The sequence below is a fragment of the Tasmannia lanceolata genome, unplaced genomic scaffold (genome assembly GCF_043159265.1).
Source record: "Tasmannia lanceolata isolate RefF3 unplaced genomic scaffold, GAP_Taslan_0.1 ptg000007l, whole genome shotgun sequence".
Lineage (NCBI taxonomy): Eukaryota > Viridiplantae > Streptophyta > Magnoliopsida > Canellales > Winteraceae > Tasmannia > Tasmannia lanceolata.
In genome coordinates, this window is record NW_027518684.1 from 17,700,044 (window position 1) to 17,770,053 (window position 70,010).

Below are 70,010 nucleotides of genomic sequence, written 5' to 3' on the forward strand. Positions count from 1 at the left end.
TGTGGACACACTATCTAGGTAAGGGGCTTTCAAATGAATGGTTTGGATCACCCAAACAATGTGGGCCCCCACTGTATTTAACCCTACAGAGTAGATAAGCTTAGCTACAAGACCGAGTAGCAACACTTTTCCGATATATATATAGTATTGTCTCATCGATTTGATCTTCACCGTTTGTCACTTTCCTTTACAATCAGCAGATAGGTGCACTTATTTATATATCAGTGCCTCAGATCATCAATTGGTGTTGGGATCTTAAACTCTAGGGTAGTAGACATTGGAATTTAGTTCTTCAGAATCTTTGCTAGATCTTTTGAAGTTTAAAGCAAGAAAAGGCCCCTTCAACTACATTTCAGAAACCTTTTTGATGATTACTGGGAGCTTTTCAGAAACATGAGGAATAAGTGTTATTTATTGGAATTTTAAGCGTGTCAAAATTGTATTTGATTCAGTGATAAGATTTCCATTTGACTCCAAGATTAAATTGGGCCTTAACTTATTAGAGTAATGGAATGGGTCTGTATGGTCTCATATGCACCAGACTTGTCTGAGTAGAATAACCTATGTTGATGGCTTTCTTATGAATGCATAACATGATACACCGGGCTGCATTCAGATTGTGTTTCTCTTAGTCTTCTACAAACTGACTCTAGATATGAGCCACATGCCATATAACTCTTTTTTTTTTTGGTAGGCATGCCATATAAATCTTGATTTTGAAGAAATATAATAAGCTTCCAAGCAGGGTGGCTATAGGCTGCAGGATCAACAATGGAAACGCCAGTATGGATGGAATGTTTATGTATTCCTTTTCACATATAGGACAAACTGATACGCCTGTTAGTTTATCCTATATGTGAAACGGTAAGGACAAATCAATAAGACAAGCTTACATGGTAGAAAATGATTATGTTTGTGGCTGTCATTACCAATGTATATTGTATCTAAGAAGACATGGAAGTACTGAACTACTCTTCCTACATGAACTACATAATAAAAAGAACCTAAAAAACTTGATCATATGAAGTATTCACCACTTTTTAAAAATTACCCTTTTTTATGTCTCTAACATCTTCAACACTCCCCCACATATTGAGGTACGTATCAAGCATACCAATGGGAATGGAATCTGTAATTACTTTTTTCTACAGACCTCTTCTCTGCTTTCTCCTTTCCTGCGCTGACATGGAACTCGTGTTTGCTATGTTGCAAATCAGCATACGTTTTCATTCGATCCTAAGCCTATTGTAAATGCTCTCTTACAGTCGAATGACAGCCTCTCGGCCTCAAAGCTGCTGGTCCCCCGCTACAATACTTGAATTGCCAAAACGGTATGGAACACGGGAAGGAGAGGGTTGCCCATACAAAGCTTCATAACGTGTCATTTTGGATGAGGAATGGAACGCTTCAGGCTAGGCCCTTAAACCACTTAGGATCATAACATTCCACCGCACTCCGCAACCGATGTCCCCAGAGGGCCCGTTCTGTGACGACTTTAATTCTGATAGTTCTCCAGGTACTTCATAGGTTGTCTCTTCCGTCAGCGGTCCACTCTATCATGGCTCCCACTCCGGTTGTCCTAGGAAGTCCCTTTTTCAGGTCCCCCCTTCTGCCCGGTGGCAAATTTTGTGATGGCCGTCACTCTGGCTGCTCCATGTAGCCCTTTTACAGGTTGCCCCTTCCATGACTCGAACACAGGACGTGGTGTTGGCTCTGTTATCAAATGTTAGGTATCTGACAAATATGCCAAAAGCCCTGGGACTGATGGAACGCATTAGTTTAGTCCCTTAAACCACTTAGGATCGTAACAAACTATTTAGCGTTGTGAGAAAATGCTACAAGTGGTGAATAAGAGGAAATCATGGTTGAAGGACCTTTCTCGCCATGAATGTACTTTAGTGTCTAACATCTGTTTGGGGATAGTAGGTCTAAGGGCATTTTAGAATCTTCTTCTTTTTAAAAAAAATAGAAGTTTAGTTTTTTTTTCCCAATATTTAATGAGTAATTGGAATGCAGTTTGAAATTAGGGATTTCTTGGCAAATATACTACCAATTTTATCTTCTTCTAGTGTGTCGGGGAAACATGGTTTGCATTTTGTTGTTTTTAGTATTTATCTTGCTTCCACACATTTGATTTCACTAGAAGTTAAAGAATTTTTTGGATTTCTGTTTTGGAACGCTCTTCATTACGTACTTATTCTATCTTGACCTCTTTTTACTTGCTTTATTATTTAGTTTTAAGTACCATTTTTGTATGCCTTGTTCTACAGCTTCATTCAAAACAACAACCTGACCGGTCATATCCCGGATAGCCTAAAAGCAAAACCTGGATTGAACCTTCAGTAAGTGAAACATCCTCATTGTACCTCTTGTTTATAGATGTTTCAAGAAACTAATATCTTTTCTTAATTAGGATTTCTCCTGGAAACCATTTTTCATAGTCACCACCTACTCCAGTTCCATAGTTTGTGCATTGGCTGAAGGTAATACATAAAACCTTTGACTTCAGTAAAATGATTGATATTAATTAAGAGTTTCATTCATTAACTTATTTATTTATTCCAGAACTTGGTCTACAACTTGTTTTGACACTGATGGCTGAAAGTTGTGTTCCATAGCACCAGAAATGAAAGCAATCCAGGATCAAATAAGAGGTCCATAATGAAATGTGCAGTACCTACAGTGTATAGATAAGATGATTGTGATGTGTGTATAGATATTCAAATTGATTATTTTTCTTCCAACATAAATTGGGATTTGTTATAAAAAAAAATCCATGATGATTTAATGGGAATCATATTGTTAAAAAAAAATCCATAATGATTTAATGGAAATCATATTGTGGGCTCTTATACTTTTTGTATTCTAAAAATGAGTTTGGAAACTGTGAGTGCTACTTTACATTTCAAAATGAATCTGTTTGCATTCTCCTCCTTTTTAGAAGGCTTGTTCATCATATTCAGTGAGTTGTACTAAATGCCCCCACCTTGTGTGTATACAAAGAAAGTGCTTCCTTGTGATTTAAGTTCTTTCGTCGACAAGGATAACCACCACTACTAAACCTAAACCTCAAGGATTTCTGAAGATAACTCTTTATCTATATGTTCAGGGTTTTGCACCGGCGTCGGTTTCTTATCTATAGCTCTCTCGGAATACCCTTGGTTCAATTTTTCCAAATACTTTTACAAACCCAAATCGGCTCGCAACATGATTGATCTTCTTAGAGGGAAGATCAGCCTCTCTAAACCCACTTCGAGGGAAGTGCCAGTCCTCCTTTGTGTGCAAAAACACAATTTCTGGGATGAAATTCTTTATTGATTTGAAAAAAGACTAGATAACCCTCATCTCTGAGTCCCGTATTGATGCGGGTGGAAGCATGCGGAAAGGCGAAGATTATCGTCTTCAACCCGATAAAAGAAGAACACCGTCTTCTTTGATAAAAACTCTTGAATCCACAAGGAAAGAAGCAATAGAATTAAGTTTATTCCATGAAAGATCTCCTTTCAATATACACATATGCCCATAGATATAGAGCTTTTTGTTTCCTAATTCAATGAGGATTCTAATTTCTCTCAACTAAAATACTATTTAATCCTAAGATTCTAATTTATCTATAATTAGAAATTCTACTAACTAAGAAATCTACATAAATTAGAATGTGTCCTACATCACGTATCCATGCCAAGCAGCTAGAGAGAAAACTCTACAAAATATAAACTAACTTATTCTATCCTAAATGGGACCCATCTAGGCACGTAACAAACCCTTGCTTTATGTTTTCGATCTTCAATGAGGGCAAGTAACAGAAACCGTTGGTGGAATGGTGGGCCCATCTTTAAAAAACGTAGGCCCCACCCATACCACTGTAGGATAATCCAAACCGTCCATGTGATGGGCCATAAACGTAAATAGGTCGCGTCCCAAAATATCATTTCCATAGGCTGATCCTAGCCCTCCGATCTAAATAGAAACAACATCTTATGTCTATAGATTGTAGGGTTGTGATCATCCTATGGAAATGATTTTTGGGGCACAACCTATTTACATTGTGGCCCATCAAATGAATGGTTTGGATCATTCTATGGAGTTGGTCGTAAAGTAACATTAAGGCCCGTCCACAACATAGGACGATCCAAGCCGTCCATGGTTTGGATAATCCTATGGAGTTGGTCGTATAGTAACATTAAGGCCCAATCGTAGGCCCACAACATAGGATGATCCAAGCCGTCCATGGTTTGGATCCTCCTATGGTGTGGTTCGTACAGTAACATTAAGGCCCAATTTAGGCCCCACCCATATTTTTGAAAATGAAGTGTACCGTCCAGACCATAGGATGATCTGAGCCGTCCATTTGATGGGCCATAACTTAAATGGGTTGTGCCCCCAAAAGGGTTGGCCCATCAAATGAATGGTTTGGATCATCCTGTGGTCGTACAGTAACATTAAGGCCCGTTCACAACATAGGATGATCCAAGCCGTCCATGGTTTGGATAATCCTATGGAGTTGGTCGTACACTAACATTAAGGCCCAATTGTAGGCCCCACCGATATTTTTCAAATTGAAGCGTACCGTCCACAACATAGGATGATCCAAGCCGTCCATGGTTTGGATCATCCTATGGTGTGGTTCGTACCAATTTAGGCCCCTCCCATATTTTTGAAAATGAAGTGTACCGTCCAAACCATAGGATGATCCGAGCCGTCCATGTGATGGGCCACAATGTAAATAGGTTGTGCCCCAAAAATCATTTCCGTAGGATGATCACAACCCTACAATCTATAGAGGTTGCATAAGATGTAGTTTCTATTTAGATCGGAGGGCTAGGATCCCGCCTATGGAAAAATATTTTGGGACGCAACCTATTTACGATTATGGCCCATCAAATGGACGGTTTGGATTATCCTATGGTGTGGTATGGGCGGGGCCTACATTGTTCAAAGATGGGCCCACCATTCCACCAACGGTTTCTGTTGGGCCCACCAACTGTTCCTGTTGTGTGTGTGTGTGTGTGGAGAGAGAGAGAGAGAGAGAGAGAGAGAGAGAGAGAGAGAGACCGGTCAAATGGTGGGAATACGTTAGCCAGCCGTCAAGGGAAGAGGTGGTGTTCACGTACCCACTCCTACTATGCCTCATGGGAGAACATCTTGTTAACTTGGAAGGAGGATTCTTTCGATCATAGGGAGCACAAGGCCTTCCTAGTAATGTTGTGAGAGTGTGTTTGTAATCCGATACAAGACATTAAGTCCCACATTGGAATGCTGAAGAAATTTTTGCCTAATTATAAAGAACAAAAATAAACACATGCGTGCACCGGGCCGGGCCCTGGCTCGTGGTCCGAGGTTCAGGTTTGGCTTTAAATGAAAATTATCCTTTTATTCAAATCTGCAATTAAGTTTTTAACCAAAACACAATTAAGTTCTTAACCAGAATGTAATACAATTTTAATTCTTAAACGAACACCATTCAAGTGTTTAAGTAACTGTTTGTAGTGCATCTTCTCCAAACAACCTTCAAGGAGAGTGTTCTTCTCTATAAAGAGGGAAGAACACCAACATCTAGAAACACATAAATATACAGAAACACTATTTAGAAAACAATCTCTCTCCATTAAGTTTTTGCTCCCTTTCTTTGTTTTGTGTATGAGCACAGTTCTAAAGTAATTTGAAGAGGACTAGTAACCAAGTGCACGTCTACTGGAGCCTACAGGCTGATTTATCGTGAAATGTTAGTTCACGGATCCTAATTGCACTAAATGGGGCGAATACGATTCTTAAGGAGAGTGACCAAGTGGCACGACTCAACCTCCTTCCTTCTTCCTTCAACAATCGGATTTTTCAAATAAGGGTTCTGTCTTCAAAATTGATAAGTGCATCTGCCTCAATTTTATTTCGTATACTGTTTGATCACTTTCCAACGATCCCCAATCTGTAGTAGCCATTTTGACTATAGCTCTGTTTTTTTCAGTCTAATTCGGTTTTGTTTTTGAAGTCTAGCTTCTTCTTCTTTTCAATCTCTACGACAAACCACCATTTCCTTCCATATCTGGCAAACCAACTTATTTCTGCAGGACCATGTTTGTTCTTAACACTTTCTGATTGGTCCCTGAGACCCTTTTGGTGGGTTGTAATAGGCATTTACAATTTACATACGATGTTACACTTTTTGAAATAGAGGCTCAGAGCCTTTTCAGAGTCCCTGGTACTGTTGATTCTAATTAGTTATTGAGAGGTAGAAGTTCTTAATTATAGTCATTTGTTTTTATTTTAGGGAGATGATATTTTCACCCCGCCACACCCCCTCCCTATTTTATTCAACACTACTGTCGATCGAATATGATCCCTTTACAGGAATTAGAGATTAGTAAACAGAAGTTAGCTGGCTGGTAAATTCAACAAGTTTCAAATCTCTATCGTCAATAATTTGAAAAGTGAATCTTAACAGGTAAATTCAAAAAGTTTAGAGATTAAATGGTAAAAAACTCTTAGCAAAATTGCATTTCCAATTGGCCAATCTTGAAACCAAATTAGACTAAGCTTTAGCTCTAGGATCCTACATCGTTCCATACGTAGAGGGCCAATTTGCCTAGTCTAACCCCAAAATCTCTACATGGATTCGGTTCCTAATTCAAATTAGGTTAGCCAAATCTTAGTATCCTAACACGCATTTCTAAACCCATAGTCTAAAGAAGCCTCCCAAGGCTCCATTGAAGGTCCATTTCCATTTTTTCCTCTTTACCACCATTCATCAGCTCTGAGATACTTTCCATGATATCACTATTCCGATCCTATGTTAAGGAAAAAGGTAAGGGTGCAACTTTGGTTGGGCTCAACCCGAACCCGGGTTCAACCCGATTTTGGCTCAGGTTGGGATAGGGTTGAGGCCTTTGCAACCTGATCGAACCCGACCTCTGTCCTCTAATTTTATCTTGATTTTCTATGGGTTACTGAATTTTTCTATTTGGCCCAAGGTGATCCCGAACCAACCCGACCCGATTTTTGTTAGATGGGTTGGGTTATGGTTGAGAAATTTAGAGGCAGGTGGGGTTAGGGTTGAGGGAATGCTATATCGGGTTGGGTTAGGGTTGGCCTCAACCCGAACCAACCCAACTCGAGTTGCAACCCTTGAAAAAGGGCTGGATGAGGATCCTAGTTGCTCTGTAGAAATTTTAAGTTCATTAATAAAATCCACTTTTTCTAAATAATTGTCTTCTGTATTGAAAAACCTTAGTGGAGATACTCTGTGACTACATCCTAGAGACAAATATGGAATTGTTAAGAGAAACATGCTCTCTTTTGGAACAATCATAACCCTTTAGATGGTATCCAAGAGACATTATGGTAATTCTCTTTTGCAATAATAATATGTTAATTCACAATCCCATAATTTATATCATCATTTATTGCCTATATCTTAGGGGAGAGATATCCACTATCACATTTTGTTAATGGAACTACTCACTCTGTTTAACACTTTTAATTAGCTTTTAGGGGCTGTTGGAATACTCAAAGATGCTATCAAACATCCGATCAGAAAAGTGTTAAACAATGAATAGTGCCATTAATAAAATAAGGTAGTGTGGATATCATGCGTACCAAATTTCATCTGATAATGTAATCCTCTTACAGTTATTTAAAGTGGTAGAGCAATAATACAAAAATGGAGGATCTGAGTTTTCCACTCACTTTTTTTGTGATATTATTATTAGTAAGGAGGGCTTTCCACCCTCCACATTGGAACATGAATTTATTTCCATCTTCTGGTGTGTTTTTACATAGCCACCCTAAAATCATAGATGAGAGTTGGGAAGTGAAAAATCAACCCATTAAACCATATGCTCAAAACGTCTTCTGAGATGCTTGATCTGAAGCAGACAGCTCTGCATACATGTCTGATATAGCTTTTGCAAAATAAGCCTTAGCTTGAGGTCTCTTGATCTGGGGAAACAATAAGGAAACAAATCAAGGAAACATAACAACTTATACTCTTCTTTTGATTTTTTATGTTTCCTCTTAAAATTACTTACCTTTAATGTTGGTGTAAGAAGGCCATTCTCCAGACTGAATGGCTCTGCCACTAAGGTTACTGCTTTTACAAATTCAAAACCTCGCAACTGCAAGAAAAGGAAAAAAAATAAAAAATCAGAACCAGTCAAATTTATCAGGTAAAAGTATTCTGTTTAATGGGGGTTTACCTGAGCCTCTCTTCCAATGGCATCCATGTCAGCAAGGACAGCTGCCCTTGCTTTTGGGTCACTGCACAGTTGTCTTAAATCTTCATACTGCAGATAGAGTAGATCCATGCATGGAACATATTTCACTAAGTATAGTCTATGTCGAAATCATATAAATGCATACATGGGAAGATGCATAAAGTAAAGTAGTTAGAAATCATTTGATTTGGACAACGGTTCTTTGCTCAAGTACCCAGTAACCAGTTTTTTTTTTTGAAAAGTGACTAAGATGTATTAATAATTCATACGAAGGTTACATGAAAAGGAACCAGGAGTCCCCCATGGGGTCCATCGTATGATGGCCTAGGAGATAACTCCAGGGCCCTAGAAGATAAAGTTTTCAACATTATTCCCCTTTACAAAGCTAGTCCCCCTTACATACCCCATTACATTTTCCTTTCCAAAACACTAAAAGTACGGGAAAAATTCTGCGACCTCCACGAAGGTCAAGTTTAAGACACCCCTTCTAGATTTCAGAGTCTTTATGATCTTCATTGAGGATAGCAGCTCCTCCGTAGATTAATGGTCTCCCTCCACCTTGCGCGATCTTCCTCGAAGATCTTAAGTAAACCTGCTACCGGGTTAAAGCGAAACCCTCAATAGATTCCATCGATAACACCTGTATCGAGAAGAAACCAAAGACTATGGGTGATCCTAACTCAGAAAAACTACACGAAACTAATCCAGAAGCATAATAAAATTGTCTCCAAAAAGAAACCTCCAGAAATTAGATCTAACCCCCTTACTTCCTGAGACATTAAGCTCCCTACTACCCTTCATTTGGGTTTTTCCTTCCCCCCCCCCCCCCCCCACTTCCTTCTTCTCTATTTCAAAGAACATTTTTTTGTCTCTTCAATATTTTCCTCGTATTCCAGGTAGGTCATTTTATCAAACTCGTCAGAGTAGGCCTTCTCTTCTTCTTCCGACACTTCCTTCTCGTCCTCTTCTGAGGTCTCCTCATCCGTTTCTAACACCATGTTCTCTTCTTCCTCTGAAACTTCCTTCTCTCCTTCTACTGAAAGTTGTTCAGCCCTCTCAATGCAGGATTTAATTTTCCCACTGAGTTCCGCTTCCATCGAGTCTCTTGTCATTTTAGACTCCTCATCGGGGAAAATTATTTCCTTCTCCTTTTTTCCTGCCGAAGCCGCCTCCAACCGATCCTTTCTTTCCTTTTGTTCCTCTTCCAATCATTGTTGAAAGTACGACAACTTGGATTGTGGTATGCTTACTTCTTTGACAGACCTTTTACCAGTCAGTTGAAAAAATCCTTACTCATTTTCGTTTGCTTCCTTGAATTTTTTCTATTGAACTTTCACGAATTTCCTTGCGATCTCACTTTTTGTTGGAGTTCTTCACAAGATCTCTTCTTTTCCTCCCATCCACTTTGGGGTGTTGGGACATCTTCCCTTACAACCTTCCCTTTACCTCTTACATCCACTCTTTCCTCTTCTTCCGAGGACGAGGAATCACCAGGTTTCTCATAACTTTCTAACATTTTAAGATATTTGAGACAAACTGTTTCTTTTTTTGTTCATTTATGTTTGAATGATGTCCTTCCCGTTTCTTCTTGTAACGACCCGGATTTTTACTGCACGGATCGCTACGGACAACAAAACATATTTATTCCTGTAATTATACAGCGGAAGGTTAAAGTATAACCTGAATTTACAAAAATCCCAAGTATGACATATTTAAAACCTTTTTACGTCTGAGGAGATTGACTGGGTTAATCATTTCCATATTTCCTCAAGTTGCTTTCACACTTCTCATAACTAAGGCTCCTCATTGACAAATACTCCTGCATCTAAATTTTCAAATCCTGGTGGGAAAAAGTGGGTTAGGAGAGCAGGTATATAGAAGCTTCGACAAGTAGATCAAATCAATAATAAGAGACAGTTCTATAAAAATATGCAGTATTTTGTATAGAACATAATGTGAATTGAAAACTAATATTAATAGGATTTTTTTATAGAAACAAATTAACTAAATAGTAAAACAAACCATTTAAAGCCCAATAGTATCCAACTGTTTCTATTTCTGAAGTTTTCAGTAACGATCCGTCTCACCCTCGTATTGTCCACTTTGGACTTGGCTCGCTTCCGCTTTTGGGTAAGTCGACGGCTTAGAGGTACAAACACGTCACACGAGAGAGACTATCGCACATTTACCTCTTCCATTTCTTTCATTTCTCATTTTCGTTCAAACTTTTCGTGCATATGAAATCCAACATTTCATTTCATTTTCCAGAATGAAACGCATTTTGAAACAAATACGATTTGATATTTCCCAAATGTTAACAATGAATATTTGAAGTAAAACGGATAAGAAATATTTGAATAAAACAACATATACTCATATCCCTATCACTTTCATTGAGAAAAGATATCAGCTGAATCTAGCTATCACCTGCCTTATCAAACCTGAGAAGTGGGAATTTGAAGATGCTTGACCTTGAAGATGACAACGATCAAGGAGAAGTGATTCTCCTAGCCTTTTCCTTCTTCTCCCTCTCTCCCTCCCTATTCTTTCTCTTTCTTCCTTTTCTCTTCCTGGCTGCTCTATTTATAGGAAAAGCTGAGGGGAATAGTAACATGTGAATAGTTTTTATGCATAATAACTGTTATTTTTTTACCGGGTATTACTAACTACCCCCCTTAAAAGAATTTCGTCCCCAAACTTCCTCTCTCCATACTCTCAGGAGAAAATGGTTCTACCATAATCGTAACAACAAGCAATGGTTACATTCTGCATCTGTAAGACGAACACACGGAGGATTACATATATTTCAAGCTCGATCTATTGTCTATGTTTCATCTATCTAACCCCATTCCTAAGACATACCCAAGACTCATGCAACCAGATTCCTCACAAACTAAATCTGGTGGCTCTGATATTGTCTGGTTCTAAACTGTAGCCATCTTGGTTTTATTTTTCCGCAGAAGACGCCTCTACATAGGGAAGGTGGGGATCTACACAAATAGCCCAAGAACTTTGTCTCTCCGCTTCCAGTGTGGGACCAACACACCCTACTAGAGGAGATACAGCTCTGATACAAACTGTAACGACCCGGATTTTTACTGCACTTATCGCTACGGGCAACAAAACATATTTATTCCTGTAATTACACAGCGGAAGGTTAAAATACAACCTGAATTTACAAAAATCCCAAGTATGACATATTTAAACATTTTTACATCTGAGGAGATTGACTAGGTTTATCATTTCCGTATTTCCTCAAGTTACTTTCACACTTCTCATAACTAAGGTTTCTCATTGACAAATACTCCAACATCCAAATTTTCAAATCCCGGTAGGAAAAAGTGGGTTAGGAGAGCAGGTATATAGAAACTTCGACAAGTAGATGAAATCAATAATAAGAGACAGTTCTATAAAAATATGCAGTATTTTGTATAGAACATAATGTGAATTGAAAACTAATAATAATAGGATTTTTTTATAGAAATAATTTAACCAGATAGTAAAACAAACCATTTAAAGCCCAATAGTTTCCAACTGTTTCTATTTCTGAAGTTTCCTGTAACGATCCGTCTCACCCTCGTATTGTCTGCTTTGGACTTGGCCCGCTTCTGCTTTTGGGTAAGTCGACGGCTCAAAGGTACAAACATGTCACAGGAGAGAGACTATCGCACATTTAACTCTTCTATTTCTTTCATTTCTCAATTTCGTTCAAACTTTTCGTGCATATGAAATCCAACATTTCATTTCATTTTCCAGAATGAAACGCATTTCATCATTTTGAAACAAATATGATTTGATATTTTCCAAATGTAAACAATGAATATTTGAAGTAAAACAGATAAAAAATATCTGAATAAAACAACATATAATCATATCCCTATCACTTTCATTGAGAAAAGATACCAGTCGAATCTAGCTATCACCTGGCTTAACAAACCTGAGAAGTGGGAATTTGAAGATGCTTGACCTTGAAGATGACAACGATTAGGGAGAAGTGATTCTCCTAGCCTTTTCCTTCTTCTCCCTCTCTTCCTCCCTATTCTTTCTCTTTCTGGCTGCTCTATTTATAGGAAAAACTGAGGGGAATAGTAACATGTGAATAGTTTTTATGTATAATAACTATTATTTTTTACCGGGTATTACACTTCTTATAGGCTACGGAACCACCTTTTGTAGCCTCTCTGAGAAGATAATTGTAATGATGACACTTGGTCTTATTGAGGCGATTTAAAAGAGGGCCTTTTCCAACACGGAAACTTTTTGAATTCCAATTGTTTTCACCTTTACGAGCCAAGTGTCGCTTCTCAGAGGCTTTCATGTTCAGTTTACGAAAACTCTTTTTGTAGCCAAAATTTAATTTTTTTGAGGCTACACCCAGTCTGAAGTCCTTTCTCCCCTTATGTCCTGATTCTTGAGCAGGACCTTTAGGAAAAGTAGAATTTTCCTGTCGACGATTTAGTCCCCCTCAGTTTAGATTGTCTTGTAAGGAGACATCAACAGGTGTTGGGGCATTAAATGTGTCTTGCTTGTCAGCCTCGAAGTTCATGGTCCTTGGCCTTAGAATTCCGGCTAAGGAAGTCTCAGCTACCGATTGATTAGGTGGAAATTTGAATTTGAAATTCAACCGCTCCTTCTGGCCCTCCTGTACTTGCCTCAACTTACCTTTTTTGTCCTCCTCCTCCACCATGATCTCCTCCGGCACCGGAGGGAAAAAAACTAGTGAAGTTTTTTCCGATCTTGCTAGCCATTTAGGACGAAAATTCCTCATTTTGTGCTTCAGGCGTACATCTAACTTGGACTAAGTAGATTTTGTTGTCCACTTTTAACTTAATAAATGGTGTTACCGACTTCCAATACTGAGTTAAGACTTTTACTGAGGTGAAAGCCACACAATAGCTTGAATTTGAATTAACCCAGTAACCATTTGATTTAGCTTGAATTTGAATCTTTGACCTGGAAAATTAAGCGGTTCTATAACCGTCATAGTACTTTAGCTACCATCAAGGAAGAGATACCAAAACTATGGAATCTTTGGGTCAAGAGTAAATACAATCCAAAGCCATGGCATGCAACCATAGTTTTAAATTTCGGTAGAAATTTTCGTATTTCGGCCGGGAATGAAATTTAAAACCAAAAGCGAAATTTAAAAATTTCGGACGAAGTTATAAGATTTTCACCGAAATTTCCACCGAAACTGAAATTGCCAGAGAAGTTCCCACTGAAATTTCGTTTTCGGCTTATGCCGAAACCGAAACTGAAATTTCAAACCTTGCATGCAACCACAACTATCTTTCCCATGATGCTAAAAAGGTCAGCTCAAGTAGTACCTACCAAGTAGGATTAGATTGGAGTCAAGAAAGCTACCTTGATGCCCTCGGACGCAGCCCAAGCCTTCAAAATATCTGGTTCAACTGAAACAACTGCTACTAAAGAAGCATTTAAGCTGTCACCTATCACCAAGTGACCATTAACAGTTAGCAAAGAGAAACACAATTGGGATTTAAAATAAATTATTATAGGACTCCAAATCCTTACCATATACAAAACATTGGGCAATAAACTTGCACTTAGCATAGGCATTCTCGATCTTCTCAGGTGCAATGTACTCACCTTGTGCCAACTTAAAAATGTTCTTTTTCCTGTCATATTTACAGAGAAAGCACATTCAAAATAATGATAAAAGATTATAATGAAACGCTTAATGTTTAGAAAAAGCAGAGGGGCCATGTGCTTCATTGAACTCCAACTCTGGCGTGTTTTTTTTTTGAAAGGTAACAAGAGTGTGAAGGTGAACAAGAAAAACTTCAGAAAGTCAGGAGTGAAAATTGATGTAAGGTTTGCTTAACATCCATTTAAAATAAGTTGTGGGAGAGAACTCTTCCCCCATCTCTAATCTTTGAGTGATTACCTTTTAAGCTACATAAATGGATGGTTTGCTTCAAATGAGACATTGTAGGTGCTAAAGAACATACAAGAGCTCGAGGAGTTTCCGGCTACTATGGGCTAAACCTATGTAAGGCTAAGGCTTTCAGACAGGATTCCAAGAGTTTTTTCAATTCATATGAAACTCCACATTACCTTCCTTAACACTGCTAAAAAATAGTTTGTCTTCATTAATTATTTGAGAATATTGGAATTACTTAGCCCTTCAAGTACATTGTTTTGAAGTAAAACAACCTAAACACCTTCTTAACCAAAGAAGAAATGTGAGCAGTGCAGGTGAATGAATGTCTGAGAGGACAGTCATTAACAGTGCATGAGAGCATACCTATCAATAATCTTTAGGCGTCCTCCTGGTAACCATAAGCCTATGTCTCCTGTATGCATCCAACCATCCTCGTCAATTGCTTCTTTCCTGTGCAATTTGATTAAGATGTCAGCCACATCAGTTTTGATGCAATTCTAAGTCTTAATAAGAAGGTGCGACAAGTGTAGGGTGAGTACGTCTGAGTCTCATCTTTGTAGTATCCTTGGAAAACACTAGGACCCCTGACACATATTTCGCCACGGGGATGGGGCTGATCATCAGAGGTGTAATTCATTTCGGGAACATCAATAAGTTTTATTTCTGAAACAACAAATTCCATGCCACACAAAATAAGAAAAATTCCAACCATAAGAACACACCATTGGGGAAAAAAATCACAGAAAATTTCAGCGTGTTAGAAACTTAAACCCTGTCATGATATTTAAGGATGAACATAAAATCCAGTAATTACATATTCATGGTTTAAACGGTCCAAACATCTGCTACAAATTTATTGTCAGGAAAAAAAACACCTGCTACAAAGACAAGGATAATGAATCCTCACATTATGGACTCAAGAATGACAAATGCAGCAGCAAGAACAGCTTTCAAAAGCCAAAGTATGTTAGGGGAAACCATAAAAGACAAAAAATCTAGTCTGCGAGAATGAAAACTATCAAATAGAACAATGATTTGGGACAACCAAAAACAATTGAGAAAGTAAAACCGATCCAGAAATTCTGCTTCTATAGATCATTTAGGGGCCATTTGTATACACGGATTTTAGAATATTGAATTTCCTCAAAATCCTGGATGGAAGATGAGAGGAGACCGTCCGTCGTTTTCTGATTTCTCGCCGTTCTTTCCGTTGAGCGAGAGAGTAGGAGATCGTCACGTGTTTCCAGGTTTTAGAAATCTCAGGATGGGGGAGTTTCCAGGTTTTAGAAATCTCAGGATGGGGGAGAGATTTCTAAAACCTCGATTTCTTACTTAAAATCCAGGATAATGGATTGTAAAATCCAGAATTCTACAACGCTTTCAAACTAGAATCCACGTTTTAGTTTGAAAACAGTGTAAAGAGGGTTCATGATCAAGCTGCTGCATGCTGACAGCCTTTCTTGGATTTTAAGTAAGAAATCTAGGTTTTAGAAATCCCAGGGTTTTAGAAATCTTTCCCCCATCCTGATATTTCTAAAACCTGGAAACATGGGATGATCTCCTGCTCTCTTGCTGTCGGAAAGACGGGTGAGAAATCAGAAAATGACGGCTGGTCTCTTCCTTCCCTCGTCTCCCATCTACAATTTTGAGGAAATCCAAGATTCAAAAATCCGCATATCCAAATGGCCCCTTAGAGTTGTAGCTGAAGCACTTGCTCGAGTAGCTGGTTCTGATGTACATTCATACAGAAGTTTATACATCCAGATCAATTCAATCTTATGGACCAAATCACCATAGTAAATGTAAACCAATTTATACTACTATTGAGAAGTTGAGCCCAGACAAAGAAATTAGCTCGATACACATTATAGTTTACTAGTCGGAACCTCACCACAGGAAGGATTAGGAGAGCCAACGTGACCAGATAGGTTGTCACCCTCATCCATTGCACTTATAATACAAGAAGTCTCAGTCATTCCATAACCTTCAATAACTAGGCCACCAAAGCATCTGTGGAGTAAGTCATACAATTGTTTGTACAGAAATAAATATATAGGTAGCAAGCATTTCAACAGAAAACAGTTCCAATAAAATATTGACCAAGCAGAAAGGAACTTACACCCTCAAAAAATCCATGACATCTGGAGACAAGGGAGAAGCACCTGAACCCATAAACCGGACCCGACCTCCAAGTTTGTCCCTTATTTTATTGAAGACCAATCTGTCCCACATGGGCGATGGATTCTTACCTAAAATGATCATATATAACCAACAAAATGAGTACGTAAAGAAACATAAAGGCGTCCAAATGATTTTGAATAAATCAGGCAAACACTTAAACTTCACTACAATTAATTATTTTCTAATATTTTTTATGCAAAAGATTAATTATTTTCCTTAAGTTTTTGAAATGGAAAATATCCGATTCCACCAATTAGAAAATCGGGCAAGAATAACTCACATATAAAAAAATATTAACTCATATTTTTTGAATGAGGAAGAATATTATTATTGAACGAAGGAAAACGGAGCCCTACAACTGAGTTGGTAAATACAAGGAGAAGCAAAGAATACACTGAGAAAAAATACATAAAAACAGGAAATTTCAAGGGGGAGGAAATCAAACAACTCAACCCCTCCCTTTCAATGCCCACCCAGACTAGCCTATCCCTATCTGCCTTGCCATTAGCTGATCATCTTGCATGCCTGTAAGAAATGGATGTTCCCTACACACACACTCATGGATATCATCAAAGCAGTGCGTGAATCTCTATGGGTGGGGATGACTCTCTGTTAGCCAGCAGACAACATTTAGGGAATGGGAATCTCCTTCTAGGATTAACTTCTCCAAAATGCTAATCTCCATGATCCTCATGCCCTGGAGCACTGCTCTCACCTCCGCCTCATTGGAATCCATGGGATTTGAAAAGGACCACCTTGGCATTCCCTGCTCATCTCTCAAAATCCCAACTATTCCTACTAGACTAGGGTTGCCCAGGTTGGATCCATCAAAATTGAATTTCATTTTCTTTGGGTATGGTGGTTCCCATTCAAAGGATGGTGTCAATACCTGCTCATTGCCAAAGCACATCTCTGTCCATTTATGCCAAAGATCAAAAGTTGATACGAATCTAAAGCTTGTGATGATTCTTACCCAAGCTATAGTTAAAGCAATCACTTGATGTGATGTAGATAAATTGCATGCATTTATGGACAGATGTGTTGCTTTGAGGTGTTGTGTTGTATACAGGAATTTCATGTCATAATCGCCATTACACAACTCTTCATAACACATGGCTTGTTGATCAAGGAGCAAAGGAACCAAGAGCTTGCACCTACAGTGAAGACATCCTCATTTGAAAATGCTCAAATCAAGAAGCTCATCATGAAGATTCCACAAGTTCCTAGCAAGTGTCAAGAAGGAGCTGGGAGTTGAACATGCCATGGTGAGACCTCATGTACCTCAACATGCATTGAAGATTGGAGGAGAAGTCACATGAGCCATATCAAGTTGAAGATGTTCACTGAAGATGAAGAAGTCCTAGAAAGTGCAAAGGAGCCGACACATTTCCAAGAAGACTCATGGTTTTCATTTTTAGAATGTATTTGGAGTCCTCTTGATTTTATGTTTAAATGCACTTTCAAAAGGTTTTCAAATGGTTTTCATACTTAACTTTTTACATCTTTGAAAATCATACACACCCAAAAATGTGTTTGAAAACCTAGGACTTAAGCCCAAGACCATGGCCCAAAAGCCCCTTATTTTTAAAGTTAAAAATGGAATTTCACACAGGCCGGTCAACGGGGCTTTGCCGGGCGACCGCGAGATAGAACCTGGAAGTCCAGGACATCTCGAAATTTATCAGGCCGATCGACCGGGCCAATCCGGTCGACCGCGGATTGATTTTTTGGAAATCCAGAAAACATCCAGGTTGGACTTGGCGGACGACCGCAATAGGTCGGTCGACTGCGGATAGGTTTTTTAGCCGAATTTTTGAGCTAACAGATTAGCCTCGCCGGACGACCGTCATGGGGCCGGTCGACCGCGACGGTAAGAAACTTGAAAATATAAAAGGGCGACCGCTATAGCGCGGTCAACCGCCGTAGCGTGGTCAAGCAAACTAGCCGTTGGGACGTTTTCTGCTTGACTTTTTCAAGCCAGCTATTTACAGTTTTACCCCAAACGGTCATATTTTCAAATACACTATATATACATGATTAAAACCTGTCTAAATAAGCTTTTGAACATTTGAGAAAGATCAAATCCCATTTCTCTTTGAGCTTCAAGTTTCAAATCAAAAGCAAAACCTCTTTGAACTTGTATTTCCACATCTTGTCAAGAGGCACTCCATAGGGCTTTACATTTTTATTTTCTTGGAGTGATTATGAGCTATACAAAATTGTAATCCGCCTATTAACAGGCATTGAGTGTTTTTCATTTTCTTTTGTTCTTCATTGAGGGTCTTCTCTTCGGCCCGGTAAGAATTGTGAATGCGAGGGTCTCCTCTTCGGCCCGTGAAGAAAGGTGAAGCATGTGCGAGGGTGTGTCACCTCGCCAAGGCTTCGTGCAGAAAGAGTTTGTTCCCTTTGGAGATGGAGAAGTCGGGTGTACGGCTTCAACATTTTAGTGGAGATTCCAAGGAGGTAAACTTGGAAGAGTGGAGTAGGTCTTGTGAAAGACCGAATCACTATAAATCTTGTGTTCCTTGTGGATGTCTCTTTTCTCTCTCTCTCTCTCTTGCACGTGTGGTGATTGGTAATCTCTAATCTTACTTATGTTTATGCTTTAATTGAACAAGGGTTAGAAAATGCACTTGAGTTAAATATTATAAACCATAATTGCATTATGATATCCATTTGAATAAGGGTTAGTAAATGTGCATGATTAGAATGTCTAAACCTTAGCTTCTATTGATAAATTTATTTAAACAAAGGTTAGATTAATTAGTGCTTAATTAGAAGATTAAGTTTTAATCTTGCCTTAATTAAGCCTAAAATTTCCAATTGCCCAATTCACACCCCCCCCCCCTCCCTCTTGGGTTGTCACACCTGTATTTCACTCATCTTCTCCTCAATTAGTGCCACCCCCACCTTTTTACGGGTGTCTTCATTTTTAATTCCATCTAACCATGTGTGGCTGCACATCAATCTAAGCATTCGCATCTCTGCTACACTCATCTTATGCACATCAGGTGGCCCAACATTCTGAGCCGTACAGCATGGCTGGCCTATACGACTCAACTTTCGCATCTCTACTATTAGAATATGACGATTAAAAAGTAAGCATATATTATAAGTTGTTTTTAAGAAATATAGTTTTGATCTATTTTAAAAGATTTTTAATAAAATTTAAAAAAATAATTAATTTTCAAAATATAAAACTTGAGCTCTATCAATTGATAGATCGGACAAGATCTCGCATATAAAAAATAAGAAGCTAACATGCATATATAATACTCCTTTCCACAAGATATGCATTGCTCCCTGTGCAAATGCATCACATCAACATTTATTGAAAAATAAGCAAAAAATAGAAAATAGACATACAACTCGAAAAAATGTTGAAGAAAAAATATTTGTATGTACCACGTTTCATATTTCGACATGTTGATCAAAGTCCCTACTTTTAAATACTACATTCGTAGCGTTTTAGTAAAAATGACCGAAACGACACCGAAACATCACCGACATGACAGAAATTTCGTCAAAATTTTGCAACGATTTAAATTCCAGTGACTTTCATTTCAGTGACCATGAAAATGGTAACATACTAACATGTAATCTAAAAATGACATATTTCAGCCAATATTTAATATCAGGCTACTGATTCACAAGCCATTAATGCTTTAGATGATGTGGGCATGGAATTCTTGACGTTATTGGAGAACTCGAGAGTTGAGAGTCAACAAAGTACGCATCAAAGGATATTCATTATTAGTAATTAGGTAGTGATAGGATCAGTTGTCTCCCATGGCACTTGATGCACAAGTGTCAACAAAGGTACCAAGAAGTATCACGAGTTCACGACATATGAAAGAATCAAGAAGACAGTTTTGAGAAATTTGGGCCTTAAGAGAGCGAAGCCGCTGATATCAACATGACACTTGTTGGCTTCAGCCGATGGGCTGAACCACATCACTTTGAGTCGAGATTCGGGGAGACTTGTCGTTTTTAAGCTGGGAATCATAGTTATTTTGCCAGAATTATTGCAGTTATCTATGTTAGAATGGTATTTTGGACATTGTACATGTAACACTATTTCACATATATGTAATTCATATTACATGGGAGCTTCCTAAGGGACTCTCACCTTCTCCCTCACTTCTTCTTGTTCTTCCTCCTCCTCCTCCTCTTCTCTCTAAGGGACCATGCACTCTAACATGGTATCAGAGCTGATCCTGGAGGATTGAAGCATAAACAAAAAGAAAAGGAAGTGAGACACCCTCACCACCCTTCATATCGCCGCCCACCACCTCTTCGCCGTGCAGGACTTCACCTCCCTCATCCTCCACCACCCAATCTACCATAGGGTTCCGGAACCCTCCAAACCCTATCCCGCCAGCCTCTCTGCAGCCTTATCTCCCTAGCCACCGCTGTAACTCTCCCTCACCACCTACGTCCCTAGCCACTGCCGTAACCCTGCCTCATCCCTACATACCTAGCCACTGCCGTAATAATCCCCCACCCCACCCCACACACAGCCCGGCCGCGAGGGGGGGGGGGGGGGATGTCGGGCCAAGTCAACTAGGATTTTTCTTCGGCCACGTTCTGCGCCGCATCCGTGTTTCTAAACACTCAGAAGGAGCATACCACTTCTTGTAATGCAGTCGGATACTCCACGCAGTTTCCATTGTTCCAGAGTCTGTTGATATTATTGTGGATCTTTCTTTGGGCTATAGATGCATGAAAGAATTTCGTATTTCCGTCGCCTTCCTTTAACCGCTTTTCTCTTGATTTTTGCCTCATAAAAACCACCTCCTTTAGAAGCATGTGATGAAGATTTTGTATGGCCTTGGCAAGATTCTTTGCTGTCTAAGTTGAGGGAACTTCATCATGTGCATTTTCAGCGAATGTGACTAGGACTTTTGCCTCTCTAACATTCTGGATTACATCTCCAAACACTTTCTTGTTTCTATCTCCTGAGTGTTGTTTTCAATTGCTGCAAGAGCATAAAAATTACTCCCATATACAAGTTTCCTCCAATCATCTTTAACTATGGCCATGAACCATTCATCCAAGGCCCGCATTTTTTCAAACCGAAATGGTCTTTTGGCAATCATATCTTGGTTAAAGAAAGAAACCAAAACAGGGGCATGATCAGAGTAGTATATTAGAATTGCATGTGAAACGTGGTGTATACATACATCATACATATTTTTATGAATTACATGTCAAAACGCGGTATGCAGTGAACTATCAGAGTGAAGTGTGGTATGCAATGAATTATTAGACAGCACGACATCGCATGTCACTAGGTGTTCGATGTTATTAAACCATTATAGATGGATGTTATTAAACCATTATAGATGACTATCTTGCTTAAGTGATGGTTTCTAAGTGTGTATTTGTGTTTATTCCTTCGATGTTTTTAAAACATTATAGATGACTGTCTTGCTTATGTGATGGTTTCTAAATGTGTATTTTTTTTAATTCTATCATTTCCTGAAGTTTCATCTTAAAATTCTATCACTTGCATATGTTTCCAAACATTTACGTGATTTTATAGGATTGTCATTGAAATTTTTTTGTTTCCGTGGTGATCGAAGCAGAAACCCAAATTCAGAACCCTGTTTTTATGGTAGAAATGAAAATAATGGTACATTTGTTGGTCCTTCCATAATAATAGGTGTCGACAGTAACAATGAAATGACCAGTAAATTTGCTAGCTTTGATAGGCCATAGATAAGGATGGAATCATAATCTGCTATTGGTCCTTCCGTAATAATTGTACTGCCACGGTTAAAATGGAAACAGAGGTCTTCAGGGACGTGCCAATTAAAACATCGCTTGCCTTTGTGGGTTGAACAGAAAAGCATTATATGTAGGGATACTTAATATAGCACTTAACTTTTCCCCTAGGGTATATTAATCCGGGAACATATCCATAAGGGACTCACCACACATCCCTCCAAAATTTAATCCAATCCCCCGAATATACCTTAAACCTAATACTCGTGTTAAAATATCGTGCCACACTGTCAGACCTTGTCGGTGGATGAGGGGGTTGAATTCTATAGCTGTGATGGTCCTACAATGGAGGAGAGTATAAATTGAGCAAGGAGAGGTCAAGTGAGGATGCTCTTGATTTGTCAGTGAACCATACTGTAGAGGTTAGTAAAAGACTTGGGTTGATCTATTTTGGTCCTGAAGAGGATTTTAGAGACATGATTAGATCCTCGGAGATTAGGGATGCTAAGACGTGGAAGTGGTCCTTATATTAGTTGCATGCTTTGTAATTTTCTGTTTATAATGTAACTGAAAGATAAAAACAGACAAAAAAGGGAAAGGAACAAAAAAGGAAACCTTATACAATACATAGATTTACTAGGTAATGTATAATATACCGTTCATTATGGCTTGCTTCTTGGAATTGTACGCAGCATTAAATAGCCTCTCCCTCAAGACGCCAGATGTCTTTACAGCATTCATAATGCTGTGGAAATCATAAGAGATGGTCTGAATTAGTCACAAATAAATGGCCTTAAAAATTACAATTGCCGTGGTAATTGAACAGGAATATAATGTTAGGTTACCCAGCATATATTCTATTATACAATCGAGGAACACTACAAAATATTGTTGGTCTTAAAGCTGCCATATCATCCATTAATTTCAAATTGTCCTGCATGCAAACACCAAGAATTCTGGTTACAAAGAAATGAACCTAATACACATAAAAAGTTCGCTTTAAAGACTAACATAGTTGCTGAAAATGGCTATTGAGGGGAAGCTCCATACCCCCTGGTAGAAACCAATCGCAACTCCAGAGTGAAGCATCAGAATTTGGTTTACCCGGTCATAAATGTGTGCCAAAGGGAGATAGGATATATAACTGTCCAATGTAAACAATGAGTTCAAATAACAAAAGTTCAGCAATAGAAAGAATGCAGTAACATTTTGAACGAGAACACAATCCTAGCATGTCAAAAACAAGACATAAGTTAACAAACTCACACATCTGACGGGTAGAATTTGACTGTAAGACTTGAACCAGCAACATTTGCAATCAAGTTTCCATGGGTCAATACAGCTCCCTTAACAAGGCAAGTGAATCATTAATGGCAAAACAATTTTAGCTTCTAGATTAAGGCAAGGTTTGAAATTTCGATGAAAATCTTATAATTTCGGCCGAAATTTTAAATTTCGGTTTCGGTTTTAAATTCGGTCCCGGCCGAAATACAAGATACCTTTGGTGTGCCAGTCGTGCCACTTGTATAGCAGATGGTTGCAATGTCTTCAGGTTTCGGAGGGCAAAATTGCTGAAGATTACTGAGACCCTAAAATCCAATCATATGTTTAGTGGTGAAAATGAATGAAACTGCAGGAGAAATGGATTGTATAGATTAATTATAAGTGTGAAATAATGAGTCGATAACATACATAAATTACAGGTAACACCAGATATGCTCCATTAGCAAGTATCCCATGCAGTACTCAGATGTAAGACCACCAAAAATGTTGCCATTAATGAAACAAAGGTGTGTACAATGCCAGAAATGTTATGTTATTTGGACCTCCAATTCAGGATAATATAACCTTTCATTTGTCATTTACTTAACATTGAACGGACAATGTGGTAACATGTTGCCCCATCTCGTAATCTACATAGACATTAAAAATGAATAATAAAATAAATAATAGAAGTTTTCAGCCAATCTTTTCACTTTTTGTGGTCTTTATGTTCGAGGGACTATTGAGCCTGTTCAAACAAAAGCTGCAGCACAAGAGGATATCGGAATTATTGGCCAAAATCACACAAGTTCCGGCTTACTTTCTCCCACATGAGCGACTGGGCGACAAATTGTAACAGAAAGGTGAGTTTAGTCATTCGGAAAACAAAATATCATCCTTACACCTAGCAAATGCAGCAACAAATTACATGTGCCTGTGAAACCACATGCATTGTCCGTATGTAACTTACACAATGCCGGAAACTTTGGGGAGGAAATGAAGAGCTAGCCAATGAAGAAATTTGGTGTGTGTGTGTGGGGGGGGGCGGCACTAGGCAGCTAGCAGGTCATTCTTCAGAGCTGTGGGTAGATCTAAAGGAAATATTGATTTTCTCCTTGATATAGATCTATGAGGATCTAATAAAGGGATGCAATCTGAGATAAAAATTTAGCCAAAACAGTGAATGGATTGAATTTTCTGCGAAAAAACAGTCCTAAAACCATTAAGTTGTTGGAAATTGAAGAAAATGAGCAGAAAGTACAGAATATTTACCGAAAATGCTAGAAAAACACCAAATGATGAGCAAGAACAGAAATGGACTGAATCTTTATTGAATTTTGATGAAAAGAAGCAGTAAAAGAGGACTTCTTGGGAAGTTATTCTACTTGACTATCACAAAACCTGATAAAACATCTTGGTTGGAGTTGTTAGCCCATTTATGCATGCCCTGGAGAACCTCACATGGATGTTGCTTATAGAATCCTTCAATATATCAAAGAAACTCCTTAAAAAGGTTTTATTATGAATTGAAATCTTAATATACGAGCTTCTTCTAATGCTGATTGGGTAGATTCTAATGATATGTTTTCTACCATACCCTACACGTATATAGGTGGTGATCCATTCATGTGGAAATTTAAGAAGCCAAAAGATTATTATCCAAAAGTTGGGGCTGATGTGGTATAGAAACTTCGATGAAGGGGATTTTACTTGTCTTTTAAAAATCTAAGATTGGACAAAAAATTTGTGGGAACAAACAGGCACTCAAAGCAGTGAAACATCGGCAAAAAGAAACCTCTGACAATATCTTCATATAAGAGAAGGCCTTAACAAGAAACTTCACGCAATTATAAAACAAAGAACTGACAAACATACCGTTAACCAATGATAAATCAAGAAGAATGAACACATGCTAACATTTAGAACTCATAACGGAGACATTCTGATCGCTAATATGAAAATTGCCCTTGATGGATTTTGCTAGAGATCCGAAGTCCCTAACAATGAGAACAAGGGAGTACCTTTTGGAGTAGTCTTGAATAAGAGATAACCTCAACTCCAGCTGTTGATGGAAGTGATGGCATATGTTCATCTACCCCACCTACTACCTGTAAAATCAAGAAAACAAATGGGAAAAAATATAGAAGACTCAGAAGAATAGCATCAAACTTCCTTTCAGTCCATGTAAAGGATTTCGATCACAATTGTTAGGGGCATTTCATACCACTACTAGATGCACAGATGGAATCTCCGCTAAGAAGCTCAACAACTGCAAGTTACAGGTGAAAAAGTATAAGAATTTTGCATAGCACTATATAAAAAATAAAAATAAAAAACTAGATAATGTGGAAAAAATAAAGAAGCATTTCATAAATTCGGAAAGAGAGCAATTCTGATTTGAGTGTCCAAAACCAAAGTTATAAATCAATGGTTTCTAAAAAAAGCAGAATACAAACTATAAAGAACTAGTTTTGATATCATACAGTAGTTTCTTAGACATGGATGGATTTAGGTTCCTAAAATGAATTCTCCCTAATTCCAAACTGAAAATTATAAAGCTAATCAAGAAAAAAGATTGTAGCTCATTTGCTGTCATGTAGGCTTGAGTCAACAAAACATTTGAAAAGATTCTCAGTGTTTCATATGCAAGTGTGGAATTCATCATCATTAATGACAAAGACCGTGGGTCACATACAAATCCAAACACGGCTTCGTCATAACTTTTATCCCATTAAAGAAAAAACACAGGATAAAAAGGAGGGCTGACCAGGAGACAACATGAGAACAATAAGAAAAAGATAAAAGAAATAGAAAAGGACTACAACTATGGCATACCGTTACAAAATATTTGAAAATATTCTCAATGTTTCATATGTAAGTATAGAATTCATCATCATTAATGACAAGGACCATGGGTCACATACAAATCTAAACACGGCTACTTCATAACTTTGGTCTCATTAAAGAAAGAACAGACTATAAAAAAGTTCTAAACTAATTGAAGAAAAAGAGTTATCATATACAACTCAGGTCATTTTACAATTTTAAGTCCATCATTCTGTTTCTCAAATAAGCATTTTGATCGGAACATAGAAATCAGACAACAGTCTAACAAGATAATCTTTTTGAACACCTCATCCACGTGCTTTTAGCATGCTTTCTATTGGAACAAAACAACCTTGAAGAAGCCAGTATTTGAACTCACGGTGTTCAATGTTTGTGGTTCACAAAAGATAGCTTGGACACTAGCATGGTTCACAACATATTTAACAGCATCTGGTCCTGCAAAGAGATCAGTAGATTATAAGGTCCAAAAACTTCACATTGAGAAAAAATATTCATCTAATTATGTAAACATATCCAAAAGTACCTTTCAACAACAAAAAATCCAAGAACATATCAAGGAACTTACCAAGTGTGTCGTATAAAGGAACAGAGATGAAAGAATAAGCGGAGCAAGCATGATCTACAATCATCCACTCCGGTCTATTGATAAAATATAATCCAATACATGCTCCCTGTCCCAAATGAAACCAAAGGATAATTATTTCTGGTGGCGTACGATATGTCACCTGCTTATTGGACTTATATGAGAGAAGACTCATCTTGCTGACATAAAGTATATATAACTAGACATATTCATAAAATATAGGAACGAAATAAGCCAAGCCAAATCACAAAAATGGATAGCAGAGCATAGGATATAAGAAAAAACAGATACCAAAAATACTAAAAAATCCAACAACTCAACTCACTTTGGGTATCCCATGATATATTAGGCCAGAACCTATTGCTGACCGTGCTTTACCTGCTTCTCCATACGTCATCCATTTGTATCTTTGAGAGGAAGAGAATAAATGTAATTATATAAAGCAATTTGAGTGCGAAACCAGAACCTCAAATCAGGAAACAACTTACTCTCCAACTGTTCCATCCACCCGATTTCGTGTACCCAAATACTTGAAATCTTGGTAAGTTTCAACAGCATGTCTAAAACCACAAAATCAGATGCAAAGCATTAATCCACCAACAGCATTTCACAGTCCAAGAAGTCACATCTCCAGTTCAAGTAGATATGAAGGAAAAAAATACATGTATATTGTGGCTGCATAATATATAAAACAAAAATTCAAATTTTTTTTTTTTGTTTTTGGAATGGCATAAAATGAAAATACAGATGGGAATTAAATAAATGTTGAATGAAAAGAGAAGAATAAATTCGAACGCTTACACAAAGTTATCATGCAAAGTTCCAATATCAGGATGATCTGGGAATCTACTCACGAGCTTTAGCGGATTGCGCGCTGATCTGTGAAGCGAGAATGATATTTTACTCCGCAACAATAAGAAAATGTACAACCAGAGCAAGAAAATAAGAAATCAGTTTACCTGTATACATTCCACTTTCCTGATTGCAATTTTTCTGGAAGAACTGCACTGTAGCCCTGTCCTGTACAAATTTGAAGAATGTCCAAAAATTTAGTCTATCTAATTTATATGTAAATAAAAAAACTGTCCTGACTAATTGTGTTCAAAGTCAAGAACAGAAGAGCAAGCCTCATAGAAGGGGAACAATTCGACTTGATTCCTGTGGGAAAAAAGAAAGCAATTTGACCAGAATAGCAAACTAGAAGGGCAAAATGTAGAACCTAGTGACAAGTTATTAAAGAAGAGAAATCTTGGCTGGGTGTATGAATTATGAAATACATATCCAAGCAAAACAAAAAGAGACATTAAAAGCAGGCAATTTTCATCCCCAGGAAACATTAAAACATCAATGGAAATGCACAAAAGGCAGAAGCAAAGTTCCTTAAGAACCCTTCTTCACATCCATACTCTAGAATAGTAGTCATTCCTTTTCCAACAAAAAAACTACCTTTACCGACCTAAAACTAGACCTTCAGCATGCTAAAAGTAACCTGAAGTAAAATTTAGGCCAAATTGAAGCCCCAGCTAACACCTAGACTTTTAGACATGAAAATTATTAATGCAAATGGGTGTACAAGGTTAAATATAAATCTGAAAAGACACTTGAAAGGTATAAAACTTGTTTGGTAGTATAAGGATTCAATCAGAAACCCAACAACTACAGCGAGATTTTTAACCCAGTTATAGCCATGGTTTTAAATTTCGACCGAAATCCGAAATTTCAGAGACCGACACCGAAATGCATCAAAACCGAAACGGTCATTTATTTCGGCCGAAATTTCGGAATTTCCGTAATTTGACCCAAAAAATATGTTTTTTTAATATTAATTTAATATTTCACCGAAATTTAATATTGAATAAAATATTAGTTTCGGGTCAAGTACCAGATTTCGACCGAAATTTTGAAATTTCACGGTCCGAAATCAGTACCGAAACCGAAATTTTAAACCTTGGTTATAGCTAATACAGTGAGACCAGTATTGGCCCTCTCAAATCTTTACAATTTGCCCCTTAATCGAATGGGTGTAAAAATTCCTTCTTATGAGGAAACTTATAAGAAGAAGTTGTCACGGAACAACTTTCAGGATTCAACACTACAAACAACTAACAATACAAATGCAAAGAGAAGAATGCCATCTATGGTCTAAACAAGCACCAAAAGCATGGTCTGAGCACTTCTATAAGAATGGCATGAAATACAAGATATATAGACAACTTATTTATGAAAAAAAAAAACCATGACATAGTTCTAGGTTCTTGTCCGCTTAATGTAGACAACATTATTATCATCTCCTATCATCAAGGAGATGATAATAATGAGATCAAAGTGGCGCTTGGCACAATTTATGATTTAAGCCACAATTTTGAAATAAAAGATCTAGTTCATCTAACATTCTTCATTGGCAACATCTCAAGGAATATTTAGAAGCCAGCGGAAATAGGCTCTTGTCTTATTTAGAATTGACCAACTGCAAACCCATTAATACTCACATTGTCTTGTGTAACAGATTAAGTACAGAAGAAAGTCAACCAGTATCAAATCCACTCCAACGTAAGAATTTTTTTGGCGCTCTTTAGTATCTGAATTACCGGGCCAGGCATAACATTTGCAGTAAAACAAGCATGTTAGTTCTTAATGGTCCTAGAGAAGATCATTTGCAAGTGCCAAATGCAGTTTGTTCTATAACAAAGGACATGTTTCAAGTGGCCTTTTTCACGTCAGAAAAAGTAATATTCTTCTACAGATTGATTGTTATATAGGATGCATTCTTCAACGCTTCTCATTCTTTTCTCTACTGAGTGAGTCGAAACTGGTGGAAAGGAATCATGCGGAACAAATCCTCTTTGTTCCTAAAAAACAGCACCACAAGTGGCATTCGAAGGAGAATCTGGAGAAATCGGTGGAATGGGCCAGGGTTGCAGAATGCCATTCTCTATATATTTTTCCATTTTTTCATTCTACACAGAGTAAAATAGCATGGAAGCACTAGGAAGAAGGTTTAGAGAACATGGCCTTAGATGCTCATTGGGCTGGAGACCTTGTAACTAGAAGATACATTTCAGATCACTTTGTAATGTTTAACAACTATTTAATATCCTCGAATAGAAAAAAAAAAAAAGTAAAGAAACTTTGCAAGGTCTAGCACAAAGGATGAATACAACTCGTATACCAATGAAATGCATTGATTGAATACAATATACATTAGTCCATTCGTTCCATTTGTGGCTCTTCTCTCCACCTAGGGTTTCTACATCTTCCACTAATATTTTCAATGGGGAGATGTGGTAAACCCAAAAAAGAGGAGAAAAAGTGGTGCACGCTCTCACCATGCAACAAAGACCACCCACAAGCAAAGGAAAATAGCTGATAAGATGAGCCTGATCCCCAATAACATGGGAGAGAACCACCAAAGAGAATTAGCTCATAGGACATGTCTCATCTCCTATAACCATGGACCCACTAAAGAAACAAAGGTTTTGGGAAGAATGCCATCTATGGTCTAAAACAAGCACCAAGCAAAAAGAAACAGAACAAAATGACCAGGAAAGGGTAGTGAACATGAAAAAAATACCCTTGGAGCCCAAATTTCAAAGAGAAAATCATAGCATAAGGAAGCTTAGTACAGATATTCGTACAGAGAATCCCACAAAGTAAGAACCCCTTTGGTCTCTCCCCAACATTGACACAAAAAGATAAGGGCCCACAAAACAAACAGGGATATCAAATTCTGAAAAAAAAAAAAAAAAAAAAAAAGAAGACATCATGCTACATAGAAAGAAGGATAGAGTAAAAGAGGGTTTTTAGAGAGAGTAAAGGAAGGCTTTTTAGGTTATTATAAAGACGACCAATTAGAAAAAAAAAAAAAAAGGGGAGTGAAGGTGGAGGGACCTAAAAAAACACAGTGATTGAAAAAGAAAAAAGCTTTAACAACATTTAATGAAAAAGAAAACCCTAACCAAAATAAAGCAGACATTTTAAAAAAAAAGAAAAAAAAGGCAAGTCCGAGATCCACAAAATAAGAACAAACATTACCTGAAACGAATTCTCCGGCGGTCTCGTTTGGTCGGAGCTGAGAAGAATTCCTATCGCCGGAGTTCAAAACGAGATGGGCGTGAATCGTTTTAATCCGACGTTTGGCGATGGAACTAGAATCCATGGAAAATTAATCGGTTTTCTTCCCTCAAAATATTTTCAGAGGAAATAATCGTACAGAATGAGATTTGATTTGTTTGTTTAGTTATTTTTAGATGATTCGTGAGTCTGTCGTATTCGATTACAACGGGGCTGAGAGATAGAGATGGAGTAAGGGGAAGAGATTGAGGGCGCGCTTTCCAACAAACTATTACGTAGTGTGAGGTAAGAGTTTTGTAATGTTATAAATAGAGGGATTGATGATTGCGTGTAGTAAAGTACGAGTTAGTTGGTATAGAATCAGATAGTGTGATATGAATGGTAATCCTAATTAAATGCTAGTTGTGTTGTAGGAAGAACTCTTCTACGCCAGGGAGATTGCTCAATATTGGCTGAATCAGCATGTTAGTGGCATTAGTTTGAAAATTCAACTCTTGAAAAAGTAAAAGAGTTTTCACTTTAGGAGAATATATATGGTGCAAATAATACAATGGGGGCTCACAATACATTGATTTGTTGGACCTGGCATAGATAGGGTGTGCCCATATCCTAACCCTCCGATCCGCGGAGGTTTCTATACACTGCCGTCTATTTTAACCTTCAACAGATCTGAGGGTTCGGATCATTTTTGGGAAATGATACGTACACGTCTTTTCTTCCCAGGCAGCCCCTTGTAGTATAAAATGAGTGATCACAAATACACTAGAGGGGGTGACCCGGGGGAGAAAGGGGGGACTTTCTCTTTGTAGTGTAAAAAGTGGCTTTTCCAGTTCTCATGAATTATCCTGTTCTGCCCTTTTTCTACAGTAGCTAGCAAAAAGAAGTAATAACGTGTGGTATAGAGAGAAAAAGAGAGAGGCAAGAGAAGGTGTATATATGTAGATGGAAATTTAGGGATTTTTATTCACCTCCTGAAAAGTACAATGTGTCTTTTGTAAAAAATATTAATTACTTAAATTTGAAATGTTGATAGAAAAAAAAAGAGCAATGATAGATAGAAGGGAGCCCTTGGATAAAGAGCCACAGAAGGGCTCTTCATTGGATCCACGTCATTTTCGGTTACATTTTAAAATTAGTTGAAAAAGTAAAATCACTTACATTTGATGATGTGGATCCAATCAAAAGCCCTTCTTGGCTCTTTATGCAAGGGCTCCCTTGAGTCTATCATTCCTCTTATAAAAATGGTAAGTTCGGTTTTCAATTAGGGAGACGGTATTTTCAACCCGAAGTCGATCAAAGGGCCTCCCCAAAATCCAAACTCCGAGTTGTCTTCTGACTGTTTCTTCGTGTGCCCAAGTGGTTATTCGTCACTTCTGAGGTCACCTTAGCCGATTCTAGATTTTGGCCGCAATAGATAGGCGCCTTCCGTGGGGGATGGATATCCTTGGGCCCTTCCCGCTACCTACCAGCCAAAGGGAGTTCGCCATAGTCACTATCAACTACTTTACGAAGTGGGTCGAGGTCGAACCGATCGCCAAGATCACCGAGCACAACAAAAGAATGTTCTTCTGGAAGTCGGTGATATGCCGGTTTGGGATCCCTAGAGTTCTTATCATGGATAATAGGAGACAATCTGATATTGCCAGATTTAAAGAATTCTGCAACGACCTGAAGATTGAACAGCGGTTCACTTCGGTTGCTCACCTGCAGGCCAATGGACAGACCGAAGTAACAAATTGAATATTGTTGCAGGAAATTAGAAAGAGGCAAGATGAATACGAGGGTAGGTGGGCCGATGAGCTATACAATGTACTGTAGGCATAACGCACCACGCCCCGAACAGCAACGGGAAGTCCCCGTTCAATCTTGCCTTTGGGGCCGAGGCGGTTATCCCCATAGAAATTAGTGCCCCTAAGTTCCGCATGGAAAACTTTGACTAGCTCCTAATTAATGCTATCCCGAAAGATAGTGTGATAAGAATGGAAATGTAAATGGAATCCTAATTAATGCTAGTTGCTTAATAGTTAAATACCTTATGTAACTAGGTTGCCTCCTTTAACCAAGCTACTTAATTTACCACCAAAATGATCCAATGGTGAGATCTCACATATTCTAAAAGTGACTACTATATCGTTTTGAAGTGTGTGTTAATGTCCGTTTTCGGTGGCTCTAGTTATCAGTTTTGACTGAGTCTCCTGTTTCTGGGGTCAATATGGCAGAAGGTCTAGAGTTTGAAAGATTAGATTCCGGCTCTTTTCATTCATTGCTCTACAAGCACATGGTAGACATTTGCTACCAAATTTGTTGTAGGAAGAGGAAAGGTCAATTTGGCAAAAGGTCCAGAGCTTGAAATATTTGAATCCTGCAGGAAAGGTCAATTTGGCAAAAGGTCTAGAGCTTGAAAGATTTGAATCCGGCTATGTTCATTCATTGCTCTACAACCACATGGTAAACTTTTGTTACCAAATTTGGGGAAGTGATATATCCGACCCTTTTTTTACTTGGGACACCCAGCTCCATTGTACCTGTGACCGCAGAGAGGTTGATGTACTTCACGTGAAAAGGATTCAACGGGCCTGATCGCCCTGGAGCTAGCTGTCCCATGTAAAGAAGAGGGGCGAATTTATCATTTCCCCAAACTTGTTGTAGGAGGAAAATGGGAACAGAAAAGAAAACATTCCTTCGAAAGAGTAAAAGTGGCATTAGTTTGAAAATTCAACTCTGAAAAAGTAAAAGTGTTTCCGCTTTAGGAGAATTTATACTGTAGACGTAGGGTTGGCAACTTCACCCGTGAAGACGGGGATCCACTCAGCCCCAACCCGCACGGGACGGGGGATTCCCCGATTAGGACTGGACGAGGATGGGGATTCAAAAAATTCCCTGAAGCAGGGGCGGGGCAGGGATGGAGATGGGCCTGCCTCGCCCCGTTTCAATATGCAAGCCATTATCAATACCCGCTTATTTTACTACTATCTTAGTATTTTTTTTCATGAACAGTAAATATTTTTTAGGCTAGTGATATTGGCACTACCATATTTTGATAAGTGCAAAAACAGGGATTGTCTTTTCTTCTTCATGGGCGTTAAAAAGCTTTTTTTGAGGTGGGGATTTTTGTGCGGGGCGGGGACAGGATGGGGATTAGATATTCCCCGCGGGTCTGAGACGAGGATTCCCCACCACCCCCGAAGCGGGGATGGGGCGGAGATGGGGAATTTTCCTTCCGGTGGGGACTGGGACGGGGAATGCAACATCCGGCCCCACCCCTCCCCGTTGCCAGCCCTTTGTAGACGGTTGGGCATGAACGTGCAACCCAAAAATGCAGTGAGGCCCACAATGTTTGAGTGATCTAAACCATTCATTTGTTGTGCCCTCACATAGATAGGGTGTGCCCAGAAAATCTTCTCCATAAGATCATCGTAACCCTTCGATCCGTTGTGGTTTCTATGCACTCTCGTCCATTTCAAACCTCAACAAATCTGAGGGTTAGGATCATCCAATGTAGAAGATTTTCTGGGCAAATTCTATCTATGTCAGGGCCCAACAAATGAATGGTATGGATCACCTCAAATAATGTCGGCCCCAATGTATTCCGCTTTAGAAGTGTTTTCTTTTATCTTAATTACGGCAAGTTTTTACATGGTGTCCGAGCATACCTTCACCTAATCAGTGTCCCCCCCTTGATATTTGATCCAAGGACAGCTAACTTTTTAAGTCACCTTTATTGTAACCCCATTAGGAACAGCATGGCGCGAATACCTTATAATTTGGGTCAAGGGACTGAGAACATTTATGGATGGTCTAAATCAAGTGGTCTCACCCAACATCCATATGTCAATTACTTATCACGCGGGATTCATTCATGTGTTTTTATTATATGATGTACGCGGGTACTTGTGCATAATTTTTGAAAAAGTATAGTGGGACCCACTATTTCAAAGATCAAAACCATTCTTTGGATCACCCCAGTGTAAATAGGTTGAGCCCCAAATGATGAACCTAATCCTCCCATACGTTGAAGTTTAATAATGCCCCGAACATTTCCTAGCATGTTCGATTATCAAGTTATTGACAATAGAGATTTGTCGTACTGGACAAAAGACACAAATACCCTTCTACCACTTCTTAGAAATTATTTTTGACTTTTCACCTTGTTTTGGTACGACAGAGGATTGTCATCTCTGTCTCTTCTCTTCTTACTTCTCCTTCCTATTCTTCTCTCCACTATCTTGTTCTTTTTCTTCTTCCTACTTCTTTCTATTCTTCTGTCCGCTGTCCCGTTCCTCGTCCTCTTCTTCTTCTTCCTCCTCGCCTTCCTCTTCTTCTTCATCCTTCTTCATCCTTCTTCTTTCCCTTTGCCTTTCTTCTTTCTCTTCTTGTATGAAGCACAATGATTGAATCTTGATCAAGAGGATATCTCGCAGTTCGTTAAAAAGAAAGAAAATAGTAACAACCGATCTCTACAAATATTACGATGATAGAACAAGAAGAAAAACTAAAAAAATAGGAAATAACTTAAACAAAATGGTGTGAAAGAAGATGAAGAATAAATAGAAAAGAAAAGTCCAAGAAAAAGATGAAGATGTTGCCGTTATATATCTTTTGCTGCTTAAAAACTTTAAATACATTTCGCCTTGAAAAAAATTACCGCTCTAAATAGCACTCTTAAAGACAATAATTTTTACCACTCTAAATTAGTTTTTTTAGCTTGGAAAACAATTTAGAGCGAAGAGTGCTAAATATGTTTTTTCTATAACAATGCGTATTTAAATTTTTAAGAGCTACACAAGGTATACAAGGGAATTATCTTCATCTTTTATGGTCTTCTCTGTATTTATTCTTTATCTTCTTTTGTTAGCCTAATGGTTCAAACCTTGGCTATCTTCCATCTTGTTTTGATGATTCCAAACACAGGGTGATTTTGTCTTACTAATGTAGTTGCTCATTAGTTGTAGATTGTATGTTCAATTGTAAAAATTCAAGGAAACTTTGGATCAAGGTGTTTGAGTGACGTAGCACCTCCAAACATTAGAGGCAACTCGGAGCCTTCATTCCCAAGTTTTATTTTATTTAGCAAGTAGTCTACATTAGAAGCAACTAGGAGCCTTCATTCTCAAGTATTGTTTTATTTAGCAAGTAGTCTTTTATACATCGGTGAGGAAGGCATTAATTTCCTTATTTTTATTATTAGTTTCTTTAAGTTAGTACGATGAAATGATTCATTTCTTATTTTGATGGGTTTCTTTTTTTTTTTTAGCTTCTTATAATATGTAAGGTGGAAACATGTAAGGGACTTTGATTATTGCAATTACAAGATTCTCTCTCTCTCTCTCCTAGTGGGTTCTAGGGCTATTCTTCTTCTTCCTAGTGGATTCTAGGGAATATTTTGAGATAGGACGCTTTGGTTACGGTTCCATGTTTGATCCGCCACGCTAGTTGATATCAAAGCTTTGATTGACCTAGACTGATGGCAGTTCGAGACAGAGAACAACCCCAATGATGTTGATCGTTGGGAAGTCCTTCCGAGGGCTGAGTTTCTTGAGTTCTAATGTGAAAATCACCGAGTGTTGCAACATTTAGGGGTGGCAATCGGGAGGCTCACGGTGGAGCCCAATTGAAATCGCAACAACAACGGACCTTGTATGGATGATTGAGCTCGCGGACAATCTGTTCTAGGGCGCTTTCCTAGGCATGTTCCTACTCTGATTAGGCCTCAGACCTATGAGGAGGACTCCAACGAAGATGATGAATATTCCGAAGGAGTATTTGCAAGACAAGGCGGCGCTAGAGGTTATCGCGAAGGTGGAAATCAGAATACGAAAGATTTTCGTATGAAGATCGACCTTCCCACTTTCAATGGTCATCTTCATATTGAAGATTTCCTGGATTGGCTTGCAAAGATTGAGCGATTCTTTGATTACATGGAGATTTCATAGGAGAAAAAAGTTAAGCTTGTAGCCTACAAGGTAAGGGTGGAGCCTCGGCATAGTCAGCACATACAGCATATCTATCCCAAGGAGATTCTCATCATAAGGCGTCTTAATTTGGAGTTTGCCAACTCCCACGACACCACAATACACGTTGTTCCCACATACACATGAAGATGACTTTATCTCCTTCATGTCCGCAACACTCTCATGAGATCTGGCCACATGGTAGATCATCATAAACCCAATTATCCCACCAAATAAGATCGTCTACAAGTAGGGACTCAGAAACCACACAGACTATGTCCTCCTCCGACCATTTATTCTTTTTTTGAAAAGGGCAACAGAATATATATATATATATATATATATATATATATATATATATATATATATATATATATATATATATATATATATATATGAGGAAAGTGTTTCTACTCGGTCCCCTAGATAAGCTTATCTACTCCTCCCTTTAAAAAAATACAGTGGGCCCACGCTGTTTGGATGATCCAAAGCATTCATTTGATAGGTCTTAACATAGATAGGGTGTGCCCAAAAAATCAGCACCAAAGGGTCATCCTAGCCCTTCGTTTTGTAGTGCCTTGTGGTGCCCAGAATGGACACATATAAACGTCCACGTTTATATGCGTCCATTTTGGACACGGTGTGCCCAACAAAACGAAGGGCTAGGATGACCCTTTGGTGCTGATTTTTTGGGCACACCCTATCTATGTTAAGACCTATCAAATGAATGCTTTGGATCATCCAAACAGCGTGGGCCCACTGTATTTTTTTAAAGGGAGGAGTAGATAAGCTTATCTAGGGGACCGAGTAGAAACACTTTCCTATATATATATATATATATATATATATATATATATATATATATATGTGTGTGTGTGTGTGTAAAAACAGAACCGAGGTGGTCCTGAAGGAACAAAGATAATACAAAGATAGCAATACAATAATTCAAGGAGGTAGATAGTCAAAGCACTCAAACGCGGCCCGAAAGACTCCTTTCTTGGCAAGGGTGTCTGCTTCCGCATTGGCTGATCTCCTGACATGGCGAAAAACTATTGAGGAGCCCTTAGCTCTGTCCTCTATTTCCTCTAAGAGAGGCAAAAATCGCCAAGGGGGAGAAGCGTTACCCGAAAGCCAGCGAATAACATTTAAGGAATCCCCTTCGACGATAATTTTGTCGCACTCTAGACGAGGCATCGAGAGAAGCCCGCTATGAACGGCTCGGACCTCTGCCTCGTTTGAGTCTGCCACTCCGATAGGCCCAGAGGACTTCCCCTTTGTGGTTTCTACATAACCCCCCTACTCCTGCCATTCCTGGATTGCCGATAGACGATCCGTCAAAGTTAAGTTTCAGGGACTCCGGAGGAGGAGGAATCCAGGAGGGGAGGATTTTTACTTTGGTAGCCGATTCCAAGCATATGATTGACCATCCTTCCCAGAGGTCGAAAGCTGAAACAAAACGAAACAGGGGAAGGCTTCGAGCCCAGGATATGACCGCAGCTATCAACTGAATATAAATCCAATAGGGAGATCTAGCCTCCGACCATTTATTCTGATCGTTCTTATTTTGTTTCTTCTTAGGACAATTCCACTTTATGTATCGTAGTTTCTTACACTTGTAGGGAACTCTTTACAATTCTTCTTTTAGTTTTTAACTTCTTAAAACCTTTACCCTATACCTTTCTTTTCTTAAAGAATTTTTTTTGTATTTGACACTTTCTGATGATACATATAAATATAGTTCAACTAACAAGACCTCAGGGTTCTTCCTTTTAAGCCATGTTAGCCCCAACACTGAGCATAGGAAAGTGATTCCTCATTGTATCTTCTTTTGCTCTGAAAACTTCATTGCTACAATTAAGATTTCCTACTTCGAAAGCAGTAGAAAACTAAAGGTTGTCTGTGACTAAGTATCCTATGACTACTAGTTCGTTATGATCATGATCATTCTATTTATGTGATTGATTACTAATTCATCGACTTTTATCTTTCCGGTGCTAAACCTTTCAATCAGAAACTGACTGTAATTTTGATGATATTGATACATAACATAGGACTACTTTCACCTTGTCCTTTGATTTACTGAACCAAAAAATAGTCAATCCTATATTTCTAAATCGGAAAGATCGATCCGATCAAATTCTCAGTTTTGCTAAGTTAAGTCTACTACCTTATTAGCCATAATATATAACTGAGAACGCAAAGAAAACAATGGGTTAGATAACTGACCAGAAAATCGGTAGTCAATTTACCAATTAAATCGCTCGCTCGATGTCGTAAATACGTTTGATGGGTGCTTTTCTGCAACTTCTCCAGCTATGTGCTCAAATTTGTTGTTGATCTACTTTCAAATATGTTGTTGATGTCGAAAGAAAACTGACGGAGTTCACGGATCTTAAATCTAATACCCGGAAGCACTAGATCGGCAATCCAATCACGATTGACGGTCGAGATTGAGATCAATCCAAGATAAATTTAATTACTTGCAGATGACTGATAATAAGTGTCTGGATTTTACCTTCAAGACATTTTCAACAACTCTTCTCTTGAAGATGGGCCCAATTACGAATTGAAACGCTTGATCCATGGATGAGATTCTTCTAAAAACAAAATGAACTCGTGATGACTATTGCTGGAAATGGGCTGAGAGAGGTGGGTTGTTCTTATAGAACAGCCCCAACGTTCCGCTGTTACAATCATGAAGAAGTGAAAAAGGATCTCGAAGGGAGTACCAAGAGTAAAAGCAAGAGGTCGATACTCATTGCCGAATACAAATCTTCTGCGAAGGCGATCCTGTATGGATTTATTTGAGGAAAGAACAATTTCCCTCCGGTTCATGTAACAAGATAGAGAAGAAGATTGGCCCATGTCAAATTCTTAAGAAAAATAAAGATAATTCATACAAGATTAAGCTCCCTCCAAATATCAACACTCAACTTTCAATGTTCAAGACTTACCAATATATCATAGAGAGTTTGATGAGAACTCGTGGGCGAATTCTTTCTCACCCACAATCCCAACATTGCAGCTATGTCGCCAAGGTGGCTTGGGTGGAGTGTCTAAGGTGCATCCCCGCCATAATGCAACCAAATTTTTAACTTGACTTTTAGACTCATAGATGGACGAATCTTGAAAAGTGGTAAACTAGGAAGTTGTAGCTATTTTTGTGTTCTTTCAAACAAGTATAAGAAACCATAAATCACATAAATGGTTAGAAAGTTGTGATTGTGTCAAGTTTTGTGAGTTTTAAAGCAATTTATGATATATAAGTCCCTAAGCTAGTTAGTAGAGAATCTTGAACGAGTTTCTCTTGGAGTCTTTCATTTAAAGGGATATAAATCATCTATAGAAGTTGATTTTGGATCTTGATACACTTATGTTATTGATAATATATCAATTTAGTTGAGCATTGATCTCATTTCCTTCTTATTCTCTTCTTGCGTTCTAATTTCTTCTTCGACACTGAGTGACCCACAACTTGTGTCTATGTCCAACCCATTTAGATTCGGATCCGTCGAGCCATCCAGGTCCATTGACATCCCAAATGGGTATTGACAAATTAATGATTCGAATTATGGAATTAGTCTCCACCAAATGGGGTATAATTTTTTTGCATTACATTATTACATTAAAATGAATGAGAATACACTAGTGTCATTTTGATATGAACACCATACTAAGACATGCTTGTGCCAAGGTGCTGTCCCAAGTACAAGACAGGGAAATAAAAAACAAGGAAAAAGGAAAAGAAATAAAAAACAACTCAAACATGAACTGCCAAACAAAATAAATCCGAAACAAAAAGATTCATGCGACCACATATCTAATACACAATTTATATTTAAGTTTTCCAGCCGAATAATTTATAGGTGGAAATTCCATCCATGGATGGGCAAACAATGAGAGAAACTTGAAACTTCCTTGAAATTGATTCCCATAATGATCAAGGGTATAACCACTTATTGCATTTAACTTTTCAGGCAACTAATGTTTATTATTGTGACCGGATAAAAAAAAAAGGAAACTAATCCTTAAATTTAGAGATCATTTCGCGGCTGACTTTTGCATGAGAGAACAGCCACACTGGCTCCTTTTTGGCAGATTTTGTCTTATTCATTTAATTCCTCTGACGTGGTTGTTCTCTCATGCAAAAGTCGGCCGCGAAATAGCTTTACGAGAAATTGCCTAGCAAATCCCATTAAATGATATACCTGAACAGAATAAGAACTTATAATGGGCCTATTAGAGACCCACATGATGCCCATACAAATTGAACTATATCAATCTCAATGAACCACATCAAACTCAGTAGCCCCACTTGAACTGGAAACAACATAATATACAACACAATGGTGGGATGAATCATATAATTTTGCATGAAACAGTTGATTCCAAATACTAAATCGTAGCTTCACTAACATTGGCAGAAGACTTGTAAAGTTTTCAGCTCAATAACTCCACAGCCTTAGAAAGATAATAACGTAAATTCTAAATCAAGGCTTTGCTTGCAATTATTGTGAGCTTTCGGCTGAAAAACTTGATTACCGACGAAATATGGTCGAAATATGGTAATGAGCCCAAATCATATGAATCTTGCGCAATGGAAAATGGGTCCATGTAAATGCCCAAATATGAAATAAGTGGATCACCTCGGGATTTGTCAACGATGAACCTCAACCACTGTGATTTTACCATGGTAAATCTCACCAGCCTTTTGTACCCCACTGTTGTGCCGTTTATAACTGTCGTCCATTGACCTTTATTCAACACATCAAGATGGAACTCAGTAATCCGCTGGCCCATTTGAATGGGTTCCTGAACTTGTAGCACATTGAATGACACCAACTGTCCCAAGTCGAGATATATTGCACAACTAGATTGGCCCTCCTGTGGAGCCCAGTATGTGTAAATACCTTCTCGGAGGACATTTACGGGGCTGAATCGAGGATCGCTAATATCTCCACGGGTGCTGCTTGCATTAACAATGGCATTTTCAGCCAGGTTATCGGAGAATATGATATGTCGGAGCTCAGCGAAATCTTGAAGGACTTGAATGTCTTCGTCTGATATAAGGCCTGATGAATTGGGAGGTACATTTAGTAATAAGAGACAATTCCGGCCCACTGATTTGTAATATAGATCGAGCAGAGTTTTTGCAGATTTTGGTTTTTCTGAGCTGTGCCAAAACCAACCAGGCCTAATTGACACATCACACTCAGGAGGAACCCAATCACACCCATTAGGATCTCCTCCACGTGTATACCTATTGCATAGGCAGTAAAATAATGGTCTTTAGAATTTTTAAACATGGAAGTTAATAAGAGTTCACTTGCATCATTGAAAGAAATAGTTTGCAAAGTCATACTCATTTCAGGATTTAGTTAAAACAGCAGCAAATTAACAACCTGAAGTTCATGGATGGTTCCTCTGTGATATGAATGCATCGATAACTGTGTAGAAAAAGCATACAAAACTACATAAATACTGACACATCATATCAGTCCCGAATCTGGGAAGGCATAGGCTTTTAATTATTTAGAGCTAAGACCTTTGGTCCGCCTATGAAGCACGTTCGACAACAGAAATTATCAGGCAACTATTTCATCAATTTCGAGTTTTCTAAGGATCCATATTCTTTTTTCTGTTTTTTTTGAATGATTATCCACATTCTTGTACTTTACAAACCAATTTCAAGATGCTACCAGTTTGCATGCAAATATTACTTCAACAATGCAAAAAATAAATAAATCTCGGGGTGTCTCTGCTCTGCAACAATCCAAGAACAATTCCTACTAGGTTATATATTAGTCATCTTATTTAAGTATCAGAAATTGTTATGGGAAACACCTTTCACTTTATTGTACTGGTACCCATTTCCCTAGTGTTAGATAAATTGAGAAACCCATTTCCTAGAATTAGAAAACCATTTCCTATTTCGAAGGAACTCAAAATGACTTCCTAATTCCAACGTTCTATTCCACAATGCAAGATGTGGAAATTGATATTCGGACACCTTTTCCTAATATGGCACCCTTCTTATCATTCTACATTTTTATAACTTCTTGTTAAAGGCTGTTACAATTTCCAAAATCTATCTACAGCCAATCAAAAAAAATAGTTAATCTAAATTGTGACTTTTTTTTACAGGATTGCTGGAATCATTTTCTTATATCACAAGAAAAGTTACATGTGAATACTTGCACGAAACTCTTTTCAGAATTGCATAACCATCGTTGTGCCATTTTCCCTACCCAATCCTGTATCCCATTCTGGTATTTGAAACAGATAACTGACCCTTCCTTAAGCAAATAAAATAATGCCATGGAGGAAAACTGATTATCCTCAAGGTACAAAGCCAATCACAAGTTGATTCCATGGAGGACAGATGATTATCTTGTAGCTCTAAAAGCCATGACACCATGATTCCCATGCCATGAATGATGTAAGGCATGCAACATTCAAAACACAACATAAATAAAGCATACCAAATCCAATAACAAATAATTGTTCCTCAAGATGAATAGCTGGTATCTTGGGGTGCAAACAGGATTCTCTTCATCTTATATTGGTCTCCCTCTGGGGATACGAAGAGCTAAAAAACTCCAATGGGATCACCTTGTAGATAGGGTGGACAAGAGGCTGGATGAGTGGAAAAGAAACTTGATGTCTTTGTTTTTTTTTTTTAGGGTTGGGGGGGGGGGAGAGAGAGGATTACCCTTATTAAAGTTCTGTTGGCCGATATCCGAATTACCAAATGTTGATTTTTAAATGCCCTGTTGCGGTTGTGAAAAGAATTGAGCAAATCCAGAGGCAGGCAGATCCTTTGGGGAGGTTTTGAAGATAAACAAGGTATTCCTTTAGTGAAGTGGGAAGAGGTGTGCAAAACTAACAAAGGTGGAGATTTAGGGATAAGGAGAATCAAAGAAACAAACATCGCTTTGCTGGGTAAATGTTTATGGAGATTTGGTCAGGAAGCATCTCATCAGTGGGTTAGGGTTTTTTTTTTTTTTTTTAAATGGCAATATATTAAAAGGAACCGAGATGGCCCACAAAGAAAGAACAAGGGAAATGAAAAGAAAGAGAGAGAAAACTACAAAAAATACAAAGATACTACTATGGCAGCATAAAATCGAACCACTCCAGGCCTAATCTATTAATGCCAGATTTAGCTAAAGAGTCTGCTTCGCCATTCGCAGTTCTCCTAATATGCACAAAACAAGCAGACGAACCCAGCATCCAATCTGAAATCTCCTCAATCAAACTAAGAAAACGCCAACGAGGGGGAGCTGAGCCGAATATCCATTTCACTATGTTGGAGGAATCGCCTTCAATTATTAATTTATCTAAAACATCTTTGTCCAAGTGCAAAATGCCCGAAAATGCCGCTCTTACTTCCGCCTCACTTGAATCTACTAAACCACAAGGGCCTGAATAAGCCCAAACAACACCTCCCTCCTCATTCCTTAATAGACCTCCTATCCCTATCGGACCAGGATTTCTGAAACTAGCACCGTCAAAGTTAAGCTTGAAGAATTCAGACGGAGGGGGTGACCATTTTTGAATTGCCTTGTTTTTTATTGAAGCCTCATGACAAATAATTTGCCATCCCTCCCACAGATCAAAAGCCGAGACACAGCGAAACAAGGGGATGCTCCTCGCCCAATGGATGGACATTGCTATTATTCTCAAATAAACTCCAAACACTGATCTGCTCTTCCCTTCAAAAACTCTTCCGTTTCTTTCCTTCCAGATCGCCCACCATGTAGCCAATAGACAAATCCTCCAAAGTACTTCTCCTTTTTTTTCTTCCAAGGGACAAAATCCCAACAATTAAGCAGATGAGAAACTGTACTTGGAAAAACCCACTGAATTCCAAATCTTTGCAATAGTAATCTCCATATAGCTCTAGCAAACCTGCAATGAAGGAATAAATGGTCAATGGATTCACCATCCTGAAGACATAAAGGGCAGTGATCCACTAGCCACATTCATCTTTTCCTTAGAAACTCCATACTTTGAATTCTCCCACAGCATATAGACCATCCAAAGAAGCCAACTCCTGGGGGGCACAAAAAAGACCAAATCTTTGCCGATAAGCTATCCTCCTCTGTGGAAACCAATCTATCATAATAAGACTTGACACAGAGAAAAGACCAGAGGGACACCATGTCCAAATTCTTTTATCCATTCCTGACCTCTTTATGTAACATTTTTCCAAGACCTCAAACAAATTCGAGAGGGAAGATAGCTCTCTCTCTCTCTCTCTCTCTCTCTCTCTCTCTCTCTCTCTCTCTCTCTCTCTCTCTCTCTCAGAAATTCCTTCTGAATCTTGGGCACCACACAATCTTTGACTCGACTCTTTCGAAGCAATCACATACTAGCACCTCTTTATCAGCAGCCACCACGAATAAATCCGGAAATACCAAACTCAAAGGATCCTCTGAGCACCATGCATCAAGCCAAAATCTAATCATGTGACCAGAATACACCTTGAATCTACAACCCTTTTTGAACTCATACCTGAGACCAATAATATCCCTCCAGGTAGTTACTCCCTTCTTCAAATATGAGTCGTCTGATTACCAGTGACCAGAGAGAAATCCATATTCGCTACCACTAACCCTCACCCACAGGGAGGATTCCTCTTCCCCAAATCTCCATAACTACTTACTTAACAAGGCAATATTGAAATCCTTGATCCTTTTGATACCCAAACCTCCTTCTTTAATTGGTGTGGAAACCTTTTCCCATTTGACTAAAGAAATCCCATATTTAGTTGATGCTCCCCCCCACAGAAATCTTCTTTGAATCTTCTCAATTCTCAAAGCGATGCTTACCGGGCACTTGAAGAGGGATAAGAAATATACCAGAATGTTTGCCATCACTGACTTTATCAGCGTCAATCTTCGCCCTTTCGATACAAGGTTTCTCTTTCAGGTTTCCAATCTTTTTTCTAACCTACCCACTACTGGTTCCCATAAATTTTTCTCGAGTCTACCCACACCCAAAGGAAGACCAAGATATGAAGAAGGAAAAGAATCAACTCTACAACCCAGAATTGCCGCAAGATTCTGAACTTCCTCCAAAGGAATATTTAAGGCAAATATCCTAGACTTGAGGAAATTTGATCTTTGCCCAGTAATCGACTCATAGCAACGAAGAATAGCTTTTAAATTTAATAGATTACCCTGGTCCGGAAGACTAAAAAGTAGAGTATCGTCAGCAAACTGAAGAATTGAAACTTCCACTTGATCCTTCCCGACACTGAAACCTTTAATCAGATCTTTGGCACTTTCCTTTTGAATTAGTCTACTGAGAGTCTCCGCAACAATTACAAAGAGAAAGGGAGACAAGGGATCCCCTTGCCTTAGACCCCTTGAAGATTTGAAGAAGCCTTTAGCCGAGCCGTTTATCAGAACGGAAAACCACGCCGAAGAAATACACTTCCTGATCCACTCTCTCCATCTGCTACTAAAACCCATCTTCCCAAGAAGATAATCCAAGCAGTTCCATTCAACCCGATCATAAGCCTTTTCCATGTCCAACTTACAAACAACCCCTTTTTCACCATTCCTCGAGAGAGAATCAATAACTTCGTTGGAGATTAGAGAACAATCTAGAATTTGCCTCTCATTTACAAAAGCACTTTGACTGAGAGAAATTATACTGGGAAGAACTTTCTTTAAACGATCAGCAAGAACTTTAGCTAAGATCTTGTAAATACAGCCCACCAAGCTAATAGGCCTAAACTCAGAAGCTTTCAATACACCCTCCTTCTTAGGAATCAAGGTAATAAAAGTGGCCCCAGTCACTTTATCAAGGCTAGCTCCCTCATAAAATTCTTTGAAAAACTTTAAGATGTCACCCTTCACGAAAGGCCAACAAGCTTGGAAGAAAGCAATATAGAAACCATCAGGCCCTGGAGCTTTATCCCTAGCCATGGAGAACATAGCCAGTTTAACCACTTCCTCGTTAAAGGTTTATCCAATTTGGAGCAATCTTCCAACGATAAGCTATCAAATTCCACTTCCTCAGGGATGGGGCGAATTATGTCTTGAAGAATTAATTCCTTCCTTGCTGCTCACCATTCCCCCATTCTCATTCAACATATCTATTCTATTGATTCTTCTTCTTCCACTGGCTATAGCATGAGAAAAGGCTGAATTTTTATCACCCTCTGCCAACCACTTCACCCTAGACTTATGCCGCCAAGTTATTTCCTCATGCAGCAAAATGGATTGATGTTCTTGCTTCAACCGACCCATTTCCTCCCACTCCTCATCACCCCCCAAACTGCTATCTTCTAAAGCTTTCAGTTCTACTAATCTAGCCTCCAATTCTAATTTTCTAGCACCCATTTGTACTTTTTTCTCCTTGATCCATACTTTTAGTTTGTTCTTGATGAATCTTAGCTTTTTACCTATGACAACATCCGCTTGACCTTCCACCACACATTCCATCCACCATTCTTCCAGCCTATCCACCATCTGTGGATAGTCAAGCCACGCTATTTCAAATCTAAAAGGGGGCGGACCCCAGGATTTCATCCTAGGGTCAAGCAGAATTGGGCAATGATCCGAGACCGAATGGATAAGAGTTCGTTGGTTTACATCTGGAACCAATTCCAACCATTCTGAAGATAACAGAAAGCGGTCCAATCGGCTGCAGCTTTCTCCTCGTGACCAAGTAAAGAATGAACCAGATAAGGGCAGATCAATAAGTTCATTATCTGCAATGAAACTTACAAAATCCCTCATGTTTTGATTAGATCTATTACATCCCCTCCTCTCCCCTACAGCTATAATTTCATTAATATCTCCACCAATACACCAAGGATGAGAGCAATTACTTCTAACCCTATTCAATTCTTCCCAAAAAGACCCCTTTTCAGCCCTAAGAACAGGACCATACACCCCTGTAAACAAACATTGAGATGCATCTCCTGCCTTTTTAAAAGCCACTGATAAAGAAAATTTACCCTTCGAGACTTCAATCTTTTTCCAATTGGAATCATTCCATACTACAGCAATGCCTCCAGATGACCCCACCGATGGAATGAAATCAAAATCCCATTCAGATCTCACACCACAGCTTCTCAAAATATCTCTAGATAATGATTCTAATTTAGTTTCCTAAATACAAATTAAATCAGGCTTCTCATTTTTTATAAATTCCTTCACTTGAATTTTCTTCCCTAGTGCCCCCAACCCATTTGAATTCCAAGATATAATCTTCATTGATCCACCAGTTTGAAGTTGAGCTTCCCCTTTCTCCTTACAGACAGCGAGCCTCTATTACCCGTAATAGCTCCATCTTCACTACCCCCTCCCCCATAATTGATCCCAGACTTTAGTCTTTTTAGTTCCCTTTCTTTTTGCTTAATTCCTCACTCCGCATCGCAATTGCCCGAGCTTCCAAATCTCTAACTTCAGCAGCTTTTAGTTGTTCTTTGAAAGCCTCCTCGTCCCCTGCAAAAAGAACCCCTAGTTCTTTGCTCACCTCAGAGAATTATTGACATAAAAGTCCACTCCTAAGGCCAAAGATTTCTCACTAACAATCGAGCCTTCCACTGATTCCTCTTCCACCAGTATTTCCTTTTGAATCGTTATAGAGAACAAGGAATCAGCCTGCTTATCCTTCCCCAAGAACTCAGAAATTGTTTCTGAATGAGTTGACGTCCCCCCTTCTCTGCCTTCCGACTCAACACTTGCACCCTCCAGAGGTCTCTGAGTACAAATAGATCTTTTTGCAGAACTCTTCTCTATCCTTTCAAAGCTATTTCCAGACAGAGACTTCTGCTTCTGCATTTTCAATTTTAAGAACTCAGGATGAGTTACTGGTAGCAAACCCTCGTAAAATATTCCTATTCTAACCTTCACGAAACAATTATATAGAGCCCCCAATTCGTCTCTTTGGAAGAAACACTTAGAAACTTCGTCACAATCGTTGTGAATCCCCCCTCCAGAAATATTTACTTCTAATCCATGAGGCCTTTCAACTTGATTTTCGGACAAAGCCCTAGCCTGATCTCCAACAGGATCAACCCCTCTCTCCATTTCCTCTTCATTATCGAAACTCAAACAGGAAGCAATCTCCTTAAGGACCATACTCCTGCTTACCGTTACTTGAAAGCTAGAAGAAGAAGACCCCACACCCCCATTACCAGAAACTTTTGATCTGGGAACATTAGAGATGCTAAATGATATTTTTGATCTTGCTCCACTCTCGAAAGTGGCCCACGATTTTGAATTTTTATCTAAAGGGGATCCATAATATCTAATTTCCGATAATTTCTCCCGAGGGCTTTCTTCCAGCCCACCAGTCGGCCCCTGAAATAATGGTTCCAGCCTCCATGGGTCAAAATCACCCACTAGGCTTTCAAAATTCGAAGCCAATGGAGATTCATTAGAAGAAGGGCCCACAGAATCAAAGCCATTTGGAATAAAATCTTGAAATGAGTGAAAATATCTATCAATAGTCAAAGATGGGCCCATCACTGTCACATCAGTAGGGCTACCCCCCACTAAACATCGCCATCAGAACCCCACAGGAGAGAGCGAATTTTGAATTTCAAAAACCTCTTCCAAATATTGATTGCTAACATACGCCTCTCGAATTGGTGGATAAGCTTGCCTGCTAACTTGCGCCGGCTCAAAAAGTCTGCCCGCCGCTGGTTCGATCCAACTTCCAGTGGCCACATTTTCCTCCACCAACTCTCCTTCTTCCATTAATTCTCCTCTCTCAGAGAAATTTTCTATAGATACGGAACCGTCAGATTCCTCCATAAACCCGTACTTTTCTTTGAAGGCTACTTCACCACAGGAATCAGATTCATCTTCTTTTTCTTCGTCCTCTTGAAACACTCTAACCCATCTTACAGAACCTCTGAGAGGAACCTGGAGGGGGATTTCCTTCCCCAGCTTTCCTTCTGCCGAGATTAGCACTCTCGCTCTCGAGTAGCCAAACCCCGCTATACATGACGAATCAAGCTCCTCTGCTTTTCCAATTTTTTCCCCAATTCTCCTGAAATTTTCCTCACACCACGCCTCAGGTGGAATTCTTTCAATGGTCCACCATTGACTAATCCCCTCCGTCGAAAAGTTTTTAGCCCACAGGGAAATTTCAGAGAAAGGAGAGTTTGTGGCCTTCTTCCAATTCTCTATAAGACTCACTCTATTAGCACCAGCAGTAGGTATGATTAAGATCTCTAAACTAGAGATCTTATACACTACAACTTCTCCAGGAATACCACTTCTGTTCATTAGCCACCTTTCCACTGCTTGAAGATTACCAGACCACCCTGTCCTAATCCTCCCCCAAACACCCAAATCTGTGTTGCTAATAGTCTGTAAAGGGGTAACTTCAATATTAAAAGCCACCCCTTCAGAGGTCATCGATGAAACCTTCTCTTGAATATTTGATACTGGCCTTCCCTCTCTTTCGCCTCCTGAACCAGATTCTCCCCTTCCTTGTTGAAGGGGAAAGTTGAAATCTCTATTTGACCAGATCTTCTTACAACTCCAACATTCTAATCTTTTTTTGAAGTTTCTAAAAGCACATCTGCAACATCTCCATTCCCCCAACCCAGCCTCTTTCCGTCTATTCACAACCCTTTCAATTCTCTTACTTCTCTTATCTTTAACCACTTCCCAATTTCCTCTCGCCCAATTCCTTTCTACACCATTTGCTAATCTCCCCAATGGGACTGCATTAGCCCCACTAACACACCTAGGAGCATTCCAGTTTCCTGCCCCAGCCATTGTTCCTCCGATGCTCCAGGGTTCCTCCTTTGTGGGTTAGGGTTATTGAAAGTAAGTATGGTGCTACTCCAGGAAACTGGTCTTCAGCCAACAATTTTAGGTTCCAAGGAGTAACCGTTTGGAGGGACATCATGAAATTTTATCATCTATATGCATCTGGCATTAAGTTCAGAGTTTATTCGAGTGACAGAATTCAGTTTTGGCATGACATTTGGTGCTCGGTGTGACCTCTAAAAGAGTTGTTCCCAGACCTATATTTAGCGATCTCGGATAAGGATAGCTTTGTACTAGAAATCATAGAAAGGAGAAGTGAAAGGATAGTTTGGAATCCGCAGTTCAGAAGAAATTTCTTTGATCGTGAACTTGCATCTGTTGTGAGGTTTCTGGAGTTAATCGAAGGGGGTTACATTAAACAAGATGGGGAAGATAAAAGGGTTGGAATCTAGAATACATTAGGTGAATTCTCAGTCAAGTCATTCTATCATCATCTAGTGACTAGTCCAGTGTCCATTAGGGTGGCTAGAGTGTGGACTACCCAGGCTCCCCCTAGAGTCTGCACATTTGGATGGGCGGCGTTAAGGGAAAGAATTCAGACGGTGGATTTCCTCAGAAAGAGGAAGATTCTTATTATTGATCATTGCGCTCTATGTATAGAGGTGGGGGAATACGTGAATCACCCACTGTAAATTTGCTAGAGACATTTGGAGTAAACTAATTAGAAGATTTGGTATCTATTGGGTTTTCCTAGAATCTCTTCTTGATCTACTTTCTGGACGGCAGGCTAACCCCTGGAAGGAAAGAGGTAAAATTCTTCGGAACGTTTCTTTCCTTAAAGTTCTATGGGTAATTTGGAAGGAAAGAAAAGCAAGGGTTTTTAAAGGAAAATCCAAGAGCTCGTCATACTGTTTCGTTAAAGTGATTGCTTTAACTATCTCATGGGTTATATCTCTCCCTTTATTCAAGTTTGTGTCAACATACGACCTTTGGAAAGATGAAGGGACATTTGTGTTAGTGTTGAAAGCAAACAGGTAATTGTTCAAGATCGGGAGCCCCCTCCGCCTGGGTCCCTAAAACTTTGGAAAGATGAAGGGACATTTGTGTTAGTGTTGAAAGCAAACAGGTAATTGTTCAAGATCGGGAGCCCCCTCCGACTGGGTCCCTAAAACTTATCTTTGATGGCTCTAGTTTGGAGAACCCAGGTCCAGCAGGGGTTGGAGGAGTTCTTAGGAATGAGTTTGGCGAGGTTCCTTGGGCTTATGCAGGGCCTATTGGAACGGCGGATGCCTCGGAGGCAGAGGTACGTGCAGTACATCAAGGTTTAGAGCTTCTCTCGAAAAACCACTTGTATAAGGTAGTGGTTGAAGGAGATTCATAGAATGTCATTCGGTGGTTAAAAGGTCCTCATAAACCCCCATGGAGATTTGATAGGTGGTTTGATGAAATGTTTGATTGGGTGAGATCCATGGAGATTGAGTATAATCATGTTTGACGGTTTGCAAACCAGGTGGCAGATAGGTTAGCTAGAGAAGGGGTATTCAAGGAATCTCTAGCTCTTTTCAATTCTCCGTCGTCGTGATCTTCTTCTTGTTGTTTGTCTTGTCATGTTGTATCTTTTTATTTTCGCTGTATTTTGGCTCGGTCCTTTCCATCAATGAAATTGGCTACCATTATTCAAAAATAACAAATAATTGTTGTAGTTGCAAATAATTGCCCTACTTCATTCACTTCCTTTCCCTTCTTAATCAACAAAAATAATTTTCCCCATAATGGACAAAAACAAACCAAGGTTAGGAAAAGTTCGTAAAATGTCATAGTCCGTATATGCACGATCTACTTAAATGCTTCAAAGCCATAACCATGGATCCTATGTAAAACATTTAGAAGAGAGATTTGGGAATAATTTTATGTGCTAAATATGAACAGAAAATAATGTTACAGGGCTACTCTAGCCTATATAAAGATTGTATAATAGCAGAAACAAAAAGAAGAAAAACAAGTAGAAGAACAAAACACCCTTCTTTATTAACTTGGGAGGGAGTTAGATAAAAGATCAAAACACCCTTGTCCATCGGCACAATCTTAATAAACTAAAGACATTACTAAAACACCAATAAAGTATCGACATTTCAACACTCCCCCATACATATCAATTATGTCCAGCTTATGTAAAATATCTCGAAGTCAATTGCTAGCAACTGCCCATAGTGAAACTATCAGCCAATTAATCCTCTGATATGACATGGTATGGTATTTAACTTGGCAACTGCCTTCTATCTAATAAAGTGACAGTAACCCTCTATGTTCTTGGTCCTTCCATGAAAAGCAAGGGTAGAGGTAATATGAATTGCTGCTTGATTATCACAAAACAATCTCAGAACTGTCAACTTCCATCTCATTTATCTGAGGATAACTTGAAGGCAAATTAGTTCAGAATTAAAATGTCTTATCACTGAGTACTTGCTTCACCACTTGACAGGGCAACAATGCACTGCAAACACTATTTCGTCAAGTGAGCTTAACAAGCTGTTGGTACAGGCCTAGTTCAGTGAGTAAATCTCCTTGCCAATTATGCATTTTGTGATATTGTTCCATTGGACATTAAATTGGCTTAACTTCAAGCTTACCTGTTCCTTTCAATGTTCCCTTATTTTGATCTAGCCAGTTCAATCCCCAGAATGTATTTGAAAGGACTGATGTCTTTGATCAAAGACTCTCCCAAGGTGTTCAACTCCTTAATAGTTTGGGTATGATTAGTTCTCACAGTAGTGTCATTCAAATAAACAACTAGGATCATAGTACTCCTTCCATACCATTTATGGAAATAGAATGATCGACGCAGCTGCCTCTAAAACATATGAGGGTCATTGCCAAACTAAACCGATCAAAACCACATTGTAGGGAATTTGCTTCAACCCATAAAATAACTTCTATTTTGAATTTAGCTTCGTGGGAAGAGAGAATATTTCCTGATAGTCGATCCCATGTAGCTGAGTAAATCCTTTGGCTACCAGTTGAGCTTTATACCATTGTATCGAGCCATTAGTTCTGTACTTGACAATATGAACCCATTTACACCCAACCACATCCTTACATTTCAATGGCTCAATAAGGTCTCAAATATTGTCTGTTCCAGCGATTGGATCGGGAAATAAAGGATAAATATGATCTGTAAGAAGATGAAAAGGTTCGTAGGAGACAAAGTGTGTTTGGATGAAATGTACAGGAGCGCTTACTCTTGCACAAGGCAATAGGTAAGTCAAAAGGAGGCAAATCTCGAGTAGACAAAGGAGAAGGAATGGTGTGAACCCGTGTTGATGTAGTGGAGGTCAGATTCTCCCCTTTTGATGTAGTGGCATGAGAACTTGGGCCTCTCATCTTCTAGCATAGATGTGGATGAAGGCCCCAAAACATGTCTCGTGTTCATTTCTTCCTACAATAACTAACTTCAACTTGTCGTTTTTCTGCTGAGGTCATACTCCCATGACTAGTGCCCGTCCAGCACCATTGCCTGAGCTGCTTCCATTCATTTTGATTCTAGAACCTAAATTCAAAGTCTGGGATCCCTAATCTCTTTACGAACTTCCCATTGTTGTCCCCAATGGTAAATGGGAGTGTACTGCTTATCCCATCTCCATTTAATATCTTATAATAATGTGTCTCCCTCATTTCATAGTTTTGCATCTGTTTTGTCGTCTTTATTTGTTCCCAAATATATTTGGGAAGAATATTACACACGGTCTGCAAGCAATCAATGGAAGATAAGATGGTTCTTCACTACAATAGGAGTTGTGACCTTATCTTGTCTTCCAGGAAAGCAAGTGACCGTTGTCGATGGGTGTATAGAGTGAAGCACAACCCTGATGGTTCTACTGAAAGACTGAAGGCACGTCTAGTTGACAAAGGGTTTACTCCAACCTCTGCTAATTGATTATTCCAAAATCGTCCAAGATTGCCTTATTTGAGTGGTTGTATCGGCTAATCTTGGTTGATCCATGTTCCATCCCAATGTTAGAAATGCCTTCGATTGAAGAAAGTGACATATAGTTTAAAACAATCTCCACAAGCTTGGTTTGGGAAATTTAGTGAAATTATCAAGCAGTTTGGGCTGGTGCTGCGCTTAGTAAATCACTCCGCATATAGCCGAAATACTATTGCAGGGAATATGTTGACGAAATTGTCATTGTAGGAAGTAACAATAAAGGTACGAAAAACTTGAAGACTTTTCTACAGAAGCATTTCCAGACCAATGATTAGGGAAGATTACGGTACTTTCTAGGAATAGAAGTGGTAAGTTCAAAATGTAGAATCAACTTATCACAGCAAGCTTATGTACAGGACTTACATAACAAGACAGATTTGTTTGGTTCAAAACCAATTGATATTGCCAGATCATATCATACACAGGCAAATCACCCCAGATCACCACGAGATTGAAGGACGACGACGAGATCAACGGCTCACATTGATCACAGGGATTTAAGAATCTTCAATCATAAAAAATGTTTGGATTCGGGCCCACACTACCAAAAACACAGTGGGTCCACATTGTTTGGATGATCCAAAGCGTTCATTTGATGGGCCCTGACATAGATAGGGTGTGCCCAAAAAATCAGCTCCATAGGACCATCCTAACCCTTCAATCTGTGGACGAACCATCAACTGAGGGGGTCTACCTTACACAAATTGAAACCACAGGGGTTCTATTGTAACTTTTTAAACATTAGGGGTTCAGTTGAATGTGTCAGAAACCACAGGGGGTCTAAGTTTTAGTAGGAATGTTAGATGTCCAGACGGTAGAGAAGTTTTAGGAATCATAGAGATATTTTAGGAGAGTTTGTGTTGGACCAAAAGTGTAGAGATTTTAGGGTTAGTTCAGACCTTCTATTTGTCTTTTCTAGGATTTGTTATGCAAAATCTATAAATACCCCACGATTGTAAATGAATTTCCAAGCTTGAATTATGGAATTATGAGTTGCACATTAGTTTGGGATAAGTGTCTCACTCCACCCTCTTTTATCTGTTATCTTTTCTTTTCTTTTTTGAAATGGACTCCACCCTCTTTTATCTTTAGTTTTGGGAGAACTATGTTTATGATTTTTTGCATGAAAATCAAGTCTTCTCCTTGATTTATCTAACCCTGTTTGATGCAGGTCGTTTGATGCAGGTTTGCATCGCTAGTTTTATGCATGTTTAGATAAACAGTTGAAGCAGCCACTTCCCTGCTTCCTTTTCACAAGATCTTCACCAACAGCCTGCTGTCAACAACGGGTTTTTTTCAGCAGCAGAAAATACCTTCTCACAGTTTTCTTTCATGCAAACATCCTGCAGAAAATCGACTGCAATCCAGCCCCTCTCAGTTTCCCTATCTTTCCATGCAAAAACCAGCACCACGACCAAGGTTTCTGGGTTTCCGTTCACGCAAACAGCCTCTCTTATCCCTTATTTTTAGGCATTTCTGACACAGTATAACTCTTGCAGAAGCAATGTTCTAGGTTGCAGCAGAGCTCTGTTACCAATTTGATGCAGCGTAGTTCTTGCAGGGATGGTGATCAAGTATGTGAACTTATGCATGTAGGGACTGGTTCAAAGAAAACCAGTTAGATTCAATCTCAGACCTAGATGGTATCAGCTGTAAGGATTCCCACAATCAGACAATATTCCAAAAGATGATGAGTCTCAGGCAAAGAATATTTAGTAATGTGCCTTGAGTGTCCTGTAACAAGAATAATTTCCAAGCAAATGAACAGAGTGATCTCAAGGCTATTAGACAATTACTTTACAACCTGAGCATAAAATCAAGTCACGAAAAGCTTTGGAGGAATCTCCACTGTTTGCAAAGCTTTATTTTTTTTAAAGGCAAGCTGTTCGCAAAGCTAGTAATCGCTTTTGCAAGATTCTTCAAAATTCTTGAATCTTGAAGCTTGTAACCGCCTTTATCAACCTTTTAACCCCCTCATCCGCTCCTTAGTTGTGTGTGTTGAAGGGGATTCTAGGGAATGAAACTGAGAAACTCTCACTAATGTAGAAACATATCTGGTATGATAACAAAAAATGGAGGAATAAATAATTTCTGGGAAATATATCTCGCAATAGGACCATTGAGTCCACCAAACTCAACTCAGCTCAACTCAACAAAGCCTTTGTCCCAAACTAGTTGGGGTCGGCTAAATGAATCCTTTAGAAAAAATTCACGAAGAAGGAATCTACCCGGCTCTACTTGGGTTCTTCTACGTGGAACATTTTCTTCTATTCTATCCTATCCAAGGTCATGTTCTTCGTTATGTTCCTAGCTATCAAGTCTTTCCTCACTGTTTCTACCCAAGTTGTTTTCGGTCAGCCCCTACGTCTTTTTACTCCATCAATTTGGCACGAGTCGTCTCTTCTCAACGGAGCATCCCAAGGCCTGCGTTGGATATGTCCAAACCATCTTAGGCGATGCTCTCTCATCTTCTCCTCAATTGGTGCCACCCCCACCTTTTTACATATGTCTTCATTTTTAATTATATCTAACCTTGTGTGGCCGCACATCCATCTAAGCATTCGCATCTCCGCTACACTCATCTTATGCACATGCTGCTTCTTGGTGGCCCAACATTCTGAGCCGTACAGCATGGCTGGCCTCACAACTGTCTTATAAAACTTTGCCTTCAACTTGGTAGGGATTTTACGGTCCCACAGAACTCCTGAGGCAAGCTTCCACTTCAACCAACCTGCTCTTATTCTATGGTTAACATCCTCTTCAATCCCTCCTTCCTCATGTAGAATTGAACCAAGATAGCGAAAGATATCCCTCTTAGGTACCTCCTGTCCAGTCATATTTACTACATCCTCGTCCCACCTCCTTACATTACTAAAGTTGCATTCCATATATTTTGTCTTAGTCATACTCAGTCTAAAACCTTTGGATTCCAAAGTAGTTCTCCACAACTCTAACTTAGCATTTACACCTGCTTTGGTTTCGCCGATTAATTCTTTTTGCACAAAATTTCCAAAAATAATACGAATTGGAAATAAAAATTACAGTTATAAAATAATAAGCAAATCTTGAAACAAAAGCGGAAATTCCTAGTAAAGCTCTTATGAATCACTTAACACTAATCTCCAAAGATTAACTTAACAGACATTGAAGAAATAAAAAAGACTTAAGAATAGATTTTGGAACCCAACATCCAGTTAAGTAGTATAAAATCACATAAAACTTGCAAAAATGCTCAACAGGGGCTTTCTAAGCATCAGTGCATCACATTCAAAAAGCAGAAAAGCTCTTTAGATCCATTAAAATATTGCTGCAAAATAGCCTTAGAAAGCTTCCCAAACTTGAAAATCCAAAAATTATCCTATTGGTTGATCTTCTAACTCCAAGAGACTTACTTTATCCAAAAAAACTCTAAAGGTAGCCTAGATAATAATTTGTTGCTCCTATTGATATTTTACATGGATGGAACCCAGAAGAATCCGACTTAATAACTTAATTGCAACCCAGAAAAAACCAACTTAAAAAGTTAAGTGAGACTTTTATAACACCTAAACTACACTTAGTTTTGAAAAAGATCAACCTTGAATCAACGTAATGAGTAAAAGCCCTCCACACAGCTTCTAAATTTTTAAACAATGCCAAACTTTTAAACAAGAAGATGAAATATAATGAGGCCCACTGAAACCGCTTTGATCCTTCTTATTTCTTCTCATCTTTATAGAACCTACACATGAAAAGAAGGAAATGGGGAGCTCCGGCCTGTCTCGCCAATGCAAGAACCATATCTTTTTTGATTGACCAATGCAAGACCATATCACTACACCAAAAGCCCAGATATAAGTACATACATGGTCACACCCACAAATCAGAATACTCCTAAGATTGTTACAAGGTCTTAGGTTCATATTATTTTGGAGGTAACGATGCATAAAATATAGATCATGATGCATCAAATACAGGTCTTATTGAACATTTTTTTTAAAAAGGATCTAATGAAATTATGTTACTCTATATGAGTTTAGAATGCAAGCATAAGTTATGTAATTTGGATTTAGTCACAGTCTTAGTCTCCTAGACCATAGGAACCTTGAAAGTGGATCAATGATTTAGGAATGTGGCGTGAAATATGCATGATGCATGTGTAATGCATGCAGTTTGTACTATAATGTAAAACATGTGAGGACATAACATGTGTGTGGACATAAGCGTCTGGCATGTATAGAGAGAGTTGCATCCATTGTCAATGTGAGATGAACAAGATAATTAAAAAAGGAGAATAAAGAGGAGGTTAGAGAGAGCTGCACTAACTGGTAATCATTGTCGCCACCGATTGTGACAGAGCTTCTATTGAAAAGGGACCAGCAAGTAAAGCCAGCAGCACCATCCTCGTCCCCAACCCACCGAGTGTCTGGGCCGGCATCTGAGAATATGGTAGCACTTGGCTGGAGTTGACGAATCAACCCAAACCAAGTTTCAAACAAATAGTCCATATTCTTCTCCCCCTCCCCTTTCGCACCATCCAGCCATATGTGTTTAATCTCTCCATAACTGCACCAAAGTAAAAACAAAAAAACAAAAAACAATCAAGTCAACCCTCAAAAACACTAAATTCAAAGCTCCGAAAGTAAGAATGGAAAGGGTAAGTCTTTATTCTCAAATTGGGTTGGCAATAAAACCTAAAAGACATTCTGTACATTGTGGCGAACAGGGTTGGTTGGTCACCAATGTAGTGTACACATGGTTGTATGTCAAGTGATCCAACAATTCATAGAGTGAACTGTACCACAGAATGATACAAAATTCACAGCTATCAGATTATCCAAGAATCCAAGCAATGGACTCTGACTCACTAAGTGTCAATCGTTGACATTTTGTTTCAAGGCCACTGATCAGATGGTGGGGATCATCCTATGAATACGATTTCATGCCGTTGCTCACCACCAATAGGTCCTCCCACAATGACAACTATGCCATCCAACCATAGAGCTATGAACACCCATTTCATCATTATGAAATACTCAAGACCAACTGCATCAGATAACTAAACAGACCCAAAATCATTTTAAGACCCAAAGAAATCAGAACATTAAAAAAACAACTATAACCCAGCCTCTGGGCAATCGCATCAAACTTCCCATAAATATATAACTTTAAAACAGTTAAAGTAAACCCAGAACAATAAAGAATCAAATAACAGCACTGCAACAGCATATCCCATAAGAACTAGCAAGAACAAACCAAAGAATCAATTCGGGTGTAAAACCCACTTGAATTCAAGTTGCAATTTGTGAGTAAACCGCAATCTAATAAACACATCTTAGACTTAAATCAACACATAAATTGCATCAAAAATAAGCAAATTGCACACCCAAACTGCCCTTATATCAGTCATGCCTCACTCACCCTGTAAGTAATTCAGTCAATTGACCCATATAGAACTCATTATACCCAATCGTTTTCCCAAATACGGCCTCATGGCGATCCCATGGCGAAAGATATAGCCCTAATTCAATCCCAGCCGCCCTCGCCGCAACAGCCAGCTCAGCCACAACATCCCCTTTCCCACCTTTCCAAGGACTAGATTGGACTGAGTAATTGGTATAAACAGAGGGCCAGAGGCAGAACCCATCATGGTGTTTCGCGGTGAGGATAACACTAGAAAAGCCAGAATTCTTTGCAACTTGAACCCACTGAGCTGGGTCTAGGGTTGAAGAAGGATTAAAGACTGATGGGTCAGCATGGCCTGTGCCCCATTCAGAATCTGTGAAGGTGTTTGTGCCAAAATGAAGGAAAAGGGACATTTCTGATAATTGCCATGAGAGTTGGAGGGATGTGGGGAGAGGGAGAATGGGAAGAGGAGGAGGGGTTTGGGGATTTGAAAGAGAAGAGGATATTGGTGTTGAGAGGGAGAAGAATAATAGGAGGAGAAGGGTTGTTGTGTTGTGAGAAATAATGGGTTTTGTACTGCTATTGTTGCTACTGCTCTTTCTGATTCTTTGGACTGCTTGTTGTTGATGATTCATTGTCTTCTTCTTTTTCTTATTTCCACTTCTTTCTTCTTTGTTATTATGCAAAGAAAGTTCCTTCAGAAAAAAAATGAAACGCGGTTGGTGCAGAATCAACATTGAGTTTTCCTTTATTCCCTGCAGCAGAGTCCAAAAGAACAGGAAAGAACCCTTTGGAAGGGAAGTTGCAATACCTTCCCAGAGTCAAGAGTTTGGCTGACTTTCATAAAACAATGTTTTATGAAAAATTTGACCACGAAAACCCTAAACAATTTATAAATGACGTTTCAGGTTTCGATTTATAATGTAATGACGACATAGGTGATAGGTGTAGGCTTTTTTATATTAGAAAAAAGAAAAAATTGCAACTGGGTGACACCGAAATACTGAATTGCCAATTGGGGACACTCTTTTGAAAAATTATAAATGGGGTCGAAAGCGGAATTTGTGGAAAAACCTGACCAAAATGCCCCCAAGGGTTATCAACTGGTTAACAGGTCTAAATATGATTTAACAACTCTAACCTAAATAAGGTTATCAAATCTTGCCCGGGGATATCAAGTTCTCAACAGGGTTATTGAGTCTCACAAGGGGTTATCAAGTTTAAACAGAAGTCTTGTTTACGTACTTGATAACCCCTTTTTTGATTTGATAACCCCATTTTGGACCTGATAACCCCTAGGGACATTTTGGTCAGTTTTCACTATTTACGTATTTGATAAGCCTTTCATAACAGTTTTCGACCCCCTTTATAATTTTTTAAAAGAGTGTCCCTGTTGGCAATTCTCGTATTTTTGTGTCCCCCATTGGCACTTTTCCTAGAAAAAAAATGCAAATACCCCTCTGTTCTCCAAGACTTTTTTCACATTTTAAAGCGAGTGAGTTTGCATCTCTCTCACATTTTAAAGCAAGTGAGTTACAACACATTCCCTGCAGCAAGAGTTTGGCCGACTTAATAAAAAAATATTTTATGAAAATTTGCCCACTAAAATCTTAAAAGATTGCGGAATGACATTTGAGGTTTGTTTTACAATGTAATGACCATCAAGGGGAGACAAAAGTCACAGACCACCTCTGCGACTTCCCCAAAAATTTTTAAGTGGTTTTCATCTCTCTTTATCTCTCTCTTTTTAAGTGGGTTTTCTCTTTTTCTCTTCCCCAAAAATAAGTTGTTTTCCAGGGATTTGCTTTCCTGTTCACTTGCGTTCCCAGGAAAGCAAAACAGCTTATTTTTTTCCTGACAAGACCTTGATAAGACAGAATTCTGGTGTTCACTTGCTTTCCAGGGAAAATAGAATTACACATGTGGAATATTTGCAAAAAAGCAAAAAATGACATGGAAAAGCCCATTTTCCCGCCCTTTATGCTCTGTATGGTTGCCGGGTTTTTTTTGTTCCTGGGAGTTATGTGGGAGAAAAAAAATACCCTGGGAGATAGGTGGAAAAAAAAAGTCTTAGAAGTATCCTGGTAAAATAAAAATCCCATGTTTGGTTATGTGGGAGAAAAAAAATACCCTGGGAGATATGGTGGAAAAAAAAAAACCTTTGTTTGGTTGCTTGAACTGTTGGGTAGAAAAAAATTCTTCTCAAGCTTATTTTTGGTTCCTGAGTTTATTTTTGTTCCTGGGGTTATCTTGGGATAGGATGAAAAGGCAATCATTACAAAAGTAGGATTAAAAAATTCACCCCACAAGTAATCATTACAAGAGTGGGATTAAAAAAAACCTAGTGCTAAAAGGCAACCAAACATGGGATGGGACCAAAATTTAACTTACTTTCCCACATAACTCCCAGGAACAAAAAAAACCCGGCAACCAAACAGAGCATTAGGGATTTCATTTCCTAATAAAAACACATGGATTTCGTTTCCCTGGAAAACTAGTGCAAAAAGAAGGGCAAGCAGTTTCCCTGGAAAAATTTTCCAACGCAAGTGAACAGTCTAGGGAAACTTTTTCCTGCACGGATTCCCTGGATTTCTTTTCCTAATGCCACGTCAGATTCCCGGGAAACATTTTCTTTTCCTTTCCCGGGAAAACAAGCCAACAGAGCCTTAGTGGCTCATTCCTCTTATTCTTCTTCTTCATTTTAGGTTGTATTCTTCAGCACTTCTCTTTCATTTTTATCCAAAACGGGGCGAAATAGAAGTGACTACTCTTTTTTTGAAAAAAAATAGTACTTCGAGCACCATTTTAATGAGATTCATAGAAACGGGTGGAACGGGCTAGTTACGCTTGCAACTTGCCAAACTCGCATAAGAGGAGACAAAATCCACTTGGAAATTTTATAAAAGGTGGAGAGGGCTGAACGATTTTCTCTAGTTGCATACTTTGGAAATTCTTGAGCCCAAAACGCCCAACTCTCCCTACACTCTCAAATTCATTTTATCCTTTCTTCTCTCTTCTAGTTCTTTGGAAGAACACTTAGGCCACAAAGGATTTTCGGTTTGGGATTAGATCCCAAGGTCTCTTCCTCCTTCATCCGTGTGACGAAAATGAGCCACTACTTCAACTTTTAGAGAGCTCAGTAGTGATTATCATCTATAATAGTTTGTGGTAAAGTTTTCATTACTTATGTATTCCAATTCATCACCGCAATGAATCTAGTAACTTGGATCGTGGTTTAGTCAGTGGAAAAGAATTTTTGATTTGTTTTTTGCGTTATTGGGCTTCCGTCGCGCTTACTTCTTCCACCACTGACTTTTAGTGGTATTAGAGCCTATAGTTACTTAGATTGGAAAATTTTCAATCAATGATTGAGCTTGGTTTTGACCTTTGCGCCCGAAGCCGATTTCCGGCTATTGAAGATTGTGACTTGTCCGAGTTTCCTAATTTGAACTGAATTGTGCTCAAAGAAATTTGGTTCTTAATCGATGGATCGAACAATCCGTTGGGATCATTGGATTTCTTGTAATGACAAAAATCCAATGAGCCCAAGAATTAAAAAAAATCCAAGGGTTGGATCGGGAGTTATGATGGAAAAAAAAAATTGAAACCCGAGAAATTTATAAATTTCCAAATATCGTACCCCAGTTGACCACTGCAATGGCAGTCGACCACAGGGGTCCTCAATCGACCGCGGAAACCACGATTGACCACGTGCGACTCTTGGGATTTTTTAATTAAAAAGCCTGAGTACAAGCGGAGGTCAACCCTCCCCACGGGGTCGACGCGCCCACACTTGTTCGTTTCCATTTTATTGGATATTGGCTTGGTTTGTTTTTGCCATTGATTGATCCTAATCAATCTAAAAGGAGGGATTATGGATGCATTAATCATATTTATTGTCTTTTGATCATAGTGAACCCAAGATCGAGGGTTGATCTCGGTTCACAGTGTTTGTGTATGAATGTTTACATTACTTTTGATGGATTTTGATGGATGGATGCGCATTTGTAATAATTGGGCATGAAAGGACGTCTAGACCTCAATCAATGGTTTGTATGGACTTTAAATTCTAATTTGTAATAATTAAATCCGTAATGTATATTTTTCTTTTTCTTCCTTTTTGCAAGGATTCAAGGAAAGTAGAACATTGACTGGAGGAGAGCTCTACCTATAAGTAGGCACGGATGCAATGGCTATGGTGTAAGATGTAGGAGATGTGGAGCTGACGTTCTTTGGCAGCAAAGTTTTCATTCTATATGGTTCAACATGAGGGTTTTGTCGTTGCCGGGGAGGGTAGTCAGAAAAGTGTGCAAGTTGTTTAGGTCTATTTATGGACTATAGAAGGCGTCCTGTAGTTAGAACCTCCGTTTTGATGAGGCGGTCAAAGAGTTTAGCTTCTCTCAAAACATGGATGGGTTTCGTGTCTACAAGATGGTTAGTGGGAGTGTTGTGACATTTTTAGTACTATATGTGGACGACATTCTACTCACTAGGAATGACATGGGGATGTTGTCGCGAATGAAAATCTGGCTATCTAGTTACTTCGCTATTAAGGACTTGGTCTGGGCATTAAAGTGTTTGAGGGATCGGAAAGATAGGAAGCTGGGTCTTTCACAGGAGAGCTATATTGAAAAGATTTTAGCTTGTTTCAGCATGGAGGATTCCAAGAAGGGGTTGTTACCCTTTTGGCATGTAATCAGGCTTTTCCAAGAAGATGTCTCTCAAGACATGAGGAAAAGCAGAAGATGAGTATCACGCCCTACACCTCAACTGTAGGTAGCCTTATGTATGCCATGCTACACACTAAGCCAAACATGTAATAACTGGTAAAATATATATATATATATATATATATATATACAAATAAATAAAAATGGCCTCATAGGTGGGTAATCATCGGCCATCACTCATTTTTCTCCGAGTTAATCGGGCATGAGGACATCTGGCATAATGGGGCGTACGCGATTCGAACCCAACGCTGAGCGAGGATTGAACGGCTTCCTACCACTAAACCACCGCCCCAGATGTCAACTAAAAATGAGTAGATACTTACACATATTAAAAATTACCAATAGTCACTATTCATAATTACTATTCACAATAGTCACTATGCAAGATTACTATGCAGAAAATACTACGTAAGATTACTATGCAGAAATACTATGCAAGTTCACTATTGAGATAAACTATTCAAAATTACTATTCACAGTAGGACCCACCGAGTACTATTCACAAGCAGGTCCCATCAACAGTGGGTCCCACAACAAGCGGGTCCTACCACCAGTGGGACCCACAACAAGCGAGACCCATCACTAGTGGGAACCACTACCAGAAGGACACACCGCAACCACTTTCATTAACTCATTGGTTAAGCGGGTCACTCCACAACCACTATCATTAATGAGTAGTTGCGCTTCACCGACGAAAATAATAATTAAATAATATTAATCATCCTGTTACTATTCAAGCAGCCTTTACTATTCATTTATTTATACATTTACTATTCCTATATTTTTGTAAAAGCATTTAAGAGAGTAGTTGTGAATTTAAGACTGTAGTTGAAAAAATACCTATAAATAGAGGAAGAGAAGAAGAAGGAAAAAAAAAGAGAGAGAAAAGAGAACGAGAGAGAAGAAAGAGTAAGAGAGAGAGGGAAAAAGAGAGAGAGGAGAAGGAAAAGGAAATTCACTTCATCACTACCAAGGTAAGTCTTTCATATAGATAGTTAAAGTATTTATTATGGGTAATATGGTTGGTTCTTCCACCTATGTAAATATTAGGATAAAGCATGCATAAGAGGCGATAACTCGCTATCGATTATGCAAGTTTTATCATCTTATTTGAACGGTGAAATGCTAGCAGAGTAACCGTAAAGTAAACTTTAATCAAAGAAAGGCGAACTGCTGAGCATAGTAGCCCATCTTATTTGAACGGTGAAATGCTAGCATAGTAACCGTAAAGTAAACTTTAATCAAAGAAAGGCGAACTACTGAGCATAGTAGCCAAGAAATAAACTAAATCAAAGAATGATGAACTGTTGAGCATAGTAACCTGTGGGGTCCACATGAATAGTAACATGTGGGGTCCATATGAATAGTGCATGCTGGGCCCCATGATCTTAAAAATTTAATAGAAAGAACACTGAACAGAGGGAACATTATTTTGGACATAGATGGACATTACCTGGACAAAAAGGACACTGCCTTAAAACATGAATTTGATAAAATTAGAATATATTTACAGGTTATCCACTCCAAGGTGTAAGCTCAAACAAACCTGTGACCGGAAAACTATATGTAAGGGTTTTCTTCCATTGATTATCTTTTGCGATATGTAAGGGTTTTCTTCCATTGATTCTCTTTTGCTATATGTAAGGGTTTTCTTCCATTGATTCTCTTTTGCTATATGTAAGGATTTTCTTCCATTGATTCTCTTTTGCTATATGTAAGGGTTTTCTTCCATTGATTCTCTTTTGCTATATGTAAGGGTTTTCTTCTTTGATTCTCTTTTGATATACTGGATGTGAATATTTCATATTCTTTAATTCTCTTTATACGCAATTGCTATAAGAGTTTCTATCATTCTAAGATCCACAACTGATGCGAATCCAAGGGGGATCCTTTCTTTCAGACCCCATTCCTTTCAGATAAATGATTTTACTGATAAAGCTATAATTCTATTTTGTATCCTCGAAACTTGTTTCCGTGAGATATGTTTATGTTTAGAGTTTATCTTGTGATACCCTAATTCTGAATATGGACTGAGTTATGATATGATAACGGGTGGACGCGTTATAGTCCTCCATGTGCACGTGGGTAAAGACGACTTTAGAGAGTGTAAATCTAGAGGATTATGAGCCGAGGTATGGCTATGAATGGGCCGAGATATGGCTATGAATGAAAGCATCTATGCTTAATGAAGTCTATATATATAATTCTATATATAATTCTTGATATCAAGTTCTGTAAGTTTTCTCTATACGTTTGGAAAGTATGTTGTGCTTATTCTTTCTTTCCATGTTTATAATGTGAGATGTCCTATCTACAAAATATTATGTTCTTATGAGCTTGACAATTCTACATCACTTGTTGTTTATACCCTACTGGGCTATTTGAGCTCACCCCTTTTTTTTTTCTTGTTTTATTGTTCCAACCCCCATGTGAAGTATAGATGAAAGATGAGGAATGCTAGAGTTGAATCCAGAACTGTTATAAAGGACAAATATGTTTTAAATATGTATCAACTATGTCTTGAATTAAGATGTAATAAGTTAGACCTATTTCTGTAAACCCTCTAAACGTAGTTGTTGTATTTGAGATCTTGGGAATAATGAAAGTTTTTGAGAAAGATGATGTAATATTCTTCTACGCACCGAGTTGGTATTTTCAAAAATTTGGGGCGTTACAAAACATCTGCTACACAGTTGGCGTGGTAAGCAGATATTAGGTAAACCCAAGTCCTGAGCATTGGTGGCAGTGTTTTTCGGTGTGTGGTATGCTCTGGTGGTTAGGAGAGAATCCGAAAAGCCCCGGACTTGGAGTAGAGGTTTCCATTTTATAGCTAGAGTTATCTATTCCTAGGCGCGATGTGACATGGACGTGACACTGTGGTAATTGCTGGAGACGCATGCCATGGGTGTACGGTTCTCGAGATTGACGTGACAAAACCTGCACTTTATTGTAGTCTCAGGTGGTGACAGTTTGGTGGCCGGCAGATACAGGATTTTGTACGGCGGAGGCTGTAGCTTCTACTATCACTAGTAATAGTTGCGCTGGATATCGACAAGACGTGGTATGGTCTCTAGCTAGGGCGGTGAATATGATTCACGAGGTGACGACATCACGAAGAGCAAGCTTGTAGGAAAACGAGCCTTACGAGGCACCACCTGGGTGAAGGCCTTTTCCCATTAGGGGGTCTTCTTCGATCGGTCGGCCATGCGGCTTTGTTATGACCCAGCATAGTAACAGGCTATGCGGCTTCATTTCGCCTATGCGAGGGTCGCTACATGGCGTCCCATCCAATGCAATTCAATTTTACCCCATCAATCATAGACAACAAACATCAGTAGACATTCATCATCATCATTTGACAATGTGCATCAAAATGATGGATTCTTATTGCACTTCTTATTGTAGCCCTCTATTGTAATGAAATCCATATCAATTAATCTGCATATATTTGAGGGGGCATGTTAGAAAATATCTGAACTCACTGGATCTGAGTCTTATGATCGATAAGGCAACTAGGCCAGGTCTGACAGTTAGGTTTAATTTTATCTTCCTCTCTTTAAAACTTATTCATAACTGCTCTTAGCATCCAAGTTTGTTAAAATCCAATCCTCTTAACATTACTTGGCGTTAACCATACTCATGAATATACGTTGGTTTTTTAGCATTTCTCATTAATGAAATCCTTACCTTTTGGGTATGGATTTAGCCCACTAATATACACATGGCACACATGCATGGTAATCTAGATTGCTGGTCTAACTGGCCCGCCATGAAGAAACAATGGGTTATGTCCCTCCAAATGGCCATTGCCTCGGTTAGATCAAGTCCTCGAAGTGCAAACAATCAATGATTGAAATCTTAGTGGATTGGAATCATCATCATATTGGATTGGAATCAAGGGATAATTTTTGCAGTGAAATGATATCAGCACCGCCATATTTTAATAATATAATTGCACAAATCCATCCTGTCTTTTCTTTTTATAATGTGCTTGTGAGAGCTTTTTGGGAATTGTAATAACCTTTGACAGCTCTTTCAATAATAAAAGAAAAAGATTAGTTAGTGCAACTATCAGAACAAGGTTGTGCTGATATCATTACCTTTTGTAGGGATTTGCTAGGGACAATCGCAGAAGGCATTTCACGAACTGCTGTTGCAATAGAGTGCAGCCACATCAGATGAATAAAATGAATAAGACAAACTCTAAGCCTGTGTGGCTACACTCACATGCAACAGCCCATCTGTGAAATGCCTTCTGTCATGGTCCCTAACAAATCCAAATTATTATATCTAATCATCCTAGCTAGATACATGCCACAATTCAAGGTGGCCCAATATGGCCTTCAATAGAGAGAGTCAACGAACCGATTTATTACTCTACTTTAGCCAGAAATTAACAATAAACAAGCCTAACTTGGGTTAGAGAATGAGGTTAATAGAAGAGACAAAAGTAGGACTGATTTATTACTCTACTTTAGCAAGAAATTAACAATAAACAAGCCTAATTGGGGTTAGAGAATGAGGTTAATAGAAGAGACAGAAGTAGGACGGATCTAGCCAGCATTAAGCATTGTTTTCCTTGGAGGGGCTCGCGGGGAGGACCTTCCGCGAAGCAACAAGCTGTTGGACAAACCTCTCCATTCGCTCTCCATTAGTCTCTGCCAGCAACCGCTTCCCGCCAAACGGCAAAGATTCCACCCCCTTCTCCTCCAGCATCCTCAACCCCGCCCTTCTTCTCACTTCTTCTTCCTCCAACTTTCTCTCAACTACCACTCCATTGCCCGCATCCTTGACACTCTCGGTCACGAAGCCATTCGACTGTCACATTGTCACACAAATTGTTAGTAACTCAGGAAGAGTTAAAAGGAGTTTTGATTGACTCTTTTTTGAAAAAAATAGGTAGGATGCTGGTTTATTAAATGAAAAGAAAGATGGTACATTTAAGGGCGATGATAAATTCGCATCCCCTTAAAGTAGGGTATGCGCTCGACTTTAAAGCTTTTTATCTTCAATTCACGTTAAAGTGGTGCGAATTTATCATTGCCCTGCATTTAAGTATGAAAACCATAGAAAAACAAAGGACTCAAATGATCAAAACCAGGTATACGAATCTATGCGCAGACCATGCGCAGACCGATGGCGAAGAAATATAAGTTTTAATTGACTTTGTAAGACAAAATGCGGACTCGGACAAGTACACACGGTAAAAGGAAGTTAACTTACCAAGAGAGCACTGCTAGGAAAATGCTATGAACACATTTCACAATAATGATGGATGATCTAGGCCGTCTATTTAGTGTGCTCCACCATTATTAATTGATGGGCAATGATGCAACCAATCAGTTTTGAGAGAAAAAAAACGTTTCGTTTAGAGAGAGAGAAAAAAAAAAAACGTTTCGTTTAGTATACCTGAACTCTCAA

General features: G+C 38.8%; 4 protein-coding genes across 5 annotated transcripts in view; 1 reads left to right on the forward strand and 3 right to left on the reverse strand.

Annotated features, from left to right (window-relative positions):
- Positions 1 to 2,852, forward strand: part of LOC143881097 (Leucine-rich repeat (LRR) family protein) — a 6,901-nt gene extending 4,049 nt beyond the window's left edge. Inside the window, exons 8-10 of one of the 2 annotated variants that reach the window (XM_077384093.1) lie at positions 2,271 to 2,342; positions 2,414 to 2,483; positions 2,566 to 2,852. In XM_077384093.1, the coding sequence (XP_077240208.1) occupies positions 2,271 to 2,342; positions 2,414 to 2,441 (100 nt within the window). In that variant the 3' untranslated portion in view covers positions 2,442 to 2,483; positions 2,566 to 2,852. Of the gene's footprint in view, positions 1 to 2,270; positions 2,347 to 2,413; positions 2,484 to 2,565 lie in introns of those variants that run through there. The other variant, XM_077384094.1, reaches the window with a different exon arrangement.
- A 4,686-nt stretch (positions 2,853 to 7,538) lies between these two features.
- LOC143882144 (long chain acyl-CoA synthetase 6, peroxisomal-like) lies at positions 7,539 to 31,141 on the reverse strand. Its single transcript, XM_077385584.1, has 23 exons — positions 30,749 to 31,141; positions 27,676 to 27,736; positions 27,518 to 27,595; positions 27,205 to 27,276; positions 27,042 to 27,123; positions 26,699 to 26,804; positions 26,492 to 26,568; positions 25,511 to 25,555; positions 25,308 to 25,394; positions 23,523 to 23,612; positions 23,290 to 23,369; positions 23,074 to 23,167; positions 22,869 to 22,957; positions 22,680 to 22,768; positions 16,235 to 16,364; positions 16,007 to 16,125; positions 14,655 to 14,778; positions 14,479 to 14,565; positions 13,746 to 13,849; positions 13,575 to 13,660; positions 8,193 to 8,279; positions 8,025 to 8,111; positions 7,539 to 7,935 (listed from the first exon to the last, which is right to left on the reverse strand). Exons 1-23 carry the CDS (start codon positions 30,870 to 30,872, stop codon positions 7,837 to 7,839), a joined length of 2,097 nt encoding a protein of 698 aa, XP_077241699.1. The 5' UTR covers positions 30,873 to 31,141; the 3' UTR covers positions 7,539 to 7,836.
- A 9,817-nt stretch (positions 31,142 to 40,958) lies between these two features.
- On the reverse strand, positions 40,959 to 60,691 carry FUC1 (alpha-L-fucosidase 1). The gene is made up of 3 exons (XM_077385585.1): positions 59,875 to 60,691; positions 58,780 to 59,019; positions 40,959 to 41,998 (listed from the first exon to the last, which is right to left on the reverse strand). Exons 1-3 carry the CDS (start codon positions 60,594 to 60,596, stop codon positions 41,224 to 41,226), a joined length of 1,737 nt encoding a protein of 578 aa, XP_077241700.1. The 5' UTR covers positions 60,597 to 60,691; the 3' UTR covers positions 40,959 to 41,223.
- An 8,336-nt stretch (positions 60,692 to 69,027) lies between these two features.
- Positions 69,028 to 70,010, reverse strand: part of PLP9 (PATATIN-like protein 9) — a 2,181-nt gene continuing 1,198 nt past the window's right edge. The window contains exons 1-2 of the mRNA XM_077384095.1: positions 69,999 to 70,010; positions 69,028 to 69,407 (exon numbers count right to left, since the gene is read on the reverse strand). The exon at positions 69,999 to 70,010 is cut by the window's right edge and continues 1,198 nt beyond it. Of these exons, the coding sequence (XP_077240210.1) occupies positions 69,153 to 69,407; positions 69,999 to 70,010 (267 nt within the window). The 3' untranslated portion in view covers positions 69,028 to 69,152. The remainder of the gene's footprint in view (positions 69,408 to 69,998) is intronic.

Coding starts and splice junctions, on each gene's coding strand:
- LOC143882144 (XM_077385584.1), bottom strand. CDS start 30,872: ATGGATTCTAGTTCCATCGCCAAACGTCGGATTAAAACGATTCACGCC. Junction 26,805..27,041: donor TATATCATGGGATACCCAAA/GTGAGTTGAGTT, acceptor CATTTGGGACAG/GGAGCATGTATTGGATTATA. Junction 8,112..8,192: donor CCATTGGAAGAGAGGCTCAG/GTAAACCCCCAT, acceptor CTTTTCTTGCAG/TTGCGAGGTTTTGAATTTGT.
- FUC1 (XM_077385585.1), bottom strand. CDS start 60,596: ATGTTGATTCTGCACCAACCGCGTTTCATTTTTTTTCTGAAGGAACTT. Junction 59,020..59,874: donor TTGACTGAATTACTTACAGG/GTGAGTGAGGCA, acceptor ACTTTGGTGCAG/TTATGGAGAGATTAAACACA. Junction 41,999..58,779: donor GGTGGCGACAATGATTACCA/GTTAGTGCAGCT, acceptor CCTATGCAATAG/GTATACACGTGGAGGAGATC.